Source organism: Macrotis lagotis, chromosome 1 (assembly GCF_037893015.1).
Source record: "Macrotis lagotis isolate mMagLag1 chromosome 1, bilby.v1.9.chrom.fasta, whole genome shotgun sequence".
Classification (NCBI taxonomy): domain Eukaryota; kingdom Metazoa; phylum Chordata; class Mammalia; order Peramelemorphia; family Peramelidae; genus Macrotis; species Macrotis lagotis.
In genome coordinates, this window is record NC_133658.1 from 165231249 (window position 1) to 165303337 (window position 72089).

Below are 72089 nucleotides of genomic sequence, written 5' to 3' on the forward strand. Positions count from 1 at the left end.
AAAATTAGAATTGAGAAAGTGTAAACTAATGACTATGATTCATCAAGAATCAATCAAACAAATTTAAAAAATAAAAAATGGAAGAAAAAGTAAACTACCTAATGGGAAAAACAACTGACAGGAAAAATAGATCTAGGAAAGATAATATCAGTATCATTTTACTACACTAAAAGTCACAATGAAAGGAGGACCTGGACAGCATATTTCAAGCAATTTTCAAGGAAAAATACCCTGAAGTCCTATAACCAGATAGCAAAATAGGAATTGAAAAAATTCAATGATACCAAATTTAAAATCCCAAGGAACATTATAGCCATAGCTATTAGGTGAAGGAAAAATATTACAAGTAGCTAGGAAAAAAAAATTCAGATATTGGGAGAGTCACAATCAAGATAACACAGAATTTGGCTGCTGCAACATAAAAGGATTGGGGACCATGAAATATGTTGTTCCAGAATGCAAATGAGTTAGGACTACAACCAAGAATCACTTAAGCAGCAAAATTAAACATGGAGGAGAAAAATGATCATTTAATGAAATAGAAGAATTTCAAACTTTCATTAAAAGAAGACCAGAACTAAACCAAAAACTTGGCCTTCAATATCAAGACTCAAAAGAAGAATAAACAAAATTTAAAAAAATATATAAGTTCAATAGAACTAAAATGTTTTACATCCCTACATGGGAAGATGATACATGAAATTCTTAAAAACTGCATTACTAATAGTAAAATTAAAGGGAATAATCATTGATAGAGGGCACAGAAATAAGGAGAATTTGAGGGAATTACATTAAAAATGAAGAGATGAGAAAGAGTAGAACAATGGGTACAGAAGGAAGGGAGAGTAGAAAGGAGCAAATTATTCAAATGAAAAAAGTTCAAAAGACCTATTACACTGGAGAGGAAGGTGGGAGAAAAAGTGATGAGCATCATTGGAACCTTACTCTCATTAGTATTGGTTCAATGAGGTAATAATAGGACTTAAAGGAGAAGTGGTGATATTTGTCCTTCATTCTCAAAGAAGACTATGGTCAGGGAAGGTGATGCTGTGACAAGCACATGAATTGGATTTTAGTGAAGGGGTACTATATGAATCAGGACAACTGAAGATGACTCTGGATGCCAGGTAACCAGGGTTAAGTGATTTGCCCAAAGTGACACAACTAATGTTAAGTGTTTGAGGTCAGATTCCAACTTCCATCTTCCTTACTTCAAGGCACTCTATCCATGGTGCCACCCTCTGGGATGGCACTAGGCTAAAACAAAACACTTGTGAGGAGGGAAAGGGTGAAAAGAGAGAAAGACCAAACAAGAGGAAGATTAGGCTAGAGGAAAATACACAGGTAATAATCATAACTGTAAACATGAATGGGATGAACTCTCTTGTAAAATGGAAGTGGACAGCACAATAAATTAAAACCCAGAATCCTGCAATATGTTATTTATAAGAAACACACTTAAAGCAGAGGGACCCATGCAGAGTATAGGTAAAACATTGGAAAAGAATCTATTACACTTTAGCTGAAGTCAAAACAAAACAAAACAAAACAAAATTAAAGGAGTGATAAAAATACTGATCCCAGTCAAAGTAAAAGCAAAATTAGACAAAGGAGATAAGAAAATAAACTACATCTTACTAAAAGGTATTATAGACAATGAAGCAATATCAATACTAAATATATAAATATACACAAATATATATACATATATATATATATATATATATTCACAGATTGGTACAGCATCCAGATTCTTAAAGAAGTTAAATGATACTATAGGAAGACATAGCAAAACTGTGAGACTAGTACTAGTGAGATACCTCAATTATTTCCTCTAAGAACTAAATAAATCCAACCTAAAAGAAGAAAAAAAGCAAAGAATGTATATAGAATATTATAAAACTTAGTTATGACAGACCTTTGAAGAAAACTGAAGGGAACAGAAAAAAATGCCTTTTTCTTAGCAGAATATGGCATTGGTTCAAAAATTAGGGCACTAAAAACCTCATAATAAATGCAAATATAGAAAAATATTAAATGTATTCTTTTTTGGATCATAATACAATAAAATTACAACAAAGGGATCTGGAAAAATACTTCAAAAATTAATTGGAAACTAAATAATCTAATCCTAAAGAATAAGTGGTACAAAGAACAGATCATAGAAAGAATCATTTATTTTATTAAAGAGATGACCACAATGAGACAATTTACTAAAATTTATGGGATGCAGTCAAAGTAGTATGCAGGGAAAATTTTATTTTTCTAAATTCTTACATCAACAGAATGAAAAAAGGGCAAATAAATTAATTGATCATACAACTAAACAAACTTGAAAAAGGACAAATTAAAAATTCTCAATTAAGTAACAAATTTGAAATCTTGAAATATTAAAGGTGAGATTAAAGAAAAAATTATTGAGATAATAAATAAATCTAGGAGCTGGTCTTATTAAAAAACAACAATTAAATAGGTAAACCTATGGTTAATTAGATTTTTAAAAGATGACAATAAATCATGTTTATTAAAATTGAGTAGGGGGGCGGCTAGGTGGCATAGTGGATAAAGCATCGGCCTTGGAGTCAGGAGTACCTGGGTTCAAATCCGGCCTCAGACACTTAATAATTACCTGGCTGTGTGGCCTTGGGCAAGCCACTTAACCCCATTTGCCTTGCAAAAAAACCTAAAAAAAAATTGAGTAGGGAGAAATCACAACCAATGAAGAGGAATTTAAATCAATCATTAGGTAATATTTTTCCAAATTTTTTACCAATAAATCTGACAATCTGAATGAAGTCAATGAATTTTATTGAAAATATCATTACCTAGATTAACAGGTGAAGAAATAGAATGTCTAATTAATAGCACATTAAGGGGAAAAATGAACAAACCATTAATGAACTCCAGAGGGGAAAAAAAATTCCCAGGGCCAGATTGGAACATGAGAAAATTCTACCAACCATTTAAAGGACAATTAATTACAATACCATATCAACTATTTGGACATCTAGGCAAAGAAGGAATCCAACCAAATTCTTTTTATGAGAGAAATTTGGTGCTAATATCTAAATCAGGAAGATCTAAAACAAAATAAAAGAAAATTATAGACCAATTTCCCTAATTAATAGTGATGCAAACATTTTCAAGAAAATAATAGCAAAATGATTGCATTTCTATATCCCAAGGGCTATCCACTATGACCAAGTGAGATTTATACAGGAATACAGGGTTATTTCAATATTAGGGAAACTACCAACATAATTAAATATACCAATAATAAAATCGACAACAATAATATGATTATCTCAATAGATGCTGAATATCTTTATTTTTTGCAAGGCAATGGGGTTAAGTGGCTTTGCCAAGACCACACAGCTAGGTAATTAATTATTAAGTGTCTGAGAAAGGATTTGAATTCAGGTACTCCCGATTCCAAGACCATTGCTCTATCCACTGAGCCACCTAGCTGCCCCTTGTGCTGAATGTCTTTTGACAAAATACAGCATCTATTTCTATTAAAAACACTAAAGACCATATGAATATAGGAAGCATTCCTTAAAATGATAAACTATCTATCTAAAATCACCAGCAAGTATTATCTGTACTGTGGATAAGCTAGAAGCTTTCCTAATAAGTTCATGATTGAAGCAAGACTACCCATTATCATCATCATTATTATTCAACATAGTATAAGAAAGTTAGCTATAGCAATAAGAAAAGAAAAAAAGAAATTGAAGTAATTAATATGGGAAATGAGGAAATAAAACTTACTCTTTGTGGGTGATATGTTATACTTAGCGAACCCTAGAGAATCAACTAAAAATTACTTAAAATTATTAATAATATTAACAAAGTTGCAGGATATAAGAATTAGCAAGAGATATAAAGAGAAACTATATTTAAACTAACTGTGGATAATATGAAGTAATTGGGAGTCTTTATGCCAATACAAACCCAGGACCTATATGAACATGATTACACACTTTTCACACAAATGAAATCAAATCTAAACTACTTGAAAAAATAAAATCACTTGTGGGTAGGCAGAACCAATGTAATAACAGGGACTATTCTGTTTAAGTTAATTTGCTTACTCAGTACCATATCAAATAACCAAAAAACTATTTTGCAGAGTTAGAAAAAATGGTAACAAAATTCATCCAAGGAACAAAAGGTCAATAATATCAATGAAACTAATGAACAAAAACATGGGAAGGTGGTCTAGCTGAAACATATCTAAAACTATATTATAAAGTGGCAGTTATCAAAACTGACAGGTACTAGCTAAGAAATAGAGAAATAGATCTGTGAAATAGATTAGATACAAAAGAAATAGTAGTAAATGACTATCTTCATATTTGATAAACCCAAAGACTCTCATTTCTAGGATAAGAACTCACTATTTAATAAAAACAGCTGAGAAAACTAGAAAACACTAGGATACAAACTAATTATAGGCCAATTTCTCAAACCATAAGCAAATTAGAAGGGCAAGGAATAATATATCTGTTACATCTATGGGAAAGGGAAGAATTCATGACCAAACAAGAGATAGAGAGCATAACAAAATGTAAAATAGATCATTTTGATTTTATTAAATTAAAAAAACTTGTGTACAAAGTCAATGCAACCAAGAATAGAAGCAAAGTAACAAGCCAGGAAACAATCTTGCCAGAAAGTATCTCTGATAAAGGTGCCTTATTTCTCAAATATACAGAGAACTGATATGTTCAATTGATATTTCAACAAATGTATTGAGAATTTATAAATAAAAGTCATTCTCCAAATGATAAATGGTATATGAACAGGCATTTTTCAGATAGAGAAATCAAAGTTATCTATAGGCATATGAAGAAGTGCTCTAAAACACTTTTGATTAGAGAAATGCAAATTAAAAGAACTGAGATATCACTTCACACCTATCTATTCATTAATATGACAAAAAAGAAAATTGATAGATGTGGGAAAGGATGTGGGAAAATTGGGACACTAATGCACTCCTGGCAAAATTGTGTATTGATCCAAGTGTTCTGGAGAACAATTTGGAACTATGCCCAAAGGGCAACCAAACTGTGGATACCCTTTGATCTATCTGATCTCTCATAGAGATCATAACAAAAGGAAAAAGGACCTATATGTGCATCTTTAAAGCTTCTCTTTTCTTGGTGGAAAATACTGTAAATTGAGGGGATGTCCATCAAATGGTAAATGGCTGAACAAGCTGGAGAAAATGAATGCAAGGAATATGACTGTGCAGTAAGAAATGATAAACAGGCAGATTAAAAAAACCTGGAGGGGCGGCTAGGTGGCGTAGTGGATAAAGCACCGGCCTTGGAGTCGGGAGTACCTGGGTTCAAATCCGGTCTCAGACACTTAATAATTACCTAGCTGTGTGGCCTTGGGCAAGCCACTTAACCCCATTTGCCTTGCAAAACCTAAAAAACAAAACAAAACAGCAACAAAAAAAAAACCTGGAAAGACTTATACAAACTGATGAAAAGTGAAATGAGCAGAATTAGGAAAACAATGTTTTAGCAACATTATGTGATGATCAACTATGAATGATTCAGCTCTTCTTGTCAACACAATGGTCTAATAAAAGTACAAAAACCTTAAAAAGGAAAATGCTATCCACATTCAGATAAAGAAGTGATAGATTCAAATGCAGATCAAAGCATCTTTTCTCCAATTATTTTATTTTGACTCATGTTTTTTTTTCCTTTGATATGTTTCTAGTTCCACAACTGAGATTGAGATGGAAATATATTTTACATGATCATATACATATATATATATATATATCAAAATGACTACCATTTTCAGAAGGTGTAAGAGGGAAAGAGGAAGAAAAATGGAATTCAAAAACCTTATAAAATTGTGTTAAAAAAATAAAGGTAAAAAGATGAAAGGGAGAGGGGAGGAAGGAAGGAAGGAAGGAAGGAAGGAAGGAAGGAAGGAAGGAAGGAAGGAAGGAAGGAAGGAAGGAAGAAAGGAAAGAAAGAAAGAAAGAAAGAAAGAAAGAAAGAAAGAAAGAAAGAAAGAAAGAAAGAAAGAAAGGAAGGAAGGAAGGAAGGAAAGGAAGGAAGGAAGGAAGGAAGGAAGGAAGGAAGAAAGAAAGAAAGAAAGAAAGAAAGAAAGAAAGAAAGAAAGAAAGAGAAAAAATGAAGAGAAATTATATTCCAATATCACTGGCTTCCTTCATGCTTTATGCTGACTTTGTGCAGCTCTGCTTCACTCAGAACCAATTCACTCCCAGGTAGAACACTCCCAAGTGATCTTTTCAAGAACCAAGGATGAACAATAGTATTTTACTTGATATTTGTTTACAGCAATGGGATTAAGTGACTTGCCCAAGATCACACAGCTAGGCAATCAATAAGTGTCTGAAGTCGAATTTGAACTCAGGTACTCCTGACTCCAGGGCCAGTGTTCTATCCACTAGCCACCTAGCTACCCCTAAATGGATGTTTTTTATCTTAACTACTGAAGAGGGGAAGCTAGCTGGAGCAGTGGATAGAGCACAGACCCTGGAGTCAGGAAGACCTGAGTTCAAATTTGCCTTCAAAAACTTAATAATTGGCAAGTCACTTAACTCCATTGCCTTGTCAAAAAAAAAAACTACTGAAGTAAAAAATCATAGTGGTGAAACTACATTTAGAAAGTCCAAAATCCACTTGCTTCTAGGAATAAGACCTAAAAGATGAAAAAGGGATAACAGAGTTGCCTCCTAACACTGAAGAAAGAATAAGACTCTCTCAGTCTCTCTCATCTCTGTCTCTCCCTCTCTCCATAGCCTCTTTCTGTTTTTATCTTTCTATCTCTCTGTCTCTGGTTTTCTGTTTTGCTTTGTGTCTGTTTCTTTTTCTGTGTGTGTGTGTGTATGTGTGTGTACACACATGCATCCACATCTCAGTTCTTTTTGTTTCCCTGTCTTTCTCTCTGATTCTGTCCTTGTTTCTGCCTCTGTGACTCTGTGTCTCTTTGTCTCTCTCTCTCTTTGTCTCTCTCTCTCTCTCTCTCTCTCTCTCTCTCTCTCTCTCTCTCTCTCTCTCTCTCTCTCCTCCCCCCACTTTCCTACCAAACTTCCCTTACTCCTGCCCACACTTCCTTTAACATAGGAGTATGAAGTTCCTCTATCCTCTGCCTCAGTCCTGCCTGTGGGATTGGTGCCTTAATTAACACAGCTGGAAGTTGGGCAGGATTTGAAGTGGTCTTATTGAGAATTGAGGACAATGAGGACTGAGATCCAGCTAGGTGGCGCGTAAGCATGACACTGTCCTCAGGGACAATTTACTCCCAACTAGTTGTTAAAAGGAAGCAGGTTTATTTGGGTTTAGGTTTAAGTTAAAAGGGCAGGTGTGGGAGCATGTCCTCTTTCACACACACACACACACACACCCACCACCACCACAACCATTGCATTCCTCTTCACTAATTCAGGACCCAAATAGCCAGAGACAGATGTAAATTGTAGACTTCTTTCTAACTCTTTTCTAACTCTAGGTATCTGTGACAAAGATTGCCACCATTTCTCCTTGTCCTAAGAACCTCCACTGTATTACTACATTTGCAGTTCCAAAAATTCACCCCTTCCTAAAACCAGTTTCAAGGTTACTCTTCTCTGAACCCTTTGCTATTATGTTTTGCTTTTTTGGTTGTTGTTGCTTCTGTTGTAATCTAAATGGATGAAAAATTTAATTCATTCACTATAAACATTCCAGGCAAAAACTCTTCTGCCTATCCTCAAGCACATCATTTGGCACTGAGCACACATAGGTGTCTAAACACACAAATTCAAACACACACCAGAACAGAGGAAACCCCTTCAGAGTTTTTTTTATTTATTTTAAGTCAAACCAATCCCTTGGGAGATACATATAGAATGGATCCAACTATCAACAAATCCCTGCTGCCTAGCTGAAGATACTCAATATACATAGTATTCACAAGGCATTTACTGTCAGGATAGTCTGGAATGATACCTGATTTATTTAGGAGCTTGAATGAGTAATCATCTTGAAGAGCTTCTCATCTTGCAGGAAATTTGTATTTTTCTCTTTGACACATTCCTATACTTGAAATCAAAACACCCTTGGAAATAGGTCTTTGTAATTTCTCAGATCTAGAAATATAGACATGTAGCCAGAGAGAGTAGAGTAAGCATGGATACACAGAACTCACTAATTCCAATGTGTCACCCCTCAAATACCAGTATATAAATCACTTAAACCAAAAAGAATTTACTAAACTCTCACTGTGTATAGGACATTATGCAAGACCCTAGGGAAAAGACACAAATGAAATGTTACATGCTCTCCAGGAGTTTATATGTTTGCTGTGAGGAAAAGGGAAAGGAGTAGGCATTTACATCATACCTACTATGTGCAAATCCTCTGTTAAAAGCTTTAAATTATCCCAGTCTCATAACAATTCTGAAAGGAAATTGGCATTGTTCTCTCCATTTTACAGATAAGGAAGCTGAGGCAAACAGAGGTTATGTGACTAGCCCAGGGTCACACAACTAGTAAGGGTCTGGGGGCCAGATATGAACTGTCTTTCTGTCTCTAGTCCCAGAACTCTAACCACCACACCACCTAACTGCTTAAAAGTATATAATTTTTGCAATATAAATAAATGCACATATATACATATAAGTATTGCATATATTCATGCATATGTGTGCATGTATATATGTGTATATGTACATATATTTCCCATTACAGGAAATATTACTAGTAATATGGTTTCACAAACCTTAAAGTACTATATAAAATAACTTAATATTTTTGTTATTGCATTGTTAAGTATGAAGAAAGGAAGTTCAAAAGGGAAATATTAACAAATAATTGAATGGGGTAGTGATGATGGCTAAAGTCTCACTTAGTAGTTGCCACCTTTAAGAGAAGGTAAGGATTTTAAAATGTTGAGGAGAAGAGAGAATATATCCCAAACCTGTTGGACCAGCTGTTCAAAGCCTAGCTGAGCCTCAGTGGTAACCAATGAAGTATCATCTGTAAAGTAAGAATAAATTTGCACTACCTATCTCACAGGATTGTTATAAGGAATTTTATTTTGAAAGTGCTCTATAAATATGAGCAACTTGGGGTTGGAAGGAAGCTCAAAGTTACCTCATTCCCTGTTGGGCTTCCACATTGGCATCTTAAAAAAAAGAAAGAAAAAAAATCTGCTCTGATTATTTCTTACCATGTAACATTAGAGTAAGAAGATGCAGTGTTTTATTTTACACTTTAGTCCCTGTTTCTCCCCATGATGAAGAAAAGTGTGTCACTCCCCAGGTGCACAGTTTTCTGAATGATCTAGACACATGAGACATGACATAGACTTTCACATTTGATTAGAATATCTGGGTATCTTACTTGAGTTGAAGATCTACTTTTCAATCAGTCTGTTGCTGAAATCAAAATGTTGTTAAAATAATCTACCTCAGATATGCACTTTAAGTTCTTAATTCTTACCTCTATGCAGTTAAAAAAAAAAGAAAAGAAAAACATGAGATGACATATTTTTAGTTGTTTCATTGCTAAAAAAAAATCAAATGAGATTTTATTTGTTATAGAATTGTTTATGGTCCAGTCATTTCAGTTCAACTTCTCATGACCTCATTTGAAGTTTCCTTGGCAAAGATACTGGATTGGCTTGCCATCCTTCTTCAACTCATTTTAACAGATGAAAAAACTGCGGCAAACAGGGTCAAGTGACTTGCCCAGGGTCACACAGGTAATAAGTATCTGGTTTAGTCTTCCTGACTCTAAGACTAATGCTCTCTTTGGCCACATAGATATACAATTTGTGATGAAAGGATTTAATAAGTTCCCACAACAGACAGAATTACTCCTTGAAAATACTTATACCTTGGTGAGATTTTTTCTAAGAATGAGCTCTAGGTGAATGAATTAGTTTGTAACCACAATTGAAATCAAGGGAAGATTTTGATAATTTGTTCAGCCATTTCAGACAAGTTAACATTTTATTATTGCTTCTCTCAAAAACCAGTCAACAATTATTAATTAGGTACCTACTATATTATAAGCATTCTGCTAAGTTCTGGAGATACAAATGACAAACCTCAAAGAGAATACAATTTACTAAGTGCAATTTTTGGTTTTCATCTCTTCTAATTTTTTTTCAATTGTTTACCAGAATTGACTTACCTCCTCAGGTCCAGAATTGTGCCCAAGACTTCATGGAAGGAAGGAATTATATCATAGATATGCCATTAAAATTTGCCCAAAAGTAAATGAACCATGGACTAAGAAATGGAGGAATAATATTATTCCATTGTTGTATGCATAAAGATAGTATTCAAAAAGGAAATTTGCTTTCTTTCTACTCAAAAATCAAACTGCATCCTCTGCTGCTTTAAATGCCCAATTGTTGCAAAATTGAATATTGGAAAATTCGAAGGTCTTTTTCACAAGAATTCAGCAGGTTTTCATTGTCTTCTTTGCCTTAACATCAACTGCAGTATTGACTTAACTATAGAACTGACTCTGATATCAAAAAAGATCACTTTGAAACTTCCAAGAAGGGGGGATCTGACGTCTTTTGGTCATTGATCAATTGAAATGATTTGAACAATGAAGTAATTATATCCTGGAGAAAGTTTCCAGAAGGAACTATCCTCTAAAATGAAGGCTACTCAGTTTCATGTCCAATATAGACATAAAATGAGATATATGTTAAGTGTTTAAAACTTGACAAAATTAAAATTGGAAACTTAAAATGAGCAAAATCATGAACATGGTCAGGACAGTGTTTCCTCTAAGACTAGACATTATAAAACATCATGGAGTTCAGTTAGAATAGGGAAAAGAAAGAAAGGGGAAGGAAGGGAGAGAAAAAAAGAAAGGAAGGAAGAAAAAGGGAGAGACAAGGAGAGGGAGAGAGGAGAGAAAGAAATAGTGAAAATGGAGGAAAGAAAGGAAAGGGCAAAAAGGAAAAGACCGATCAATCCGATTAGTAATTAAGGTTGAGCGTAAATGTTTGTTGCTGATTTCCAGAAAAAAAAATTTTTCCTGGATAGAAAGTCGATGGAGGAAATCATTTAAAGGGCTCCAGACTGAGACTTTCGAGCCAGACTCTGAATAAAACTTCCGAAACCAAAACCAAAACCAAAGAAAAGGGGAGTAGACTATCCCGAAAGAACTGTCGGTTCCAAAAACAGTGTATTTGGGGAAGAAACAGAGTTCAGAACTTTATTTTTTCCCCTCCCTTTCATTCACAAGGGATATTTATTCTTGTGCTGTATTCATTAACCAACAACCTTGTTTTCCTTTAGGAAGAGAGGATACATTTTATTACCTCCCTGCCTACTCCGCTTGCCGGCGGTAACCCTCAGGGCTCCTGGTCCCTGCAGTCCCGGGGGGAGGGGGGGATTGGGTGGGAGTTGGAATTTCCCTGGAGACAAGAGCAGATCGTCTGTCAGGAAGGGTTCTGGTTCTGGCCTGCACATGATTCCAACAGGTTACAAAGAAGCATCAGCAAATAGCGGGTATCTTGAGAGAGTCTACGCAAGAGTTCTGATTATTTGGGGTAAGGAGGAGCCGGTGCCCCGGCACAAACCGAATCAGTTTCCTAATCCAGTCCTCAAACCAGTGACCAGTGGTGAGTAGGGAATCTCTGCGTGCAGGGAGAATTGACGACAGGGGGCGCTAAACCTCTATTTTTAACTGACAAGTCCTTTTTCTCTGGGGCTGCTGAAAGAGATCTGCCCTGGGGATTGAAGAACTGATGGTGTTTGAGCCTTCACTTCTCAGTGTTCTTTCCTAGTTTTCTTCTTCTTTCTCTTTTCTAGCTCATTGTCCATATAAGGTGCAGGGAAGGAGTGAAGGGAAAGGGAAGGCAAAAAGAGTTCCCAAAGGAAGTAACTTGATTTTCATAGTGGTAGACACCATTTGTGAGATCTTTTTTTTAGGCAGATCTTTTTTAGGAGGCAGAAAGAAAAGGGTTTAAATAGTCAGTTTTGGGTAGTTCTGTTTTTCTTTCATAAAAACGAATCTACTGCGATTTATTGGTAAAATATTCAAGTTTCTGAACATAGAAATATAATCTAATGTATTGAGAAACTTTGCCGTTAGAAAGTCCGAAGTTGAAGTCTTGATTCTGATTGGTCCAAACTGCATTAATTTCTCAGGATCCAGAGACAATTTTCTAATTTTAAATTAGAGTGGATTTTGGCAAGAATGCATTTATGGAAGGAGTTTTCTCAGGGACAATTCCCTAAATCAAGAAATTACGGGAAAGGAATATATATGCACACATGGAAATATAAATATATTTATATAAATATACTAATATTATATATATGCAAATATATTGTGTATGTATGTATATGAAGACGCAAATACCTAATAGCTTATTGAAAGCTATGTTTATAACAGGGGCGTGTTTAGCTAGATTTCCATCATAAGTTTTTAAATATTATGAGATCTCGCCGTTCTGAATTCTTAACATAGAATGGCACTCCCTTTCTAAATTCTATGGAGAAGTCCCGTGCTTTAAGAATTATACAAGGTGTTCCAAAAGTGCTAGTGCACTTTGAAGCTCTAGTGGCTTGCAAATGCACTACGACCATTGACATGTCCTGTACAGAGCTTTTAAAGGCACGCCAGAATTCTTCAAGTACATTATTTCATTTTTGCTCCTCCACAATCTAATGAGGTAGTACTATTGTCGCGATTTTGTAGAATAGGAAATCAAGACTCAGAGAAATTCAGTGTTTTCTATTTAGGCTCACCTAGCAAGTGTCAGAGGCGAGGTTTGGACCCGACTCTGCCCTGACTCCATTTCCATCAGTATTTCCAAACAGAGCTCCTGATTTTCCATCTTTTAACCTTCCCTTAATTGTGAATTGTAAGAATGTTGCTATCTGCTCTCTTTCTATTCTCCAGTCACCTACTCTAATGGGTAGCCTAGTGCCATGATAATCACCGGCAGGGCCTCATTTCCCCTCTGGCACTCCCAGGCTCGGGGAAGAATGCCCAGTGCTAGGGCTCCAAGACAGTCGGGTAACCGCACAGCTTCAGAGGGGACCTTGGACTTTTCTGGGGCCAACGGATTGGCCCTCGCCTAGCGGCTCTCCTAGAAATGTGCGCAGATGTTCAAATACACTGGGCAAACTGCATTTGGTTTAAATATTTCCGACTGCAAACTCGTCCTGTCGCAGTGGTGTAGGTCCCAAGTTGACTGGGTCCGTACACTGTAAGCGGGAGAGCGGCTAAGGGCATGTGGGCTGAGCTGACGGGTATTTGCCCTTCTGCTTTCGCTGACCACTTGGCTTAAGGGCTTTTCTCAGAGTGTCGTCCTCTTGTCCATTTTGTTCTCGGTTCATCTATATACAAGGTCTATGTCTCTCAACCCCTCTTTTTTGGCCACCATCTGTCTGCCTCTGCCTCTGTGCAACCTACTGTCTAGTCTATATCTGCCGGTGCTAGCCGCACACTTGTATCAATGAGCTGTCTCCCAGTTCATCTGTCTGCTGGCGTCCGTCTATCTCTTCACCTAATATCTAAAGCGCCTATCACCTATTGATCTCCATTTGTCTTCGACTCTGGCAGGGACTGCAGAAATTGGCCGCGACGACTGTAGGCGGATTTTCAGACCTTGGGCTCTGGGAGGGGTGGATGTGAATGCGGAGGTTTATGAGGAGTTCCCCCCCCCCCCACCTCCCGCGGCTGGACTGTGGTCTGGGCTCCAGAGAATGAGTTTCCGTGGACTGGCTGAACTGGGCTGGTTCCTGCAACTCCAGGGCTGACTGTGATACCTGGTAAACCTAGAGAATAGTACGGAGTGCCAGGGGTCGACTGTTTGAGAGAGCAAAGAAGGCGCGTGTGTGTGTGGGGGGTGTTTTTCTTTCTTTCACTCTCTTTTTTAATCTCTGCTGGTTGGAAGGGAGGAGAGAACACCAGAGGGAAGAACATTCCTATGGCCCCAGTCTAATTCCGTGAGATTTGTTTGCTTATTTATTTATTTCTTCCCCTTGTCGGTTTGTTTTAGTTACGAAACGCTGTGGGTACCTTGGTTGTGCCTGGGTAGTAACCTTGCAACAGGCTTCTCTGAATGTCAGAGACAGTCGATGATTCTAAAGCACTGAGACTTCTGCCTTACCCAGCATCAGACCTTTTCCCCTGGCCTTCGGCAGCCGTCGGGTTCCGAGGCAGAAAATGTTCCCACCATGCACCATAAGTGGCTGCTTGGGGTCTTAATTGTAATAGGGAGGTCCCTCCAAGGAGCAGCAGCAGGAGAGTTAAAGGTGTGTAAACAGTTTTTCTAAATATGACAGGGCTTTGCAAATTTACTCCTTAGTCGGGTTGTTTTGACAGGGAATGATCGCTCAGAGCAAAGAAACCCGGAATAAATAAATCCAGGGTTTATAAGCAGCTTCTGAGAGAAGCCCGGGAGCCAGTCTCTGCGGCTGGCAAACTCAAGCAGTCCGTGCCAAGTAGCCTAAAGAAGCATGACCGTGGGACCGCTGCCCAGGAGCCAGACATCAACTCCCGGGGGCCCTGGCCCCCCCTTTCCTGCTAACTTGCCCCTTTATTCACAGCCAGCCTACAAATGGAGGGGGAGGGGGAAGAAAACGGGCAGTCAAATCTTTCTCCATCTGTCTGTCTGTCTGTCTCTCTCGTTTTCTCTCCCCCCCCCCCCCGCCCCATCCCGTCTCCCTCTCTATTTTCCTTCCCCTTTCCAGCCTCTAATGCAGTGGTGGCTATTGAGGCTGTCCACCTTTTGCGAAGGGGCAGGTGTAGGGCAGGGGGGAAGAAGCTCTCAGCCTCGCGCCTAGGTGTGAGCTGATTATTCAAATAGGCAGTCGGGGACCTGGGGATTGGAGGCCAGCCCCAGCGCGCTGTGCTATATCACCAGGCACTAACGTCACTGCAGCACTCATCCTCCTCTTTCTACACCTCCTCTTAGTCCTCCTCCTCCTCCTGGCTGTCCTCCCCCTCTTCATGTGGAGGGTTTTCCGTCGCCTTAGGGCATCTTTTCACTGCTAGCCACTGCCACCCACCCAGGCGGCAGCAGCAGGAGCAGAGAGAACAGCCGCAGCAGCCTCAATACCTTCAGCAATACACTCTTCCCCCCACCCCATCTTCGCCTTCCCCTCCCCCTCTTCCTCCTCCTCCTCTTCCTCCTCTCCCTCCTCCACCCTCCCTTCTAGCCCACCCCTCCCAACCCCTTCAAACCACCACCTCCGGCAGAGGGAGAAAGGGAGTGAACCAGAGAGAGAGAGAGAGAGAGAGAGAGAGAGAGAGAGAGAGAGAGAGGGAGAGGGAGGGGAGGGTGCCTTGCCTGTTTTTTTTTTAAGGGGTGGGGTGGGGGTGGGGGGGTGATTGCTCGTCGTTTGTTGTGGCTGTTAAATTTTAAACTGCCATGCACTCTGCTTCCAGTATGCTGGGAGCTGTGAAAATGGAAGGGCACGAGCACTCAGACTGGAGCACCTACTATGGAGAACCCGAGGTAAGGACTTGCCTCCTCTCTCACACTCTTTTTCTTTTTTCATTTTTCTTTCTTTCTTTCCTTCCCCCCCTTTTTTTTATGCTTCAGTGGCGTGGTAGTGGTTGCTGGTGGTTGGTGACGGCGGTAGTTTTTCCTCCCTAACTTTGGAGGCTGCCGGCCACCGCCACTACCCCCCACCCTCCAGCACTGTCCCCCCACCCCCAACTTCTCGCTCCAGCCTTTTTTTCCTCCCTCCTTAGGCTAAAATGGGTCTCTTTTTTATACGACACTGTGTTAGCCTTGAGATAATATTAACTTTGTGATCAAATATTGACTTGTGGCGCCTCCAAATCCTCTTCCGTGGCTGAGCCACACTATCCTAACAAAGTTGTGTTTGGCAGAGATCGGTTGGGGAGGGGGTGGGAGGGCGAATAAGGGGAGGGGAGGGGAAGGTGGGTAGTTGGAAGAGAAGAGGACTGAAAGAAGGATAGAAAAAGAAATAAAAGAAAGTTGGAGATTTCTTACTAGAGAAAGAGTTCGCCTTATTCATTGGCAATTTGAATGTTTTCAGGTTTGAATTATCTAGCCTCAGCTCCTGGGAAGGGAGGTGGGAGGGAGGGGAAGACTTCTGACCGCTTCTAAACCAGGTAGCCCCAAGTCAGTGCTTCTGGCCCCAGCGGAGCGGTGTTTTGCAGGCTTCCGTTGCTGGGTGGCGAAATGTGCCTCTCCCCCACCCCCACCCCCGCCCGATTCCACTGGGGAGTCGGGATGCGGTTCAAATATTTGGGGGCGCTTTAAAAGAAGGGGGAAAAATAAAAGATATTTTGAGTGGAGAATAAAGATAATAGTTGGTAAAACTGGGGCGATTAGCCGGATCAACCCGAAGCGTAAAATGCCTCTGGCCATTGCTCCGAGCTCCCATGCCTCCCTCCACACACCGCCTCCGGGCGATCAAGGGAAGCTTTGTAAGCTGAAGTTGTTGGAGAGGCAGGTTGGGAGCCGGCTGCCCTGGATCGTCCCCTAGCAATCTTCCTGAGCCGGAGAGAAGAGGGAAGGGAAAGGAACGAACCAAGGTGGGAAGCTCAACTACGTGGTTGGCACTTAGAGACTGGAGGGGGACCGGGGGCGTCGAGGGTTTTGGGGAGAACATCGCCTGTGTGGTCCATCTCTTTATTAATATTATATCCCCTTTCCCCCCCTCTCTTTTTTCCTTCATTTCTCTTCCCTGTTCCCTTTATCTCCCTCCCTCCCTGCCTTCCCCCCTGGTGTCTCCACAGGGCTACTCCTCGGTGAGCAATATGAATGCGGGCCTGGGCATGAACGGCATGAACACTTACATGAGTATGTCGGCTGCCATGGGCAGCAGCTCGGCCAACATGAGTGCCAGCTCTATGAATATGTCTTCTTACGTGGGAACTGGCATGAGTCCTTCCCTGGCAGGCATGTCCCCAGGGACCGGGGCCATGGCAGGCATGGGGGGCACAACTGCTCCAGGGGTTACGGGTATGGCCCCCCACCTGAGCCCCAGCATGAGCCCACTGGGGGGACAGGCCCCTGGGAGCATGAACAGCCTGGCTCCCTATGCCAATATGAACTCTATGAGTCCCATGTATGGGCAGGCCAGCCTCAACCGATCCAGGGACCCCAAGACTTACCGGCGGAGTTACACACATGCCAAGCCCCCTTATTCCTACATCTCCCTCATCACTATGGCCATTCAGCAGAGCCCCAACAAGATGCTGACACTTAGTGAGATCTACCAGTGGATCATGGACTTGTTCCCCTTCTACCGACAGAACCAGCAGCGCTGGCAGAATTCCATCCGCCACTCTCTCTCCTTCAATGACTGTTTTCTCAAGGTGCCCCGCTCACCAGACAAGCCCGGCAAGGGCTCCTTCTGGACCTTGCACCCAGATTCGGGTAACATGTTTGAGAACGGTTGCTACCTGCGTCGGCAGAAGCGCTTCAAGTGTGAGAAACAGTTGGCAATGAAGGAGGGAGGGGGAGGCCCAGGGGGTGGAGGCAAGAAGCCAGGAGGAGGAAGTGGTGGAGCTGGAGGGCAGCAAGCACCACTAGGGGAGGGCAGTGGAGGTTTGCCCCCCACTAGCAGCTCTGACAGTTCTGCTGGCACGGAGTCCCCTCACTCCAGCGCCTCCCCCTGCCAAGAGCACAAGCGGGGTGGTTTGGGAGAGCTGAAGGGCACCCCAGCAGCCCTGAGTCCTCCTGAGCCTGCCCCATCCCCAGTGCAGCAGGCACACTTGCTGGGTCCACCCCATCACCCAGGCCTGCCCCCTGAGGCACACTTGAAGCCGGAACACCACTACGCCTTTAATCACCCCTTCTCCATTAACAATCTCATGTCATCTGAGCAACAGCATCACCACAGTCATCATCACCATCACCACCACCACAAAATGGACCTTAAGGCCTATGAACAGGTGATGCATTACTCTGGCTACAGCTCCCCCATGCCTGGCAGCCTGGCCATGGGCCCCATTACGAACAAAGGGGGCTTAGAATCCTCACCCCTGACTGGAGATACAACTTACTACCAAGGGGTATATTCTCGGCCCATTATGAACTCTTCCTAAGATATGGGACTGGGGAGTGGGCAAATGGGCAGGAGAACCTCTATCTACAGAGGTGTGAAAAGAAGAGAAGGGATGGCTATGGACTTTTCCCTTTTCTGAGAGGAGGGTGGAGTTGGGGAATCAAGGCCATGTGTTCATATCTACAGAGGACACCAGTTCCTGTCCCCTAGCTTTTGACTCCCTGGCTCTCCATTGGGGTGGGGAGAAAAAGGGAAATGTTTTTAAGGCCTCGTTTTCCACAACTGTTTAGACACCCCCCTCCCCACTTCTCCCAGCATCATTTGAATTTTGATTTTTTGCTGTTGTTGTTGTTGCAGGGAAGTCTTATCTTTTTTTTTCTTTGTGAGAGAGTGATGATAAAAAAAATCTGATTTTGGTGTAAAAACTTGTAGTTTTAACTGAGAACCAAAAGGTTGTGCCTGTTGTTTTGTTTTAAAAAAAATAGAGGGTAAAAAAAGGAAAATAGAAAAATTGAGGGTCTGTTGTTGTAATTGACCCACCCCTCATTCATGTTCCTGGGAGAGTGAAATACAGTACTTGGCTCTGATTAATTTATGGTTTCTGTACGCTTTATTTATGGCTTATAAATGTGTATTCTGGTGGTGAAGAGCCAGATTTTTCATAAATCTCTATTAAAGTGTTATTGCCAGTTTTCCCCATTGAATCTTTCCTTCAGATTTTATTCTCTCTCCCCACCTCACTTCATTAAATAAAATTGAAGATGTTGGCATCCAGAAATAAAGGGTTTTTTTACATATTGGGAAAGAGATGAGAGGCACTTTTTTAAGCCTGTACTCATGGTTTCTATACCAGTGCTCAGGTAGACAACAGTAACCTGGTAGCCAAAAATATTGAGGGCAGAAAAGACAACCACATCTACAGAATATTTGCCAGGAAATTGTCGGTTTGTGTGTGTTTTTAACTGGCCTAAGGCTATTTAAACATGCAGAAGTCACTGAGCACTAAATTGTGTGAATCTTCAAAACATTCTTAGATAGAATGATGTATTTATTTTTCACTCTTGGGACAAAAAAAGAGAAATGCCTGAAAGTTTTAGATCATCTTATTTCCCAGTTCATGCATCACAAAGTTACTGACTTCGAGAACTGGAAGTTTTTAAGGTAGAGTTGGAAAGTGAACTCCCCTACTCTCCCCTCCCCCTCCTGGCCTCGCTATCCAAAGGAGTTCTTTTATTGGGAATGAAGCCAGTCAGATCTACCGAATGTCCACCCAGGTTAAAAAAAAATCCAAGGACCTTTGTAAAACCCTGGCTCTCAGTCTTGCTGGCGCCAAGAGGAAATTTCGGAGCTTTCTCCACACGCATCTCTCCCTCCCTCTTACCCCACCTCCCCAATTCTCAGACTATCACAACCTTGGAAAGGATTGCCTAGCTTGGGAGGGGAGAGGTAACTGATACAAACCATGTTTTGCAATCCCTTAGACAATTAGCTTTGAGAAACCTCGGACTCTGATTAGAGCCGAATTCACTGGAGTTTACCGAATTGATGACTTTTGCTAAAAAAATTTTGAGACACATCTAATAAAAACAACTCTCCATAAGTAGATCGGGTGAGGAAGTTTTTGCCTCTAGATGCAACCTGAAAGATTCAAACAATAAATACTGCAGATTCTGGATTTTACTTCGAATTTATCAGGCGCCCATGAGTGTGTGCAAAGGGGAGGGGGTGGATATGAGGAGAAAGAACAGTAATTGACTGATTCCAATGACCAGAGATTGACTTTTCACTCCTACCCCGGACTGCGTCAGATACCTGGAATGGGCTTCGGAGTCCCCTAAGAGAGTGGAACTGACCAGCAAAGATGAAAGAGGGTGGGAAGATGGTAGGATATTCTGTGTTCCTGGTTCCAGAAGTCCAAATGAATCACAATAAACTAATCCTTACAAATCCGATCTGCTCCCTCTAGACACACTAAGTCCTCCAAAACAAGGATTGCCTATATTCTGAGCTGGAAAATGAGAGAAAAGTATGCCCAGAATTCTTTTAGCTACCACTGGTTCATTTCTGCTATATTTAGGCTAGGGAGGGAAAACTAGTCCTAAAAGGTATGATGGTTCTCTTCCAGGATCCCAATCCCCTTGCTTGTAACTTGCAAGCTGAAATAAAGGTAGGTGTTAAAGTGTTTTTCTACTGACACCCATATAGCAGGGGATACCGGATACCATTCTGCTATTAGCCCAGCACAGGCCACATTTAAAGACTGCTTTTGTCAAATCTCAGAAGCCTGCTCCAGTAATAGACAGGCAGCAAAAAAAAAAAAAAAAAAAAAAAAAAAAAACCCTTGTGTGGGTAATAATCATTACCACATTAGTCTAATGATAAATACAGGGACAGAAACAACATTTGGAGGAGTAAGAGCACTAGATTTGGAGTCAAGAAGAATGAATTCAAATACACTTGTCACTTGCTAGTTGTGTGACCCTGGACATATTTAACTTTGGGGGAACCTTCTTTCATCTGGAATATGGGGGAAGGCTAAAAAAAGCTCTCACTTTCTACTTTATGGTGAGACTCAAATGAACTGACATAAAGCACTATGTGTCCTCGATTAGTAGAATTTGATCCCCGAGTCAGTTTTAATTGGAAAGAAAGACTTAGTAACTTTACTTCCTTAGAAGTAACTTTACTTCCTAATCAAAGGTAGGCCTTGGGTTGCTTTCCGAAAGTCTCTGCATCTCACTTCCTAAACCCAATTAAGTGTACCTCAGCAGCTAAAAGAGAAAGCCCCGACTCTGCACCCAAATCACTTCGTGTTCCCACGCGTTTAAGGGGAGTCCTAGCTTCGCTGTCCCCCAAACCACCTTTAAATCCCTTCTTAAAATGCTACATTGTCCTACCGAACAAGGAAGAAAAAAAAATGTAAAAAAGGAGGCTCTAGCCAGAAATCTGTCCTGTCTCTATATGGCAAGGACACACACGTTGTGAGCCAAAGCATAAAATGTGTTTCATTATCACATAAAAGGCTCCCGTGGCGAAGCAGCAGAGAGGCAGGGAATGGGGCTGATTTGGAAACAATGGGGCCTGAATGCGATGCTCTAACCTGCTCTGTTCCATATCACAGGCCCATTGTTGGCTGGCCGTTTTAAACTACTTAGTGTTCTCCCCTCCACTGATCCCGGCAGATAAGATATAGTTCGACCCTAATACATAAAAAGGATGTCATTGGGGATGGCTGCCATAGAAGCTGAACTCTTTCTGTCCCTGTTGTCTCCTTATTCACAGCCCCCCTCCCCACCTCCCTACACACTCACACACCCACATACCCATCTCCGCTTCGGTCTCTTCTCCTAGCCAGAACCTAATCTAAAAATCTCACAGATTCAGCCTCTTAAGGATAATAATTTCAGCGCCCCTCCCCCCCAAAAAATATACTCCATGTATTGTTTGGGGTTAGGTTTTCCCCCCTTCAAGTGCTTTCTGCCGCAGCCGGTTTAAGCAACCGTGATCTGTGAATAAACAAAGTCAGTAAACAACGAAAAAAAAATCTAGATCCGAATTCCAGGAGGGTAAACTTTGCAGCCACGTCACACGTCAGCAAATTTGCACAGATATTATATTGCCTCCCCCCTTTTTATTTTTTTTCGGAGCCCATTGTACTTAACTGAATTTTATAACGCTGATCGATATCTTGGTAAAATATTCATTTTTAAACTAGCGGGCAGTGAAATCTTTGCTTTGTGTGCTAAAGTCAACAGTCGCACAGTTCGGGCTCCAATAAATGCGGCGATGCTGCGGCTTGGAGCAGTCAGGGCGTCTCCCAACGCAAGACAGTCCTCGCCGGGCCGTGGACTGCAGAGGGCCCCGCACCAGGTAGGGATCTCGCCCACCTGCAGGGCCAGCGGCGAGCTCCGAATGGCCTCGCCCCTCTTTGGAGCCGCGTGGCCCCCCACACCCTCTCCTTTTCCGCCTGAGCGGAGGGCCTTGGTTCTAGGGAGAGTTGAGGGCCTTGAGGAGCTGGGACTGGTGAAGAGGGTGGGTTTAAGGAGCCCACGGCCAAGAAGTTTCTTGAATTTGGGTGAGGAGAGGGGAGGAAAGAGCGCGCGTGATGCAAGGGAGGGGAGGAGGGGAAAGTCCGAATTTCTTGCAAGGAAAAAAAAAGCGGGTGCTTGGGTCCAAGTGCGATGAGAAAATATCTAAAATCTAACAGGACCCGGGAGAGGAAATTATTAGGAGTCGGGAAAGCCAAGAACCGGTCTTTCCACTGATTTGGGGAACCTGCAAAAGGACAAGAAGTCCCCACAAGAACAGGCAGAGGTTGAGGTCCTAGAAAGCCTTCTCAAGAAAGGCAGTGCTTTTAGATTGGGAGGAGCAAAAAAGAAAGGAACTGATTGAGATTCCTAAGTCTGAAAAAGCAAAGCCTCGGCATATTACAGACTAAGCAGGTTACCTCGGGAGAGGTAGGCTTGAATTCAAGGACCAGTTGAGGGGCAAAGGCGCGCCCCATCGTTCTTTCCAAATCGAGGCCACTCCCCCTCCCCTCTGCTCCCCAAACCCAAATCGACTCCGACTTTGTCCGGGGAGTCCTGATCCCAGTCTCGGGAGGGAGAAGTACCCAAAGGGGGGAGGGGGGGAAGGGGAGGCGGTAGTTGGAGGAGGGAGATGTATAGATTGACTGAAACCCAAATTGAGGAGTGTTGGAGTCGAGATTAAATGTGATGCAGTGGAATTGGGAAAATATTAGAAATTGGGAAAACCAAGGACTCACCCCATGCTACCCCTAACTAGCCTTCTTTGGGATAATCACTTCACCTCTCTCTGGGCCTCGGTTTCCTGATCTGGAATATGAACAAGCTAGTTTGGATGATCTTCGTCCTCTGACATTCTAGGGTTGTTGTTTTTTTTCCACCGAGCCAAGTTATCAAGATTTTATGAGATATTGTAGGTTTCATTGCACTCCCACCACTCCCCATTTCTCTCTTCACGCAAATAGGCTCAATGTGGAAACTCCCTTTTCTCCTTACTCCAGGATAGGGAGGGCCTAGGGCTTAAAGTTCGGCCATTTTCTGCAGCCCCCAGGAGGTTTGAGGGCACACAAGTATCTTCCTTTTGTGCATCCTCTTCCAACTAAAATAATATCAAAGATGACTACTTTCCCTCTCCAGTCTTTCTTCCCCCCCCTTCTCATCCACCACACCCAGGAAGAGAAATTTCCTTAATACAGAAGAATTTTGGATCTGAATGGGAGCAGGCATATTTGGGCTACAAATGACATCCACAAATGCACATAGCAGGGGAGATTTTTGTTTGGGGGGTTGGGTTTTTTTTTAACATAGCATTGATAGCGATAAGGAGTGCCTAGGCAGGGTGATACATAGAATCAGCTACTGGGGAGTTCTGACTGGACTTTTTATTGTATTAGATCAAGTAAAAGAATTCTCTCTCATTTGACCTATTATTGGCTCTTCCCCCACCCTATGTCCTTGTCTCAGACCTTACCACCTCCCAGAACCATGGCCCATAGAGTTGGGGATCTTTCGGGTGAGAAATGGGGTTATAGTGTGGGGACACTGACTTTTCCAACTAAACACTGACTTGGAAATAGAATTAGCAATAAGAAAGAGAGGGTCTGCTCCTTATACCCCTGCGAAAGATGATTGATTGTGTGGTTGGCATGGTTGTTGGGTTAGTTTGGGTGCCTTCTTCCAGCGCCTGGAAGTTGGAAAAACTGGCCTTGGAATATTAAATGTATTGCTGGAAGGAAAGTTAGAGGTCATTTTGACCTATTCCCTTCATTTTACACATAAGGAAACTAAAGCTTAGAGAAATTATGTGACTTGCCCAAGGTCACACTGTTAGTAAGTGAGCTAAGATGGAAATCTGACACTTAATGTTCTAACTTGGAAATAGAGCAGTGTTACAGTTCCATCCACGGTAATCCTGTTCCTACACTCCCTTGCAATCTATCTGAGGGTCGGGGTAGATGTACAGTACGAAAAAGTTACAGTCCTATGCTTCTGGGCCCCGGCCAATGGATCCCTTCGTGAGTTCTCAGAAATGGCCTTGAACGAGCCCTGCAGAAGCTAGGGTAGGGGAGAGGCCAGTCTGCGGGCTGCCTGGTGGCAGGCTTGGCCACGCAGATCCCCATCTCTGCTCCATCACAGGTTATATATATATTTCCCGAACAAGATGGAATCTCTGCAGGACACCCAGAAAGGCTAATCGTTTTTAAATAATTAATACCTTTCTATTCCCCTAGTAATGCGGGGCCAGGATTTGTCAATTACTTGTCATTAAATGAGTGTCTATCCTCGTCCTTCCTTTCCAGGCTTTTGATGGGGGATTGGGGTATGAGGGTGGGAGAAACCACCTCCGGCAAGCCCACTCCAAGTCTGAATTCAATGCGGATGGCCTTTTGATACCTAGATTCAGAGTGGCTGGGGGGCGGGGGGGGGGGGCTTAATTCTGTGAGACTTTTGAAAGAAAGCTCCGGGTGTTGCAGAGATGTAATCTACCAAATGACCAATTTAAACTCCTGATCTTTATCATTTAGGTGCTCTTTTAGTTTATAAAGAATGGGAGGCGTGGGGGTGGGATGGGGAGGTGCTTGAAGAAAATGAACCTTTCCTAGTTCACCTTCTCTAGGGACCCAGGAGTTGAAATGATTTCCTTTGTGAACCACCTTCTCCAAAGGCTTCTATCTACGCTTTGGAGATTTTGAAGTCGCCTGGTGGCTGGCCTTGGGGATTGAGGCTGGATGAATGTGAGCCGTGGTCTCTTTTCTAGATTATCTAAAGAGGCAGTATCTTCTCGAGATCTCGGGATGATTGAGATGCTGTGAACTGAAGTTCAAACGTGTGGACCAGGGCTTGCAGGGTCAGTGGGATCAGTGATTAGATTCTTCACTTGGCTAGGGGAAAGAGTATCTCCATGTATATCAGCAACGCTTTCCTCCCACCTCCCTCTCCGGAACAGAAACAAGATTGCAAACCCGCAAGGATTACTCTGGTTTAAAAAAAAAAATTGAGATGAGACAGCCCCGGTGACTTTTGCCAACTCCCTCCTCCCTTCAACAACACACACAAACTTCCCCCCTAAATTCTACCCCTAACTCCATCCGTCTGCCCCCCTGCCCCTGCCCCCCCAAGCCCCCAATGCTTGAATTAGACAGCGAGTTCACAGGCTGCTGGTGCCGCCTCCACAACAGCAGAAGAAAAAGGTTTCAAATGTCACCTCGGAGCCCCACATGCCTTTGGTGTGGGTTGGAGTACATCACCCACGATCGCGTCCCCAACACCATGGCAACCCAGGCCAGCACTGGACTACCAGGTTTTTGTTTGGGGGGTTTTGTTTTTGTTTTTATTTGGTTTTGTTTTCAACTCTGTAAGCTTATTCAATTACATTTCTTGCCAAAACCCTCTTCTTTCCTTCTCAAATTTGCATGATCTAGTAAATAAATCTGGACCTCCCCTATCCTTTCTGCCTCCTTTCTAGAGAAACAATGCCGGATATGTTTAACCCTGTTTGACTGCAGAGCCACCTCCCTCCATGGGTTCGGATAGGGGCTTCAAAACAAGATGATGGTTTGTCCCCCTCCCCTACCACCCACTCAGAATCCTAGCGAGCTGATTTTCTTCTGGGAAAAGAACGAAAAGAATTTTTTTTTTAATTTCAGAGGTGGGAGGAGAAGATAGAAAACAAAAGAAAATAATAAAAAAAAGAGAATTGTCTTTGAAGTAAAAGGAGGATGATAGGAAAAAAGGATATTGTGAACGTCATTGTGAGGATAGACATCTAATCTAAGCTTTTGTGGCAGCCTTAAAAATGTAGGCATCATTGGTTTGGTTTGCTAGAGACCCCTTTGGATCCTATACACTTCAGTGACTGGTAATCTTTGAAAAATGTCTATTTCTGAGAATCCTTAATTAATAACTTACTGTTGTCATTTAGAAAGACAACCAAATAAAATCAACCCCCAAAGAAATAAAATGTGATCGTGTTACCTATGGTGGAGTAGAAAAGGGGTCAGGGGCCCCTATTCTAGCCCTGATTATCACCACCTAGCACTGGACAAAGAGACAAGTCAATGTCTCTCAGGGACTAGGTTTACTCATCTATTAGATAAGGAGATGGGAGTGCTGGTGGACTAAATGATATTTATGTGAACTAAAGCTCCTATCATTTTAAGATGACATCTCATCTCCTGCCATCAGAAGACCTAACCTTACCTCTCCTGCCTTGAACAAAATTGGCATCATCATTATACTCTGTGTTTATCTAGTACTTTGTGTTAAGCAATTGCTCCCCCCCCTTCCCTTCACCATCTTCCTGCCTACTGTTTTATCCTTTCTCCTTTTCTTCCTTAAAACAATCATATGGAGGGAGAGAATGCATGTGTTGATGACCTAGCACACAAATGCACACCAAACACACCCCCCACATACAAAACCAACAACAACTTGGGGAGGGAGGGGAGACTAATTATTACTGCTCCTAACAAGGCCTGGAACACCCAAGTAGATCCGAGCTGTCTCCAGGGAGACTGATGGAGTCCTATTTTACAAGCTGTAATTCTGTCTTAGTCCCTATTGCAAGAATCCAGGCCGTTCACACTCTCCTGATTTAGTCCTCCTCTCCCCCCACCCCATCTCTTTTCACCCTTTCTAATATTCCTAATCCTAAATTTCATTCAGTAAGAGAAGCTGCTACCCAGGAACCAGAAGTTACTTCTAAACACAGGTGGGAAAAAAGAAGGTTTTCGGAGGATTCCCAACTTAATGTCACCTTTTATCTTTTTTCCTTTTGGGAAAATAATAATTAGTCTTTAGATAAGGAATTATTTTGCCAATGCCCTGAAATAATTTATGGATCTGTGACCCTGTTCTTGATTTGACAGTTTCAGGGATGTCTTTGCTTCTTCCATGCTTCCTGGAAAGGTGGTCAGTTTTGTACCACTTGACTTTTCCTTTCTCTTTTTCTCGCTCTGACATTTATTCAGTTTGTACAGCAAATTAAAGAAAAATTTAATACAAAAGAGACAAAATTACTCCTACCACTATACTCATAAAAATCCATAAACAAACAAAATAAAAAAAACCCACCAAACTCAGCTAATCTCTAGAAGTTGAAGACCCTCTGGATTTTGACTCTTTTTCCTCTTTTGGGATATACTGAAGTTAGAAATCTTACCACAAAATGCCAGTGACCAGCTCCTCCTTCCTTTTCAAATCAAGGTAATTCTTGAATCTGATGCTAGGAATGAAATTCTAATTTCCCAGAAGCTTTATAAGTCTTGGAGCACAGGAAGTAATATAGAACAATCTGTAAAAAAAAAAAAATTTATATATATATATATATATATATATATATATATATATATATATATATGGAAAGGGAATTTTTACTTGGTCACTTGATTATAGGAGATATGGATCCTTTTATATTATATCCCTCTCTATACATGAACACACTTTAATTTGTCTACTTTGATATTTCTACTTAGCACCTTTGGGAAGAATACTTAGTAGATGGACGATTTTGCCTCTATACTTTTCCTGCAGGTGTAACTACAGAAATAAGCAAAATGAAGAACTTTTCATGTTAATCCAGAATATTATTGGGATCAGATTTAGTAGATACTTTTTCCCTTTTCATTCATTACATTTTAATTCTGTTCTTTCTTAATATAAAACATCATGTTATTTCATACAAGGTTTAATTTGGTAGAATATTTGGTTTATTTGCAGGAGGGAGAGAAAGAAAGATGAAATATTGATGTTGAAAGCACATGAATTGTGACTATAATTTAGTTCTGATTTCTTCAATATTGGTGAATGTGAATCTACAGAGGTAGGACAGTCAAACATGAATGGAAGCATATTGGGAATTGAAAAAATTTTATTAAATATCAGTGGGGAGGGGCTTAAAGCAAGAAGCAATATGGAAAAACTGCTGTAAAATTTTTATGAGAGGTAGGATGCTAAACCTGAACCAAAAATAATCCATTCCTATTAATTTCACTCTCTAAAACTTCATCTCAGAAAAAAAGGAAAAAGTATTCCAAGAATAACATCTTTTGTTTGATGCACATAGCTAAGCTCCTCCCCAACAATGACAGGCCATACATTTTTATGGACTATCTTTTTCTTTCAAAGGACTAATACTTTATCACCTTTGACATTCACTTGATATTCACACCCCATTCATCTTAGGATAAAGGGATGTTAGAATTGGAAGGGACCTTAGTTGATTTATCTGAAGGAGCTTGGACTAAATCATCTTTAAGTCCCTTCCAGCTCTATGATCCCCAATCTCAAAAAATAATTTGCTTGAGGTCATAGAAGTAATAAATGGGGGAGCTAGTTCTTCCTATTCCAGATATAGAGTACTTTTCACTATAACTTGTCTTTTCTCTCTGTCACCTCCTCATAAGAAAATTGATGATCAAATATTTGGGTTCAGAAATTTATGCCCCCAAGTGAGTTAGATTCCCAGAAAAATGTGAGCTTCCCATTATTTTCAATCCTATCTCTTTCTTCCTTCAGGTTCAGATACAATTCAATTAAGCAAGCTTTTATTGAGCACCTTAGATTTGTTACAAATTGTGCAAGATAGGAGAGATAGAAAGAAAAAAAAAGATGGAAGAATTTCTGCCCTCCAGGAGCTTCCATCCTAGTGATGGATATATAGATTAAGGAGATATATATATAGGATGAGTAACAGTCGGGAAGCCAGGAAAGATTTCTGGTAGGAAGAAACACCTTTGAAGAAAGCTAGCTATGCTATGAGTTGGAGGCGAATACAATGAGCATCCCAGGAATGGGAGACTAACCTATGCAGTAACATGGACTTGGTAGATGCTATGATGGATATAGGAAACTGAGCAATATAGATTTGGTCAGAATGTAGGGAACATGAGGATCAGTACTGTGAGATAAATTTAGAAAAAATAGTTAAATAGTTTGAGGTCAGATTATGAAGGGCTTTAAATAAAAGAGTTTTATTGAATCTAAAAAACAATCACCCCCCCAAAAAGCAAACAAAAAACTTCTTTTCCTCACCTCTGTTTTTCCTCAGTGCCTTACATTTCCATTTTGCTTATCCCATCCAGACTTAGAGAACCAAAGCACCTGGAGCTAGAATTTACTTTAACCCCTTTATCCCACTCCCCTTCCATGAAAAGTAAACTGTAGTCTGTACAAGTAAAATGACTTGCTTCATACTTACACAGCAATAAATAAAAAATATGGAATTGGAAATGGCAACCTTTCCACTATACCTTATTATTTATTTTCATGCAAGTCATGATCTCCTCCAGAAACTGTAATCCTCTGGAGAATTGATTTACTTTTTTTTTAAAAAAGCATCAGCTTCCAAAGGAAGAAAGCCTAATTTCTTCCAACCAAAGGGACTAGATTTGACAAGCTGATTTAAACCTGTACTTTAGCTAGAGAAAGTCAAAAAGCATTGTTGGAGATCTAAAAGGAGACAAGGTGTCTTTTGTAAGGACAAGACAGAATCCCATTCTATGGGATGCAAGACAACATGACTCCTGGATCCTAAGACGACTGAGGTGATGTATTTAGGCTATATTATTTCTCTTCATAGTTGGGTTTTTTTTAATTTCTTCTTAGAATGACCCACTGTTTTGTCTCATGATTGATTAATTTCTGTATTAAGAAAATGATCTTTATTCCTTTGTGAACTTAATCTTATTTCTGGTACTGTCTAGAAAGATGTCCCTGAACTTCAATAGAGCTCTGTCTTTTCTGGGGAGACAGTTGGTGGTATTGGGTGGGGGGGAAAGGAAAATACAAATCCATTTTGATAAAAAATGGCCTGAGAGTGACTTTTGCAACAAAGTGCTGGACCAGGGAAAGATGAAGGGGGAAAGGAGGTGGTCTCCACCTTTCCTTTTAGAGTAGGAGCAATCACATTTTAACTTTATGGGGGTAAGTTATGCATCTACCACATTCTTTTAATTAGTTGGGTGGGAGAGAGGTTCTAGGTCAATCTGTTCCTTACATCTAGTGGAGTTTGCTTTAATAAATGACATGAAAGGATCTTGCCTCTGAACTCCTCCTGACCTGCACCTGAAGGACCAGACAAACCAAAGTCATACCTTTTGCTAGAGTAGCTGGAATGTAATCTCTGGTTAACCAGTGCCCCCTCCCCTTTGTTTATCGTGAAGTATATACTTCAGGATATTATGCCTTTCTAACAATATCCATTTACATATTTGTCTGTAAATGCATCTCTGTGTATGAATGTATCTATATCTATATGTGTGTATGTACATATGTATATACTTAGATAGATAGATAGAAATTATAGACAGTAACATCTAGGTATAAAACAACAGATAGGCTAAGAAAATGGCCAGCAGTAATACTGGGATACTGAGAATAACAGTACAAAGCAACATATCAATGTAGCATCTTGAAGATTTTAATCCCCATAATGATGAATTAAGGACAAGGTGAGGGGTCCCATTTAAGCATTTTATCTCAGCTGGATATCCTCAGGAACAGGTTATTCTCAGGGCATTATTTATTTTTCTTTTTCTTCCCCCCTTAAGGAAAATAATTCTCCAGTTGCCATTATTAATATTTCTATCATCATTAATAATATCAAATATAGGAATTACTTTATTACTTCTTACAGTTCCACTATTTCCCTCAAGACATGTCTATTTCAGGGATCAAGTTCTTATAGCAAAGCTTTGGATGGTATCTTTTTACATTGATTGGGGAACCAAAATTTTTTAGCTTGACTTAGTCATTGATAATTTGATGAAGCTTTAGAAATACCATGGGGGGGGGGTGAGAATTGTCCGGTATATCTGTAATTCTCTTTGTGTTTTCTTTTAAATGGGAGTTTATGTAAGTACTGTCCGGGAAATAATTTCTTCCATGCCCAGCTTTAATGAACATCCCACTCTGTCTGGCTGTATGGTTCAATCTCCCTCTATTTCTTTTATTTCCTTAGATATATATACAGGGAAAAGGCAATTAAGTCTCCCTCCAACAGCTCCAGTACAAGGCACTTCCCTATCTTCTCTAAGCATCAAGCCATTTGGAGGAGTTTATCTCAGGTGCCTAACCTGCAGTTATCAGAATGCCAGACTAATTTAGGGAGCTCAGCTCTGTAACCCAAGGCGATCCCTTCATTGATTGTTTAAAGTGCTGTTTAGATTCTGCCCTTCCTTGGTAAACAACTAAAAGTAACTGCCCTTATTTGTGGTCCCTTGCACACTTCCCCTATTAAGTCATTCTCTCTCTCTCTCTCTCTCTCTCTCTCTCTCTCTCTCTCTCTCTCTCTCTCTCTCTCCTCCCTCCCTCTCTCTCCCTCTCTCCTTTCTTCCCTTTTCCTCCTCTACCCTCCCCCATCCCAACTTTTATAGTCTTAAGAGAAACTGAGATGTCTCTATGTCTCCCAAAATTAGACTGCAGTTTTACTCAGAAATTTGGACACAGTTTGGACCAGTAAATGAACACTTTACAGTCAAGTTCCCACTCCCTCTAACTATCTGGCTGGAAGGTGCTACCTTCTCTCAATCTACTATTTTTTTTTTCTTAGAGAGATTGCCATAACAATCATTATTACAAAGATCTCTCCTAGAAAAGGGTTCATTTTTCCTCTATGATTTTTTTACAGTTCCAATGTATTATTATAGAGGGACTAATACATGTTTAACCAATTATACATAGACATGGAACATTCTGCTTTTTTCCTCTCCTTTTTCAATCTACCTTTTTTCTTTTCCCCTTCTCTATCATCCCAGCCCCTAATCTAAGCACAGGTGCTTTCAAAGTGATGACCCCAAATAGAAACAGTACATGTTTAGAATTTTGTTCTACATTTTCCCCCTATTCGAAAATAAAAGTAGTCTTATTTTTAAGCCAGAGTTAATAGAGAGAGGGGACTCAATCTAAACCGATTAAGAGGGAAAAAAATTAAATTAACAAATCAAAATGAATCCAATAGATTTAGAATATTCCAGATATACTAAGGGGTATATTAAAATGAGATGTTGAAACATTTTTCTTTTATCGAAGTTTGTAACATCTCACTAAAGATTATTTTACATTAACGCACATCTGTATATTCAAATTTCACCAAATGCATAATATATGCATAATGTGTACATGTATGGCCTACAGATATTTTAGTTTATTAATTGTTCTTTATGCAAAACAAAATGTGAAAACATGGATAACCTGTCTTTTATGCAAAAAAGTATTTTAAAAATCTAATAATTGGTTATGCTAACTAAAAAATCGAGAATATGAATCCCTAATATTTGATACTTAACAAATATATGCAGTAGCTGGTTTTAAATGGTAGGCAAAGAACGAATAGATTTTACAGAGTGGCAATGTTACCATTTTTAAAAATCACTTTAAGCTCTTTTTTTCTTTTAGCATCATTTCACATAACATTTCTTTATTATTTTACACTAGAATTCCATTAATTAAAATATTTTTAAACATCATTTCAAATTTAAAATTAATTCCTTATTATCTTTGTCACTTCCCCCTCCATCTTCCCAAGCTAATTCCAGGAGCCTTATTTTCCAATTTGATGTCAGGTGTCACTCTTGAAAGTAAGATAACACATCAAAATCAAATGAGTTAAATCTCTGTAGTACTTAAGACTCCAAGGGACCAAAGTGGTTGAAAGTTTTTCTTCATTACGCTACATAATCTTCCCTTTGGGAAAAATAGGAAAGAGAAGATTTGGGAACCTACAGGCTAAAAAGAATTTATTACATCTTAAGGAAATGTAGGAGGTAAAATTCAATTTTATGATATAATGTACCCTCCCCGGAACATCAGTTCCCAAACAATCCATAACAAACTTACCTCTCATTTCCCATTCTTTTTCTAATATTTTTTGCAAAGGTGCAAAAATCTCATTTTTGGAACATACATTTATCTAGAGATTTGGTGAGGTTCAGTTATTCCTAAAAACAAAGTAAAGATTCCACTTTATATGAGAGATACTGAAAAAACTGTAACAAACTAATGAAGTCAGAACTATCACATTTGAGCTGTTGATTACATACGGATTATTATCAACTTGTTAGCATTTATTTTCATCATTCTCGTTATTGCTCTTGTTGCTTCAAATACCAAAATGAATGTAAAACAACCTAAAAGCTACACAAATCTCCATTGTTATTATCGTGCTTTCACAGAATCGATGGCATACGAATTCTTCATGTCCTACGAAAAATTGTGGAGGGAGGGAGAGACAGAAAGGGAAGGGATACAGATTGAAAGTGCCAATTAAAGTTTTTCCCGACTTTGGATTATTTCTCGACATTTCTTAATTTTTGCTGTTTTTTATTTCTAGTCATGAAATTACTTTGAGAATCTCTCTCAGGGGAAAGAGAAGTTCTTCAATGTCATTTGTATTGTTTTAAAGTTACCAATTTGAGGAGGAAAATGTTTCCGGGTTCTTGCACGTTCTACACGATTTGCTGTTGTCGGCATTCATTTTTCCTTCTGCCCATGCCCACAACTGGATTAATATAGTTTTTTTTAAAGATTAAAATCTCATTGTCTAGTATTGGGTATCGAGCAGGGTCGCTTGATGCCATTTTCGAGGAGGGTGGGGAAAGTTGGCGGTCGGTTGGATATACTAAGCTCTCAAGGCTTCAGCTGACACTAAGACCCGTGTGTGTTCCTTGTTCCTTAAACTCAAATCTCCCGTGCTCGAGCTCGGGTTCGGGTTCATACTCACATTCACGGTAATTCGATGGTAGCATGGTGGTGGAGTTGAGGTGTGTGTCTGTGGAGGGGTAGGGACAGAGAAGTCTGGTGAAGAGAGAAAACGACCTTAACGGTATTTACATGTGTATTCAGCCATGAAATTGAATGTTACCAAAGTTGAAAAAAAATCAAATTAAAACTGGTAAATTGTCTTTTGATTTGTAGTAGCGTTGGGTCCACAAGTGTTCGCTTAGAACTGGATTTTTTTAATTAAAAAAAAAATCCAAGAGTGGGGAGTATTGTGTAGATGCAAAGAATAGAATTCGTTCTTTAATTCCAGATTAAAACGTTTTGAGACCTTTCTTCCGCAATTCTCAAGACCAGATGAAGCTCGAGGGAGTCATCTCTTTTTATGCATCTCCCCCTTAATTCACCCACATCAAGTGACCCTTGAAAACCCCTCAGGTTTTTGCGCCCTAGTGTTTTTCCGGACGGCGTGGGCTATGATTAGATCTATGACTAGATCTTTTTTTCTCCTCCGACCCCTTAGAGTCCTTATCCTTATCCACTTATCCTAGGGAAAGGTACGGACAAAAAGTGCAGCTTGGTCGGTTGGCAGCTGGGAATCTGAGTCGCCCAGAACCCTAGCCCGGCGCCTGGCTCTCCAAAGCCCATTCCTGTTTGGAACCTAGGGAGAGAGCAGTCCCAGACTGTGATTGTTCTTTCACGCAGCCTGCCAAACTCCGGAGCGCTTTAGTTCTCTGGGTGCAACAGCTTGGGGGGGGGGGGGGGGGGAGCACGGTTTGGTTACACCGGCCTTTCAAACCTGTCTTTTCTTCAAATCTTCCCCTCTCTTCCTTAGTCCTAAACTCCCAGTGTGAGTTTGTGCTCAAGATACAAAAATATATGTCAGGTGATTCAGAGATCTGCAAAGAAGTGAGTCAAATATGGTACTTCACCACTAACATTCTGTTTCCCTAAGCTTCTATAATGCAGGAAGTGTTAGCTGATGGGATGGAAGATGGTGTAGAGAAAGCTTAGTATGATTTATACTTGTGGTTGGGGAAGTCGGATTATCAAACCCACCACTAAGGTGTCCCTCTTGATGACATAATGCCTCAAGTTTTCATTTTGAAGAACCCGCATACATTCTCTCTTTTCCTCTACCTTACTCCAGTCCACTGCACTTCCACCTAATCCAAATACAACAAAACAATCTGTTTTCTCCCATATCCGTATTTGTTTCTACTGGAATGAACAAGTTTAATCATTCTACCCTTAGGTCCAGCAGAATGGGGCGGAGGAAGAGGGGAGAAACCAGCCAATAGAACAACAAAAAGAAAAACAAAACAACTCTAGTCCCTAGGAGGGAAAGCATTTGGTCAAGGGTAGAATTGGGTAGAGCTCCCAGGTTAAAGTAAGCACCTTAAATTTCCTTTATTTGGGGATGATTTTTTGCAACTGCAATATCTTTCAGATTGCCTTGCACATAGTAGGCACTTAATAATAGACATCAGTTGAATGGATTCTAATTGAAGTGATGGGTATCTGCCTTAAGGGGGCAATGAAACTCATTCCAGATATGTCAGTGGCCCTATGACTCAAGTTTCCTCAGAATATAGAAGGTAACATGCCTATCCCTGGCAGAGGAGCTACTGTGAAATAAATGCATCCTTGGCTTAAGCTGCTAGGGAGAATTTGTCTGGCCTGCCTAAACTTAAGGTTTATTTATTTATTTATTTACTTTCATTTATTTATTTGTTTGTTTGTTTGTTTAGGAACAGGTCTGCTATTAAATTCTTCTTATAACCATTCCTCTTCAATTCCCCCTGCCCCCACACACAATCTCTTCCCCTGTCCCAATCTGTGGAAATAGAGAGAAGGGGCTGAGGGTAAATTCCCTCTACATTATTCAACGTTCCTGCCCCGTTATTTTTGTCAAGAAAGTCAATTCAACCACCCTAGCCTAGTTTCTTGCTTCAATTGAAATCCAGTAGAAAGAAAATTGCTTTTTGACTCTCCATTTCCCATTTTTCTTTTCCAGGGATTCATTGATCAGGAGCAACCAATTTACAGGTCGGAGATCTGGGACAGCAAAACAAGGTTTCCTGTGATTTTCATATTCCACCTTGGGCAAGACGGGGTATAAGTTTTTATTTCAGGACAAGGTTATGTGTAATGAGAGAAAAGATTAGGGCATTGGGGGAAGGGGGGGTGTGGGGGCATGACCATGAGTGTTTTTGCTGCTGTTTTAGTTGTTTAAACTATTGACTCAAATTCAAAGAAAGACAGAAGCAAATTAAAATGAAATATAAAATATACTTCTTCACTTACCATGTTGTCTGTGATTTCTTGAACAGGCTCCCTGGGGACCCACAATTTTCCCAAGCCTGTTAACGGGTGACAATGAATGAGTGCCTGGTTTAATTTAATTTTCCTGTCAGACTAAATAGAGCTACTTTGTAAACCTTAGATCTACTACTGCAGATAGGATCTCCTTGTTTTGCCATTTGCACCATAAAGACCCCCCAAAAGGGACACTGTATTGTGACCTCTGGTCTTGCATAATTCAAGAACTTAATGACATTTTCCATTTAAAAAAGGGAACTAATTGCTACTGATGCATACATAGCTTGTGACCTTATTCCAATCCAGTATGAGAATGTAACCATCTGCAAGGGAATAAAGGCTTCAGGGAAAAGTAGGTAAAAATAGCCTAGTGGAAAGGAAATGGGAGATACCACTGTGAACATTGCACCATACATCTGGTATTCAAATAGAGCAAACATTATGAAAGGTTTCTTGGGGTTTCTCTTTCCCCCATACTACATTGTATAATACAAAAAGCTATCCCCTCCTTTTAAGAAAGTAGACTTCACTTTGTAACCAAGAAACTATGAAATTATGGCACCTGATACCTCTTTCTTTCCATAAGTATGAAAAAATTAGCAATGACATGACAAATAAAATAATTTATGAGGAGTTTCCATTTTTCCCATTCTTTTGTAAAATTGATCACTTTTTTTCTGAGGTGGGGCCAGGAAATCACATAGTAGAGAAACACTAGTTCAGTATTTGCTTATTTACATCAGTCCAATTTTCCAGAAAACTGATGTTGACATTTGTCCTCTGCCAGTGTTCTCACTCTTCAAATTAGTTGAAAATTGGAACTTATCAGGTATTGTTTTAAGTAAAATTGGTCAGCTGCAAAGACACTGTCTCTCCATCACTCAGAGTTCATCAGAACCTGAGAAGAAACAGAGAAAAGGAGAATAAAAATAACACCACTTTTCATGATAGACACAAAGATTGAATTGCTCCATGTTCTCATCATATTTCCTAAACTTTCTGAATGAATACACAACCAATTTGCACCCTTTAAAGAGCATGAATGAAGTTAGGAAGTTAGAGAATACAACAATTTCCTGTGCTGTAGGCTCAACATATTTCCTCTGCATCTCCTAAATGATAGCTAATGGCAGGGAGCCTCATCTCAGCAGAGAATTTGTACATTTAAATGACATCCATAACAGACATACTTATGCTTAATGTATTCACTAAACATCTCTGTGTATTAGCTTGGTAAACCACAGTCAGTTTTGTATTGGGAAATGTCTAGAAAACAAAGCACATTTTTTTGGAACACAAATTATTCCTAAAGATTTTCTCATTTTATGGACAACTGAGAAAATTATTTTTAAAAATATATTTCTGCATTATTGAATACTATGCAAGAGAAAATAGAGATCCTATTTTATGTAATTTGATCATATTTGGGAATTTTTTTAAAAAAATCATGAAACATCACAGGTAATAAAAGAGTTACCTTTATTAGATTCAAATTTCTGGAAAACAATCTTCTCTACCCTTCCTTTAACTTTACTTGTGAAGAAGAAATAGAGTAATGAAACACCATGCTTCTTCTTAACATATGTGTACAACACAATACAGGATTGAAATGGTATATTCTGACTGAGAAATAATTTTTAGGTCAAGGGAAAAAACACAACGCTAATTCATATATGTGTGCAGTTATATGTGTATATATTTACATATATATAAATGAAATCAATCCTAATAAAGATTTTTATACATCTTCTAAATAGTAATATGTAGTTTTGTCCCTACTCATATTTACATGTGAAATAGTTTTGATGGAAAGCGAAAGGAAACTAAAAAAAAAAATTAATGACAGTTCTGCCATTGAATGCTTCCTATATTTAGCTATTTTTTTCAGTGTTAATTGGACATTTCCTGCTGTTTTCCTCAGTGTTTTTTGTCAATTAATTTGGTCTTCTTTTGGCAGATTAACAAATCTAGTTCAATAAATAAGACTATAATCGAGTTTGCTCCAAAATGTTGGGCTTTTTCCCTCACATTTCTGATTGAAAAATAAACATGAGCTGCTTGGTAGTGGTGACTTGGAGGATAGAAAGAGTTATAGTTTCAACGTTGCTGTCTAATTATTAAGCTAAACCCGCTACCATGGACAGGACTCTGCTTTCATCTCTCTCTCTCTCTCTCTCTCTCTCTCTCTCTCTCTCTCTCTCTCTCTCTCTCTCTCTTTGTGTGTGTGTGTGTGTGTGTTTGTGTCTGTCTCTCTATCTCTCTGTCTCTGTCTCTCTTCTCTCCCCTGCTTCTCTGTCTCTCCTCTCCTATCTTGAATCCCATGGAAAAATGTTTATTCTAATTCATGTGGGAATATTTAAGGTTATTTGATGTAAAGGCCTCATGCTTTCCTTTCGATGATGCTGCAGCCAAGGTATCTGAATAAATTTCCATTGCAACTTTTGAGATATGGGGGAAACATGGAAGAAGGTGGAATAAATCTTGTTCTGAATTTTTCTTTCATATTCAGATTGCATAAATAAAACATCTCATTTAGTTTAATTTTCTGTATGTATTTAAATACAAAATATTTTGAGGGAACAAAAAATGTATAAGCTCTAGTCACTCACTGAATGATAAGAGTATTGACTAATACTTTCATAACTCATGAGACACTGGTTCCAGAAATGTGAGATAAGTTTCAATTTAGAAAGCCACTGGTTCACTTTTTAATGGATTTATGATCTCAAGTTGTTCTGACAATGAAATAACTCTAAAATCAGAGAAAATTGTGATAGTAACTAGAGATTATGTCTATACTCCCAAAAGAAACTAGATAATTAGGACAATTTAAAAGAACAAAGAAAATATCATTTCTTCCCCCCCCCAAAAAAAAATCCAAATAAATGAAGCAAGCACCTAGTTATACTTCTCTAATTATCTAGGTAAATGAATCAATTTTCTACTTTTTACATGTGTACATAACCTGTGAATCATGGAACAGGGGAAATGATAAATGCTTTACTTTTTGAACATTTCTTGGGGGCTATTTGAAGAAAATTTGCTCCAAATGGGACCTCAAAATAACTATAGGACTTGCAAAAATGTAACTGGAAAGGGTTTATTTTCATTTGGGATTCATATGAGTCCAAAGGCAATATCCTCCAAGCCTCAATGTGGATACAGATCTGCTTATGTATGTTATTCCCAGAAATGATTGTCTGTTTGTGTGTGTGTGTGTGTGTGTGTGTGTGTGTGTGTGTGTGTGTGTGTGATTTCCTCCTTTTCTTTCTGTCCTTTAAAAAATCCTTTCTTTTCCTCCCTTAAAAGTTTTAGCTCAAGGACTACACTTCAGATGCCAGAACTAATGAAAGTCTCAACACATTTCTGCCTCATTAGCTTCCCTGCACAGTTAGGGGTTTGTTTTCTGAACTTCCATTGTCTCCCATGGAAGTTGCAATAAAAGATGTTCACATTGGACCCCCCAAAAAAAAGTTCGTTAGGGGTTAAGTGTGGAAAACTAATTCTGTTTTTAGTTCAGATTTGTGTCACTTTTGATAGTAGAATGTTTCAGTGTGAAAATCTCATACCAAATCACCTGGCTTAGAGTTGCAGGTTTTAGGAAAAAGAACAGGAAAGGGGCGGGGTAGGAGGGAAGGAAGGAGGGAGATACCAATAGAAAGAGACAGAGAAAAGAGAGAAAGAAACAGGAGAGAGGGAGAGAGAGAGAGAGAGAGAGAGAGAGAGAGAGAGAGAGAGAGAGAGACAGAGAGACAGAGAGACAGAGAGACAGAGAGACCCTTGCAGATATTCTGGCATAAATATTAACTTCATTACCTGTTCCATAGCCTCCTACATAAAACTGGCACATAAATATTTTTCAAGATCTACTTAATATCATCACTTAATATAATTGGATGAAATCCATATATCCCCCTGGGTACTACCCTAATTCTACTTCTTGTCTCCTTCCTGATGAATTTTAGTTTTATTCAAGAAGCATTTTGGTTTTCCAGGTTCTGTAACTGCCAACAATGCAATGAGGACATTTGATTTAAAATTTTGGATAGGTAATGGAGTATATTTGCTTTGTCTTTAGAGAATCTACAAATAGATATCTGAACCGTTCTTACCAAGCACTGTTGAAAAGAAGGATGATATCCTCTTTAATCTTGACCTAAATATCTGAAGGATACACTGGTATTAAGCTAAGGCCTATGTTTGGTTATTCATATCTTTAACAAGGTAGAAATTATGAAAAATAAGAAAATTGTTTTCTCCCAGAGCTTTGGATACCTATTTAAAACTCAGAGGTTTGCCTAGTAATATATCTAATTGGAATGGTCCTCAAAGATCAATGAATACAGATCATACTTGACTAAAACTTTCCTTTCCAAGTGGTCTTTCCTATACTGAACTTTGACCACAAAAAGTTTGCTTTCTCAGGAATGAGCTCCACAGGAGAAGATTGCTCTTGGAAATTCTCTGTGTTGAAATGAGGAGTGCTACCTGAACAATAACTGCAAGATGGTGAGAGACAAAGCTAGCTGGGGTAAGAGATAGGAGATATGTTTGAATGGGCATTGTGTTTGAAATTGTGACATTCATGATAAGATAAAAGATCTATCTGATAATCTATCATTTAGAAATTCTGATTTGGAGGAGAACTGTCAAAATCAATTATGGCTCATCATCAATAGAATATATTATTTCATTTATCCTGTCATCTGTTTACCAAATTAGATAAACGATTAACTTCCCTACAAAGTTATAAAATTATATTGATAAACAACCAATACCTAACCCCAGATAACAGACTCAGCAAGTTTTATAACTAACTAGTAAATAGAACTTTCAAAGGACCTGAAAAGTCAGTGGACCTAGAGAATTAGAATAGAGGAGCTCTCAGAAGTCAAAGAATACACTTATCAATGTAAGAAAAGATCCAGAAACATGGGGGATGGGGGGGTTCTATTTCCCAAGTCTGTACATTTTTTCTTTTGCTGTTTACCTATCATAATCTCTTACTTTGTAGGTCTCATTTTTCTCGTTCTAAATGTGGAAATCTATCAGCTTTCTGCCCAGACCTATGGAGAATGACAAATCTAATAAATCATAGTGTTATATCCATGTATCTAGAGCAGATTTTGATGGAAGGAGCTATTCATTCAGATCTAGGGTGTGAAATGCCAATGGACAGATATAAAGTAGGCGGAACATACCCAGCTGGGGCAGGGCAATGCTGGGGAGTACCTTTAATGATTACAATATTCGTTTGTAAATGGAAGAATAGCTTTAACTAAAGTAAACACCAATTTTGTAGAAATTTCAACATTTAATTTTTTTAAATTACAAATAAATTTATGGAAAGGAATGCAACCTAGAGTGTCTTAAACAAACCATTAAGTATTCCCAGTCTATCATATTTTTCCTCTAAATTGCTCCAGATTGTGGGAAGGGGGAAGTGAATAACATTCATAAACTTTGAATTTCCTGGTTGACTTTTTGCTGTTTCTTTTCAGTCATGTCTGATTCTTTATGATGCCATTTGGGGTTTTCCTGGCAAAGATACCGGCTGTATCTGAGCTATAATGTGCTTTTACAGGCTGCTTTGTATCTGTGAATATAATTTCAGGAGACACTTGAGCAGCTTTGCCTTTCATTCAATGTTAATAGGGGAAGTTCTATAGGAAGAGAAGGGGGGGGGGAGACAGACATTGACCCAGACTGCAGGATGAAAAACTAGGGCAAAAGAGCTGATATCTCTTTCTAGTTACTTATTAACCGGTGTTCATTTGAGGGATCAATATTTCCAGCAAAGGAATAAACATTTAGGATACAGAGCTACCTCCCTCTTTCCTTTACAAAATGATTGATTTTATAAATGCATCTGCCTGAGAAGAATAGAGAAAATGAAGCATAGTGTCTTTTATCTTGGGGATATGCAAAGCACATCTATTTTCAGCTTTTATCTCTTCAATTGTATGTTGATCCCATACATATAGATTGATTTTGTTCAGGTAGATAATGAAAAGTCAAGTGGAAAATTTACACAATGGCACTCACGATCCCAGCCTTATAGCGGTATATAAATTGGTTTATTATTTCATTCTATTAAGAAGGCTCTTTTGCACTAGAGAAAACGTCAAATACAGAATGTTCAAAACCCAATGTACCTTGACTGCATTTTCTTGGGGGAGGAGTAGGGAAGAGAAAAACAGTACAGGAAAGGTAATGGGGTGGTGTTTGCTAATTGTATCAAATAAATTAATTTTCAAATTGGTTGTTATGTTACCTTTTGTTTCCCCAGTCCTGCTTTTTGGAGGCTTACCTCATGGGCTATATGACCCAAGAGCCTCTTCTGCACCAGAATGATGTATTTCTCTCTCATATAACATGGGGAGTTATTATTTTACCATAAGCAGTCATTATTTTGCTGTTGTGACCCAGAGGGGCATATTGCTTAATCAGCAAACTGAGGGCACAGGGGCATGTGGGTAGCAGGAAAAGCAAGTACTATCAGTAGGGGAGTAGTAAAGGAACAGCTTGGAACCAAACTATCAGAGGCAACATTATTAATAAACATCTTCTGGACATTTGGTGGCACATCGAGCCTGCTACGGCTTAAAGCAATTAATTCAGGGTACTGACATAAACTCTCCAGTTCTTTGACAGCTTGGGGCTGAAATAAAAATGCTAGTTCTCCAGGGAAAAGAAGAGGATAGTTGGCTCTTTTCTGGACTGTTTGCTTATAGGCCCAGAGAGCAATCTTCCTTGCAGAATGAAATGCAAGGACACAAACAATGTACCAGGGAGAGAATAGAAGATGGGAATGAACAGTTTGAACTATTTGCTCAGCAGAAGGGCAGCCACAATGGTCGGCCAATGGCTTTCCCATGCATCAACTGGGGCTTCTTAGGCCCTTTTGTTGTTCATCTTCTTCCTCTGGACAGATAAGAGCACAGCTGCAGCAGGGCAGCTAAGTAAGGTCTTCTACTTATTCCCCTAAATCTTGGGCCACATTTACCGTAAGATTTTTTAAAGTTGTATTGGGTTTTTAACTGGGAAAAAAAAAAGGCAGGGAGGAGGGATTCTTAAAAACTCATTTATTTGAAGCAGGATTTTTCTTAAATCAAAACTGTGTTCAGATACAGTCGTTATAGGGCAATTACCCTGAAGGGGTTTACAGGATTTGTATTGGTTGTCAGGTCAAAATGCTAGCCCCCCTTTTTTGGGGGTTCACTTTGATCTGAAAAAGCAGACCAAGCTGAAAGAGGGTGGGGTAGGGAAGTTCCCAGCAGGCTGCTTCGTTTTTAATGTGCGCTCAGATGCATATTTTCACTTTTGCATACTACCTCACTAACATATCTGCCTTCTATTCACAGGACTCAGAAATGAATAGCATAAGATAATCAAGGTAAAGACTAAGATTATGTTTGAAGCAAAATCTAACATCCCTTGTATAACTAATAAATATAAAAAGTATACTTTTAAATGTCAACCCTATGTATTTTCAAATATCTTACTTGAGTAAGATTGACTTAAAATTTTGCAAAAGAAAGAAGATATGCTAAGGGCAAAATTTTATAGAATGTAAATCAGATTAAACTGTTAACAAGAAGTTGGTTCTAAAGTCATAATCTCCCTTAAACAAATGGAATGTTCAGTATCTATTTTGACACTGCATGTTATGCCCCATGTAGTTTTTGGGAGCCAAGACACCATGCTTAATTCCATTGTAATAAGGTTTATTTAGCCTGAACGGTTTTATGAGGTGAAAAGGCAGAAAGTTTAACACTGAAGAAAATTAATGGTTTACTAAGATTACATTAAACATTCACAGACAGGAAGCACACCTGCGGTAAATACAAAGTTTAAACACTCCTTTGCTCTCAGACAAAAATCTCAGCAACCTTAGTATGTTTTTCCTACTGGGTGGTCAGAAGGAAAATCTCAAAAGCAAAAGGACTCCCATTGTGTCTATGCTGTCTTAAGAACTGACCTCACGTGTCTCTATAGAACACAAACACCTGTTTATCTCTAGTGAGCTCCTACATGAGTGTGTGTGTGTGTGTGTGCGTGTGCACATACGCGCGTGTGCATATACCAATATGCTATCCCCACACACAGTCTTCTACCATTACACAGAAAGGATGAATCTTGTAGCTGGAAAGAAAGTGTTCTACATTCCCAAAATTCACTTTTAAAAAAAGCAGTACACATTTTCTATAGTTTTTTCCTACTCTATCCATCCATGGTTTCTTCTAGGATATGTATGTAACTTGAATACTCCTTTATTCTAATTTGGGAAAATTGTTCACCAGCCCACTCTGACCATGTAACATACATATCCAGATAGTTAAAGATACCATTAGAAAGAAGAAAAAGAAACAATAATTACTCGATGACATTATGCCTTGTCTTATTGTGGTGTGTGTTTTGGTTTATAAATGTACTAACTGATTAGATAACTCCTAAATGAATAGAAATTTCTCAAAGATACCATGGATTTTTTTTTAAATCACAAGCATCGTGTTTCTTAAGATAACTTTTTCACTATAAAGAAACCCAATCTTGATCAAGTCAGATTGCTGTATCTTTAAAAGGACTAGGTTCTCTATTTAAAGGCTCCATAAGTTGCTTGGTGTTAGATGGATTTGTTACTTTTTAACTTTACCTACTGGGTTATAGAAATACTCACCCATAAGACATTTTTTATGCTGACAAAGTTGTCTTGAATCAATGAAGCGATCTCAGAATTAGATGAAGGTCCGATTTTATTACATATTTAAAATTGTTTTTTCACTTTTAAAATCTGAGTTACCTGCAGGAAGAGATACACACCAAATTGTTTGTGTTTTTTATGAACCAAACACGTTCAGCTGGTGAATGGTAAGAAATATCTCCTTATGTTCCAGATTTTCTGGCTTGAAAGGAAACAAAGGTGACTTTCTGCAAAACAATGAACCCAAATTTAAAAGTGGGCTGGAGAAACACCAGGAGCAAGGGATCCTGAACTTCCTTGTAACTGAGCTCTGGACATCACACCAGCTGCCAAGACAGGTTAATTAATGAGACATTAAAGAGACTGAATGACACTTAGAACTAGTTACTTATGGTGCTAATTTCAAAACACTTTGCAATAGACAAAGAGACTCGACTGTTAATGCAAAGTAATTTGGGATGTGTTCTTGCTGAATACATTTAGGGAAGCAAATATAGTTATGCAGAATTTAAATTAAGGTTGACACTAATGTAAACATTGCAATGCAGCCGCATGGCCAAGAAATATGATGAGGATATGGGTTTTAATCAGGCCTCTTCCACAAAAATAGCATTTTAAATCCCCACCGTTTAAACTGGATAAAACACTTAAGCTATGAATGGTCGAAAATGAATTTACTAGGGGAAAAAAAGAAACACAAACATTTTATTTTATCTAAAGATCTCTGGGGACATTGTAACATTGTTATGAATCAGGAAAGGGGAAGACAAATGTCCTTAAATATTAGTTTTATTTATTTATTTATTTTTACTTTTAGATGCCAAGGACATAATGATGATAGATTTTGAGCTAGAAGGGATCTTAGAGATGATTAAACCAGGAATTTTTTTTTAAAACCTGGAATTCATGAATTGAAAAAAAATGAGAACTTTAGTTTATTGTAACTGATTACCTTTGTAATACATTGTAATTTTTATGTAAGTGAAAAAAATGTAGTTTTGAAAAGAGGTAAATTATTCAAAAAGGCTAACGTGTTTTAAACCACCTCCTTCATCTCATAGATTGAAAAGAAAATAGAGCTAAGAAAGGTCACATGCTTTGCCCAAGGTCAATAGGTAGTGGTAAAGTCGGGATTTGAACAAGTCCCTCTTACTATAAAAGTCACTAGTCATCTTATTTGATCTAACCTGATTTATTATGCTTTAAGACCATGTTCTAAGAGCAGAGCTGTCCAAAATGCCACGCAGCAGGATTTTATGCAATCCCCTGGGGTTTACTAAATGCTTTAGTAAATGAATGGCAAATCAAAATATATTGTCTATTGTTTTGATAACAAAACTTTAAAAGTAAGGTCTGAAAGCCCTGTTCTAGAGGGTCATAATCATTTTTACCAGTAATACCTCATAGTCTTGCTGGGCACTTAACTGTTATCACTGAACCCATTTGGCAGAATAAAAAATAAAGGTAAGGAGAGATGAGCTCACTTTGGCAAAAATCACTGCAGGTTGGAATCTATGTATGACTTCTTTGTGTTGTCTTATCTGTATTAGTAGATAAATGACAAAATTATTCTTTTTTTGATTGGGGCTTTTTATTTATTGTCTCCTCAGAATTTAATATATGGCACATTATAGGCATTTAATAATAATAATACTTTAAAAAAGTAGTTAACAGTTAAAAAAACAAAAAAAGTTCACCGATAAAAAATCCCAAAGTGATTCTTGCATAATTAGACTCCAGGGGTTTAGTCTTTATATAGGATATACATGTGCATGTGTGTGGAAAATTGTAGCATTATTGAGGAAGAATTATTCCCAAGTGTTTCTCCAGAGGAACAAGTTTTTCATTTTATAAATATTTTAAAGTTTCATGTACTCTGAAAGTCTCTATCATTTAGATCTTGGGGCTCACTAAAAATCAACAAGGGGGGTGTCTGGCTATTAATATTCATTGAAATGCTTGAAATTTGGGCTGAAGTGACTGGAGAGTCATTGTAAAAGGAACAATTATTGGTTCTGTGTAAAAAAAGAAATCTAAGGTGATATAGGCTGAATTTACTGCTGTCATTCCATCTCCTGTACCTGAACTGAACTTCCTTATTTCCTCTAACTCTTTGGATTTCTATCTTCAAAGCTCTGTTTAACTCCAGTTACCTTGTATTTTATGTCTCTATCTGTACAGGTGTGTGTGTGTGTGTGTGTGTGTGTGTGTGTGTGTGTGTGTGTGTAAGTGTGTGTGTGTGTGTGTGTGTGTGTGTGTGTGTGTGTGTGTGTGTGTGTTTGCTGGAACTCATGTTCCTTGAGGGTTGTATAGGGACTGGCATTCAATTCAAGATTTGTTGACTGACTGTGGAAAGGGTCCAGCTCCTTGCAGCAGAGATTCGCATTCTGTTATATGTGCTACTGAGGATTCTGAGGCAATGAACAGGAACCTCCAAGATGTGGATAGAGGGTGGAGGATGGAAGATGGAGGATGGAAGAAGCATATTGTTCACTGGCTATAGTATACAAATTCTTTCCTAGGAAAAATGTTAATACAAAAATAATGAACTGTGAAGGTGAAGATAGTGTTTGTGTGTGTGTGTGTGTGTGTGTGTGTGTGTGTGTGTGTGTGTGTGTATCTAAAATTTCTTGTTACTTTGTCGGTGACATACAAAGTTAAAAAATGAACTAAGGGCTTCATGAAGTCACTTTCCCAGCACAAAATGCCTCTGATTTCCTTATTTCAGTTAAGTCTTTAATGTATGTGGTTTTAAGTGTAAACATTAGAAGCCACTTTTCGGGATTTCAGGCATACTTCCTAGTAAAGAAATGAAATCTCTAATTTCTCTCTTTGGCATTGTAGAGAGAATGCCAGTGTCTGAGTAAAGAGAAACTTGTGTTTCACTCCTATGTCTGAAATTTACTAGCTATATAACCATAGGAATGTAAACCATAAATATATTAACTTCTCTTATTCTCAGCTTCTCATTTGAAAATGATAATCAGAATATTTATAATATCTACCACATAGAGTTATAAAGATCAAATGAGATAAACTATGCTTTGTAAACCTTAAAAGGTTATATAAAATGTTAATATTTCACATCATTCATTCATTGGAAAAATGGAGAAGGGAAACAAAATGCATGTACAGACTGTATAAACATATACATATTTACATTTTTTGTTTAGTTGTTTTCAGTCATGTCCAATTCTTTGTGACCCCTTTTGTGATTTCCATAACAAAGACATTGGAGTGGTTTACCATTTACCAGTTCCTTCTTCATCACATTTTACAGATGAGGAGCTGAGGCAAACCGGCTTAAATGACTTACCCACACACAGTAAGTGTCTGAGACCAGAGTTGGACTCAGGAAGATGAGTCTTCCTGACTCCAGGTCCAGGATTTGTGTGTCTCTGTGTATGTCTATCTATCTATCTATCTATCTATCTATCTATCTATCTATCTATCTATCTATCTATCTAATTGATCCTATTCCTAAATTATATCCTCAAAGATAAAGGAGAATATTCAGAAATAAAGTTCCATGACTAAGCCTATGACTGATAGGTCGCTTCCCTATGTTGGGTGCTCAGGTTTAAGTGTATTTGATGGTAAGATGCCTCAGGGACCCACTTTCATAATAACAAATAACAATTAGATTTGTATTCCTTTCAATGAAGCATAACTTATAGTGATAGTGTTAAGAGAGGCAGCTTAATGGGGTGGGTAGGTACCTAGGTATAGAATAATGAAGCCAAAGGAATGGAATAAGGAGGATCAAGTGGCTTGGCAGATACTATTGTGAAAGAACATAGTCTCTGATGACCCTGTAGGGAACATTTTGTCTACTGTTCTCTTTCTAGGGTCTTCTCCCTGATCTCTATGCTAATCAACTTGATTGGAGAATGCTGTTATAAACTCATTCCCAATTCCTGCTTAGACAATGAATTGTAACTAGGCTATGAGCATTACCTTGACATCAACCAGCCAACTATTTCCCTTTCCAGATTACAACATGAACCCCATCTTCTTGGCCCAAGTGGCTTTTCATTTGTTTGTTTTCCCCTTAAAGTCTTGGTACAAAAAAACATGAACCTATCATACTGGGAAGAACAGATTCAGTAATCATGATGAATGTTTGATGTTGTAGAATCAGATTTGTGGAGAAAGAAAGATATGACTCAAAGGTGGGTTATCATTGTTATCTTCCAAGATCATTATGATAAATCAAGAATCATTTATTAAACATTTACCTAAACATTTATTAAACATGAAACATGTACCAGGCATGTACTCTACTTTAAAAAGGAAAAACATGGCTCTTTCCCCAAAAAGAGTTCATTATAAAGATGGCTTTAGCTTTCATTCAGATACTCTTTAGAAAGCTAGTATTTTCTTGATTTCTATTACAATGGTTCATATTGGGTCATTAATGAGAGCTATTTCCTTAATTGGGGTATTTTTGTTTTGTTTTACTGACAAATTCAATAAGTAATTTTTAATTTTGATGGAGTTGAAATAATATCTCGAAGCATAAGAAATTTTGTGTGCAAAGTATTTCTGTCATAGGTGCTAGATCAGAGAAAAAATATATCTTGGATTTGCCCTATGGAAAGGCAATATTTTTGATAATGGAATCATAGAGGTCAGTGGGAGGGGTGGCTCTGGTGTTGTTTGGTCTTATCAATTCTGCCTGACTCTAAATGACTTTCCTTGGGGTTTTCTTTTCTTTTTTTTTCTTTCTTTTTTTTTTTTTAGGTTTTGCAAGACAATGGGGTTAAGTGGCTTGCCCAAGGCCACACAGCTAGGTAATTATTAAGTGTCTGAGGCCTGTTTTCTTGACAAAGATACTGGAGTGTTTTTCTTTTTCCTACTCCAGTTCATTTTGCATAAAAGAAAAGTGAGGCAAACAGGATTTAGTGACTTGCCCAGGGTCACATATCTGAGGCCTGATCTCAACACAGAAAGATGAGTCTTCCTAACCCCAGGTGTCATACTTTATCTACTGTACCCCCTAGTTAGGGAAATAAGACAGAGTATGAGAAAACAGTGTTCCCTCCACCATGGGACAAACAGTCACTATCAATACATTTACAAGAAATTAAAGGGAAAAGCAAAGCAAAATGAACAACCACCAAAAAAAAAACCCCAATAAAAATTAATTCATATCCTAATGACCCCTAACTTGTTGAATGTCTTTGGGTCAAGCTATCTTATGTACCTATGCCTCAGTTTCCTCTTCTGAGAAAAAAAGTATAAATATTACTTCAAATGACCATTGCAAAACAAAATATATACTTTACAATGTGTCATAGAAATGAATGATGACAGTGATGACAAGGATATGTTTGGGGCTCGTTATTTCTTGCCGTAGTAACATAACCAAACATGTGATTTGAACAAATCAAAGGAACAGTCTTGAGTTGGCTCTTGTGATCAACTGAAACCCTCACATTCTTTTGCTTGCTCTTTGAATGACATTCAAACCTGTTTCTCCTGCCCCACCTCTTAATCCTGAATTTCATTTTGAATCCCAACATAAACAATGTTGCTATGGCTTTTTATGATTATCTTAAGAATTCCTCTCAAGTGAGACTCAAGGACCTTCTCAAGAAGGTACTGTGATCTTGATTTCTTTCCCTGTAGCTTGGCTTAGCTCATATAACATACCTTCATTCTTGCCTCTCTGAATCTACAGCTCTTCATTCTTTCAGCAACAACAGTAATAGCAGCAGCAGCAACACCAACAGCTTGGTCAAAACATAGCATGTAGTTTACAAGAATTCAGAGATTTGATCATACTACTCTGGTCCTTGGAGACCTTCACTCATTCCCTATTAAGCAGAGAAGCGATTACAAAGTTCTTCTTATCACCTATAAAGCTTTCTTTGTTTACAGGAATTATTGACCCCTTAAACAACAGAACTCACTTTGCTATCTGGAGGGAATTTCTGGCCTCCAACAGGGTAGAGGAGGCAATGCCATTGGTCGAAGGTTTTTTCCTTTGGTTCTACTCATTGATTAACTGTGAAGGAAGAAGGACCATTGTCAGGTGCTTGAGATTCTGTTTAATATACTTATTTAGGGCTTCACAGACAGAACACAGCTATCAATATTTGGTGAAGTATTGATTTAAGGTTATAAATAGTTTAAGCAGTAGTAGTGAAGAAGCGGTGGTTGTTGGGGACAACTTTTGATTTGAGCTGGTCCATAAGCTTGGTGATTGCAGATGGGGGAAGGGAGAAGACTCCTTATCTCAAACTCATTTCCTAGAAGCAGGTTCCTACATGCCAACAAGAGACATCAGCTCTTAATGTATACCACTATAATGACATGCCCAATTCCATTTTCAGGTGATTCCTCAAGAGTACCCCACATTTCTGCTCTCCATCTACCCTCTTGGATTCGGCTTTCATCATGCCATACCTGGGAGATAAAAGAAGAAAGATGCTTTTCCATTCTCTATTTGCTTTTCTAATTATCAATTTTCAGCTATTTTTCAGGCATGTCTGACTCTTCTTGACGCCATTGGGGGTTTTATTGGTAGATACTGAAGGAATGTCCAGCTCATTTTAAAGATGAGGAAACTGAAACAAAAACAAACAAACTGAATTAAGTAACTTGTCTGGGGCCACACAGTAAATAAATGTGTGAGACCAGATTTGAACTCAGGAAAATGAGTCTTCCTGACTCCTGGACTGGCACTCTTTTCTTCTACCTGCCCCAGATTCAACAATAATAACATAGAATCATAGATACCTAGAGAAGGGAACTTAGAAATTTCAGTCTTTTTAAATCTAATTTTGATGCACTCTAATCAGTAAAAACTGTTTACACATGTACCTCCAATATGTTTATGCTTACTTATAATATATACATGTGTGCATATAACATGTTTGTACTATCATTCCAATTCTTAAATTTCTGTTTATGTATATGTTTTAAACACACAAAATAGAAATCTTTAAAAAATGACAAAAGTATGAAATAAGATTTGTTCCTACTATAGTTTACTGAGTAACTACTATAGTTTACTGAGTAGGAAAGTAGGAGGGTCAGGCATACTCTAGCAAATCACTTTGGCAATTGTATGGAAGATGAATTAGAGAGAAGAGAATCAATTTAGTGGTGGCTGTGAATAGAAAGAAGAGAAGCAATAAGAGAGATTTGGTAGTAGAAACAAGATTTTCCGAACATTGGATATGTATTGTGAGGTATAGTGAAATGAATGATACATACTCTTGTAAACTTGGCTGACTGGAAGGACAGTGTTACTCTAGACAGTAGGAAAGTTTAGAAGATAGGTGGTTTGGGAATAAATGAGACCTGTAAACTGTTAAAATACACCCTCCCCTCTTTATTTTATCTCACCCCAAGCAAATGAAGGTGGGCTCTTACCAATCTACTCAGATTGCAATACAATGAATCCTCTGAAAGGTGTTTACTCCAGCCTTGAATTGCTCTTGAGGAGAGGGCTACCCATGCTGGGGACAGGAGGGCATGCAGCTACTACTGTAAGTATCTAGGTCTACAACTACCTCAGAAAAGGGTGGGATTGTGGTGTGTTCGGGAGTTTGCAAATGGGGTAAGGGGATGTGGGGGAGATAAAGATGGATTAGTTGTTCTGGAGATGGGTCTCATAATTGACTCTCATAGGAAAGTGGGATATGAGCAATTTTCCCACTCTTTTGATCAGTTGATGACATAAGATTCTGAGGATCAGGCCCCATCCAATGTGGTTCTGCCCCTTCCCTTGGCGAACCACTGATACCCATTCGATTCATTTCATTTAACAGATGAAAAAATTGAAAATAGAAGTGTATGCCAATGGTCACCAAGGGCAGAGCTAATCCTGGAACTCAGGTCCTCAGACTCTCAGACTATTGTCCTTTCAACAGTTCCATTACATATCATCAATATCAGTGTTTGACCTTGCTTGTAGCTTTATTCTCTAGCATTTTTTCTTCATTCCAAGTTGTTATTTAGGCAAGTTGAGAGCCAAGAACTGGTTATTCAATCTGTCTGTTTTCCAGACAGGTCTATTATCCTTGTTCTATCTGCCAATCCCTGTTTGGGGGCCAATTTTTCAGTTTGTTAGTACAAGTGCAAAGGTGAAGAAAGAGTGGATGAAAAGTAACTGTCTTCTTTGTACTTAATAATAACTGACATTTATTTAGCACTTTATATGCTTATCTTATTTTAGCCTCACAACAATCTTGTGAGGCTCAGAAACTGTAAGTATTATTACTCTCATTTTTAAAAGATAAGGATAGTCAGGTTCAGAGAATGAGTATTAAAAAAGGAATTAACCCAAAGTCTTCCTGACTTTATCTGGAAAGATCCATTGGTGAAGATTTAAAAAAAGCTTATGTTGTTTTATGGTTATTAATAGCTAACATTTATATAATACTCATGTGCCAGACACTGTCCTTTCCCATTATTTTTTCATTTGATTCAATAATTCTGTAAGGTAGGTGCTATTATTCTTATTCCCATTTTACAAATGAGGAAACTAAGGCAAACAAAGGTTAGAAGATTTACCTGGGTCACATAACTAGTAAGTGCCTTAATTGGACTTTAATGCTAATTCCAGGGACAGAGACTGAATCAAATAGCTCACTAATCAAACCAAAAGTATATTCTTTCAATTTCCCATTATTTCATTGTGAGGTAGCTTTATATTTTTAACTACATATACTTATTTTGAGTTGAATCAAGGCAGGGACTTAAAAGTGGAAACATTTTAAAAACATAAAGCTTGACAATTATGCATTGCCATTTTTCTGTTCTGCTCCCTAGAATTACTGAAGAAACATATAGAATTCTGGGAAATGTGTAAATTTCAACTGTCTTGGCCCAAATGCTATTTAATTTTAAATGGGCCCTTACTGGGCCAAAGTCATTCTTTATTCATCCCTTGTTGATTCCCTATCTCACCCTCCACAAAGCATTCTCAACCACATCCACTTTTTTCAAGCACCAATTCCCACTCCTTTCTCCTTCTCTCTCAGCTGATAGTCTTGATTCCCACTGGGCTGAGAATATTAAGGCTGTCAGGTGTGAGCTCCCCCATTTCCTCCCTTTACATCTCAAAATCTTCCTCTCTACATGCTCTCTTGAATCAGAGAAAAAAGGAATCCTTTTTTGTAAAACTTGGTTTTTATAGTTGGTTCCCAAGATATTTCATATTTCTTCCCTTCAAACACTCTACATTCCAACTAATGGTCTACCAACTAAACTACTCCCTGAACTCTAAATTCTGTTTCCTGTCTCTTTTCCTTCTCAAAGGATATCTCTCAAAGGCACCCTCTCTTCACCTTTACCTCTTGAAATTCTCAGCTTTTTACAAGACAGAGTTCAGCTTTCATCCTAAGAGAATCTTTTCCTATTTACACTTCTCTTAGTAATCTCTGACTTCTCAGATTACATTGCCTTTGCGTTGTATCCCCCAGTAGAATGTAAACTTATTGATGGCAGTTACCACTGAATATTTGTATCCCCAAGGTTATCATCATGACTGATGTCATCATTGTCATCATCATCATCATCATTATTATCATTTTCTTCCTTAAGAAACTTCAGTGTTTTGATATTGTTTCTAGGAAAAAAATACAAACTCCTCTATTTAGTATTTTGTCTTTTAAAATCTGACTTCAATCTATGTTTATAGATTGATTCATATCTCCTTTCTTTCCACCCCACAAAATATATATTTTTCATTGTGTCCTAACAGGCCTTTTTTGTCATTCATTGACTGATCCCTTTGCTTCTGATATGTTCTACCTCTTAATTTAATTCTACTGGAATCCTTAGCTCCCTTAGAGATTCAGTTCTAATGTTACCTGCCAAATAGGATCTTTATCTATTTTTTGCTATCCCATCCCAAACCCCCAAATTATTTGATATATATATATATATATATATATATATATATATATGTATGTATGTATATTTACACATTTGTTTTTGTTTCTCACCACCTAGTAAAAGGCAAAACCTGTTTCATTTTGAGATTTTTTTCTCCAACTCACAGTAGGTATTTTATGCATAGTAGGACTTTTTAAATACATGTTGTTCATATATTAGAATGAATACACAAGATAGCATTTAATCAGGCTTTAACTATATAGCTTTAAAAATTATTCTTAACGACAGTTGAACCTAGTTCACAAAATTTGTTACTGTGTGTATTTTAGTGTACCCATAGTAACCATAAATACTTGAGATACCCTAAAGGTCTTATCACTTCACCAGTTTTCTTTTTTTTTGGAAGGGACCATTTTTGACCTCTTTGCCTCATCTATCTCTTACCTAACCTTAGTTACTCAATGGGCTTTGCCTGAGTCAAAATGAGACCTGGGAAAGACTTTAACTTAAAAAAGGCCAAGGCCTCTCACTGAATCTGGGATCACCTCCAGTTGTCCTGATCCATATCTGGCCACTGGACACAGATGACCCCAGAGGAGAAAATGAGACTTGTGACTTTGTACAGAACCCCTCACTTAAATTCAATTCACTTGCATTCAATGCCATCACCTTCCTGATATCTGATCTTTTTCCAGAATGAAGGATAAACAAAAATAACACATACATATAATGTTATTGAATCAACATGATATAATGAAAAGAATATTGGATTGAGTATCAAAAGATTTGGGTTCTAACCCTAAGTCTTCCATGAACTTGCTGGGTAACCTTTGGTATAACTCTAATCTTTATGCTTATTCATTTTGTTCTTTTTTTTATTTGCTTTGATGAAAAATAATGTCCTTGAATTACTAAGAATTTACTAAATGTTGTCTTTGTTAAGTAACCTGCTTGAGGTCACAAAGCTAGATAGGTATTATATATCTGAGGCTGGATTTGAACTCAGGTCCTCCTGATTATAGGGCTGCTGCTCTATCCATTGCACCATCTAACTGCCCCAAAATGTTGTTTTTAAAGTTAAAATTAAACTCCCTGAGTGACCTATCTAGTTACCAGTGTCATAGCTCCAGAAGAAAGAAAGAAAGAAAGAAAGGAAGAAAGGAAGAAAGGAAGAAAGGAAGAAAGGAAGAAAGGAAGAAAGGAAGAAAGAAAGAAAGAACAAAGAATAGAAAGAAAGAAAGGAAGAAAGGAAGAAAGGAAGAAAGGAAGAAAGGAAGAAAGGAAGAAAGGAAGAAAGGAAGAAAGGAAGAAAGGAAGAAAGGAAGAAAGGAAGAAAGGAAGAAAGGAAGAAAGGAAGAAAGGAAGAAAGGAAGAAAGGAAGAAAGGAAGAAAGGAAGAAAGAAAGAAAGAAAGAAAGAAAGAAAGAAAGAAAGAAAGAAAGAAAGAAAGAAAGAAAGAGTAAAGACAATTGTGCTTGATAGTTACATCACTGGGGTAGAATTTCCATAGGATGGGGAGTGGGACAGAAGAAAGGTAGGTAAGAAAGTGGGTAGTAAGGTAATAGAGACAATAGGTGTAGTCTACTGATTTGAGAAGACTGACAGGAAAGCAAAGGATATAAAAAGGCAGGAGTCAGAAGTCCATCAGCACAATGAATGTTTTGTAGAAATATAAAGATCATTAAGGATTCCAAAATAATTTACAAATATCTCATTTTGGGGCGGCTAGGTGGTGCAGTGGATAAAGCACCGGCCCTGGAGTCAGGAGTACCTGGGTTCAAATCTGGTCTCAGACACTTAATAATTACCTAGCTGTGTGGCCTTGGGCAAGCCACTTAACCCCATTTGCCTTGCAAAAATGTAAAAAAAAAAGAAAACCAAATATCTCATTTTAAGGACAGCTAATTATATAGTGAATAGAGAACTGGACTTGGAATCAGGAAGATTAATCTTTCTGTGTTCAAATAAGACTCCTGTGACCATAAGATAAGTTACCTGCTTGCCTTAGTTCCTCATCTGTAAAATTGATCTGAAGAAGGAAATGGCAAACCACTCTAGTTTCTTTGCCAAGAAAATCTCTAAAATGGGGTTATGAAGATTTGGAAATGACTGAATATCTCATTTTATACTTTTGCAACAACCCTGGGTAGGTAATATTTTTCCCATTTTATAGATGAGGAAATTGAGTCAAACAGAGGTTAAGTGACTTGTCTAGGGTTCACTCAGCTATTAAATATCTGAGATCAGGTCTTCCCAACTCCAGGTTCACTGTGTCTCATTGTTTGATTTTTTTATCTATCATTAATGAATATCAATTTGATATCTAAGCAAAGAATGGATTTAAAAAGAGGAGAGGTTAGTTTTTGGAGACAAATTAGGAGTCCACTGCAATAGTGTAGTTGAAAGATGATGAGGTTTGTACTAGAGAGGTGACTGTGAGAAACGAGAAGGGAATGGATGTGAGCCACAAGTATATATAGAATTTCATTCAATAATTAACTTTTTTTGTTGTTTTTTTGTAAAGCAATGGGGTTAAGTGACTCACCTAAGGTCACACAGCTAGGTAATTAGAAAGTGTCTGAGGCCAGGCCGGTACAATAGTTCACTTTTATATGGCGTATTCATATAAACAAAAGCAAGGGCAAATAAATAATGCAGTAGATAACTTGACCTCTAATCAAGAAGACTCATCTTCATGAAATCAGATCTGGCTTTAGACACTTACTATCTGAGTGACCCTGAGTATGTCACTTAACCCTGTTTGCTTCAATTTCCTCATCTGCTAAATATGTTGGAGAAGGAAATGAAAAACTATTAACTCTGCCAAAAAAAAAAAAAGCCCAAATGGGATCTTGAAGAGTGGGACTTGACTGAAACAACTCAACAGCAACATATTTGCAGTAGGTATTACAAGTATTATTATACACATTTTACAAATGAGGAAAGAGGTTCTAAAAAGTCAAAGAACAATGTAAGTTTGTTTGCTTGTTTTTTACTGATAGTACCATATAGTGAAAAATCTGTCTGAGGCAGAATTTGAACTTAGATTTATTTAGTGCTAAATTAAAGACTCTACCTACTATGCTGTCTTGTCACTTTTTATTTTGAGGTAGCAAAATGTTATCACAAAAATCATTGATTATGTCTGGGTTGCTCTGTCACTTCTTTGGTGACTTTGGCCAAGGAATAATTTCTCTTTGCCTCAGTTTTTTTTTTTTATGCAACCAGTATGAGGAGTATTTAGAATAATGCTATTCATGCAATGCGTTTCAAGTTGGATTTCCAGTGTGTACTCTTTATTCAGAGACCATGCAAAAGCGACAAGCAAAATAGCAAAGTCATAATGATTAAAATACTTTAGTGACTTTATATCTCTAGTACGGTCAGATGCAAAGTCGTTTTGTTTGGCATTTAAAGAACTTCTCAATGTTCCTTTACCCTATTTTTTTATAATTATAATACATTATTTCCTTTACTGAACTCTGCACTCCAGCCAAACCAATCACACACTGTCCTTCAAACACAATATTTCATTTTTGTCTTTGAGATTCAACATAGGGCCAAATGCACCCTGCCCTTTCATCTCAGCACCATAGAATATCAAGCTTCCTTCAAAGACCTTTCCTTTCAGAATTCAGAGACCACATCATAAATGAGGCCTTTGCTAATGGCCTTAGCTGCTAATGTAATCCCATTAGAAATGACCATTTTGTATATAATTGTATTTATTTGTCTGTGCAATGTTTTCTTCAGATTAAATTTAAACTCTGTAAGGGAAGATTGTTTCATTTTTTTTGTCTATGTATCCTTGGAGTCTAGCACAGTAACTGAAAAACAGCAGATGTTTAATAAATGCTTTTTAAATAATCAGTTGCACAAGGTAGCTCACTTAAAAATGGACAACAAAGTAATCACAACATCCTGCCCTTAGCATCCAAGACCTACACAAACACACTCACACACACATTGGGTACAATCTCTTACAAGTTTTCATGCTATAGGGTTCAACTCCCAGGAAAGTATATATGGTGAATATTAAAATTTTAGGATTTTATGCCATTTATGTATCATGGGTACATGAATTCTCCCTGGTTCCAGGACTAGGCTGTCATCTCCCTCCATTTATAGCCATTCTCCTAGCTTTTTCCTGTTCAATAAAGCATCCCGCCCATCACCTTGCATTTTTCCTTCTGAACTCTTCTTCAACTATGTCTACCCTTCTGAGTCCAGGTTTCCTAAAGCAAACTATAACCAGAATAATTCTTATGTCTAGGAGAAACAATGTCTTGCAATTCTTGCTTTATAGCCAAGTGATGTAGTTTTTCTTTAAAAATTGACACACTTGGGGTGGCTAAGTGGCATAGTGGATAGAGAACCAGCCCTGGAGTCAGGAGTACCTGAGTTCAAATCCAGACTCCGACAATAATTACCTAGCTGTGTGGCCTTGGGCAAGCCACTTAACCCCATTGCCTAGCAAAAACCTAAAAAAAAACACTGAAGCACTTTTGTTAAATACTGAGAAGATGAACCTGAGACTTTAGTGATACAGGAGACTAGGGTTTAGAGGGTGACTCTGTTTCCCAGCTGTCTAGAGTATAAAACACCCAGTCTACGAGGACTGGGGCAAGAGGAATATTGTCAATGCCCACCCTGCCCCTCTTCACTACTCCTGTACTCATATAGTAGTTAAGCTGATTTTTGCTTAAAAGGTATTGAAACCATCCTTGAGATCTGATGGTCTCAAGGGGCAAATTATAGTTCAAGTAATTAACATCAGTTTTTGGTTGCCTAAGTAAAAAAATAGCTATGAGGAGTAACAGGCATCCCTGATGTTTGCCTGGCAGAATGTGACAGGTAACTCAGAGACAGGGGAGTTTTACTCTTGTGAATCAGTTTGAAATGTCCTTAAAAGCTTATCCTTATTAAATGGCCTTCTTTTGTTTTGATTGGGTAAATTTCTTTTTTTTTTGTTAAGTTTTCAGTGACTTACAATAGCCTCATTTCATTCCAATATCAAACATAAACAATCAAGGGAATGGCATGAATCAAATCCAGACCAGAAAAAGGACTTGGTGTCACTCGTATTTAATGGATGTCCCACTGTCCTGTGAATTAACATATTCTTATGACTAAACGTGTTTTCAAGTAGAGATGGGAAGGGAGTGGGGGAATCAGTTCAATATCATTACTCCTATTGAATAAACTTCCTTTTTGTTAAATGTTGGATGATCTATGAATGTCTTATTGCATTCTGATCCTGAGCCGAAACATTAAACCAGGCCTGAATTGGACCAGACCCAGTAAATCTGAGATTCTGACATACTGACTTCAGGCTGAAGGTAGTTCCCTTGTCATGACTTTTATAGGCAATAAGGTCATATTACAATCAGTCAAAATAGTCATTGAGACCTAATGGTATATGTAGTTCAAAGTCTTCCTTTACATATTAAAATGGAGGGGAGTTGAGCTAAATGTTCTATGAACTCCCTTCAAGTTCTAAATTCATATGGTAGCTGATGTTCTATAATCTTACCAAATGCTTGAAATATTCACCCAGAGGTGTTTTCATATTGAGTTCAACTAGTTTTTTTTTCTTTCCTTAGTATTTATCTAGTGTTTGAAAAGAATAGAATTTTTGGTAGCTCTGTAACTTGCCTTTATCAATTGAGGATTTAACTATACCTCTACAGCAAAGAACTCTTCCATGTCTTAGGAATTATACATCCCATTGCTTCCCAAAAGCTGTTAGTTGAGTCCTTCAGCATGAAGTCATGATTTTAATTTTTAAAATACTAAGTTTAAGATATAAACATATAATATCTCCCACATCTTCATCTGGTGATTATTTTTATTAGATTGTAGAAAACTATTCAATTATACAGAAATATTTTGGAAAAGACCTCTGAGGTTCAAGGGTCATTCTTTCATCATGGCTGATGACATCTTTCTTTTATTTCTTTATTTTTGCAAGGTAAATGAGGTTAAGTGATTTGCCCAAGGTCACACAGCTAGGTATTTATTAAGTGTCTAAGGCTAGATTTGAACTCGATCTTCCTGAATCTGGGGTCAGTGCTCTATCCACTAGGCTACCTGGCCACCCTGATGACACCTTTATATATATACATATATATATATATATATATATATATATGTATATATATATATGTACACATATATATATATTTCTGTTCTATTATCTAATCTTGTGAAGTTGTTTGTTGTTGTTGTTTTGTTTTGTTTTTTTTTAGTTTTTGCTAGGCAATGGGGTTAAGTGGCTTGCCCAAGGCCACACAGCTAGGCAATTATTAAGTGTCTGAGGCTGGATTTGAATTCAGGTAGTACTGACTCCAGGGCTGGTGCTGTATCTACTGTGCCACCTAGCTGCCCCCTTCCTGTGAAGTTTTTACTTCATTTCTCCCACATATTACAGAAAAGGACATGGAGAGAAAGGATTAAGGTGATTTATTCAAGATTATATAGGAAATAGTAGAGCTGAGATTTGGATACAAATTTGGACACAGGTTCCTTTACTCCTTATTTACAACTTTTCTCACTAAACTACATTGTATTTTCATTTGTTTAAATCATGACTCCAAGGTCTATTTTCACAGCTATAAAATGGTGGAGGCAGCTATATTATTACTTTTTATATAAAGTTCCTTCTAATTTGGAAAACAAACATCTGCTCCTTGAATTCTCATCTATAGCTAGCAATGTTTCTCCAGTTCTAAGGATTTTTTCCCTTAACAATGCAGTCTTTCAGGTCATCTAAACATCTTGTATAGTTAAAAAAAATAAACCATCTGACAAATATCTTTTCTCTGTTCCAAGTTATATCAATTCCTTTCACCATGGACATAGGAATGTGAGACATCCTTGTGTGAAAGTTTTTTCTACCAAGTGAGATTGCAACCCATCTATGACTTAGTAAATAAATCTATTACCTAACTAGTTGATATTGGTGGAATGTTTGAACAGAACATCTAAACAGAACACTCTAAACCTAGCATTCTGAATTAATGACTATACCATTATGTGTTTCTAGAAATAATACTTTCAAACCCTAATATAATGGTAGAAGATGTATGAAGCAAGAATATAAACTAAGATGCAAGTAGAGAATTTTGGAGACAACATGATGGTGTAGCTCTCATACTGGGTTTAAATTCATTAATTAGAATCTTGGGCTTTAAATGTCAAATTGGGGATGTTGTAAATGGTCCTAGAGATAAGAGGGAGTCACTGGTCCTCACTGAGCTGGGGAATGGTCAGATCTACTCTGTAGAAATATCACCTTAGCAGCTGGGTGAAGGATAGATTGGAGTAGTGAAAGACTTTGGTTCTCAGAGAGATCAGCAAGTCTAGGTAATAGTCTAGGTAAGAGATAAGAAGGATTTGAACTAGGGTTGTGGTTGTGTGACTGGAAGGGAGACATACAGAAAAGATGTTGAGAAGGTAGGAAAGTCGAGATTTGACAATGGATAAAGGAACAATTGGACGTGCTGTGTGTAGGAGAGCCAAGGGTTAAAGATGATGCTGGGGGCGGCTAGGTGCCCTAGTGGATAAAGCACCAACCTTGGAGTCAGTAGTACCTGGGTTCAAATCCGGTCTCAGACACTTAATAATTACCTAGCTGTGTGGCCGTAGGCAAGCCACTTAACTCCATTTGCCTTGCAAAAATCTAAAAAAAAAAGATGATGCTGGGTTTGAAAATCTGAACACCTAGGACATTTGTGATAGCCTCAATAGGAATAGGGTAGTTCAGAAGATGAAGAGATATAAAACATAATGAGCTTAGTTTTAGGTAAGTTAAGTTTGAGATGTCTATCTATAATCATCAGTTTGGAAAGTCCAGCAGGTGATAGATACTTGCATTTCTGGTAATCATTTACATAGAGATAGTTGAACCTATGAAAAGTGATGAGGTCACCAAGTGAAATATTATAGAGTGAAAAGAGAAGAGGGCAAAGGATAGAACCTTGAAGAATAGCCTCGTTTAGGGGGTATGAGTCAAGAATAAGTAATGGAGAAAAAGAACATTTGATTGGAAAGGAAGAAGGGAACTAGGATGAAACAATATTATACAAACCAAGAGAGCAAAGAGAAATCAGGAGGAGAATGTGATCAATAGTGTCAAAGGCAACAAAGAGGTAAAGTATACCAGAGATTTGGCCAATACAAATACATTATTAACTTTGGAGAGGACTATGTGCTTTGGCTTTTGTCTTTTTTTTTTTTATTTAACAAACCAGGAAAATAAAGTTTAGACAGACTAAATGACTTACTCCTTCATAAGTCAGCATCAAAGATGACAGCTGAACCCAAGATTTGCTGATTGCAAGTCTACCACACTAGCCAGTGAGAAAGGCTTCCTCCTTTGTGAAGGTGTCCCAAATTATTCCAATCCATAGAGTTGCCTCCCTTCTAAAGATTCATCCAATATTAATTTCTAGAAGCTTAAAATCTCTCAGTTGATTCTGTATTTTTTAAATGATTCTTTAATTATTCAGTATGGTAGTTTGTCTCCTCCAGCATATATCAATTTCTTAAGAACTGTCTGAATCTACTTTTGTGTCCTCATAACTTAGCACAGAGTTGTGTACCTGTAGTTATTTAATAAAATCTTGCTCATTTTAAGGAAACCATTACTCAGAATACCTAGAAATCATGCTATTATTCTAGATAGTGTGGAAGTGAGGTGCAATATCCAAACTCATACCCCACAACTCCCCATATTCACATATAAAAATAACTCACTTGGAATTGTAATAATATATAGCAATTTGGCCAATTATGTGAGTAATCAAAAATTGTGATTGGGTTTTTTTTAGGTTATTTTTTTTAGATTTTTCAAGGCAATGGAGTTAAGTGGCTTGCCCAAGGCCACACGGCTAGGTAATTATTAAGTATCTGAGGCTGGATTTGAACTCAGGTACTCCTGACTCCAAGGTCGGTGCTCTATCCACTGCGCCACCTAGCCACCCCTGTGATTGGTTTTCAAATATATTTAGGCTTCCTAATAATGTTTATTTGACAGGATATGTCCCTAGATTATACTCTCTATGTCATCTAATTAAGGAGACAAAAATGAGGGGAAAATATGTAATTTATAGCCATTTGACACAAAACAAAATCCCTAGAATTCAATGATAAATTTTCAGAAAGAAGCTGATAGAATTAGCACTATCTTGGACTGGTTTTGGGAGGAAATATAAATTAGAAAGGAGAATTGAAGGAGATCAAATAAGATGAATTCACTTTAATTCATCTTTGCACCCAATGACCACCATTGTCTGAAGCCTGCTCAACATAAAAGAGGTCCTTCCTCTACAGCTCATATAATTTTATGGCTACCAATGGAGCACAATCTTATTGCATGCCCAGATCATCTCCTTTTTCTGTCCTGCATCTAACTGATGATATCCTTTGTGTGCTTTGTTTTCTCCCCTAACTTCTTTAATTAGATAAGCATCCAGAAGTGGAAAAGTCTAAGTACACCTGCTTATTCTCACTGCCTGACATCAGAGACATTCCACAGGCTCTCAGGTTTTGGGCCACCTATTGATAATGCACCCAGGTGTTTTCCCCTTCCCTTCCCCTTTACAGTGCACTTTCAGCTTTCCCTGGTTAAAAATTGCTATATAAGGTTAAGGGAAAGGCTATCCTACTGAGTACCAATTAACACCTCAGTTGGAGACCCTTTGAACTTCCAGTAACAATCTTCATCTCCTTCCCTCCTATATTACATTACTTCCAGTCTTGTGTAAATGTCTGAGTATTCACTAAATAATTAAAATGGGTTTTATATATGTACATGCATATGAATATATAAACCCATTTTCATCATATGTGTACACATGAACAAATAAACCCATTCTCATCATATAAACATTATATATTATCATTATATGTTTTTAAAATATCTATTATGTGCCAAACACTCCTCTGCTAAACTCTGGGGAGACAAAAGGTGGCAAAATACAGTCCTTGCCATTGAGGAATTCATAATCTATTGGGTATCCAGAAAAAAATACCAACTATATATAATATATATTATACATATATATATATAATATATATATATATGATAAATAGGAAATAAATAACAGAAGACTCATGCTTTAAATAGCAATCACTTTCAGGACTCATAAGAGAAATCAATTTTAATGATAGTCATTCAGAAAATAAGAAGATAATTCATGCATTTAAAAGAGTTAAATTAAAACAAAAAAAATCACTTATGTTGCACCTATTCCCACTATAAGTGTATTCCTAGCTAGTATTCTTAAACTATTTCTTACCTATACTCTTCTAATATAATCCAACCTGCTTTTTGTTCATAGAGGTTCTAGAGGTAAAGGAAATCTGTAAAAGTCATCTAGTTCCACCTCTTCATTTTTCAGACAAGAAAACTGATGTCTAGGAAAATTCAGAGTCTTGTCCAAGGTCATATACTGAGTAAGCAGCACAGGTGAGATTTAAAGTTCTGTATTTCAGCCACGATAGCTACCTCTATGGAAGACAGATCACCCAGATTCCATATCCCTTCTCCAATAAAGCCTGATGTTCACACAAGACTATTTAATGAAGAAGAAATACAAAGAGAAATTATGATAAATTACTTTACCCACTCTATAATGGCACAAGAGATTTAAAAGTCCACAGGCATCAACAAAGGATAATGCCAGAGCAGAGCAATCTCTTAGCATAACCAGAGATGCTAAGGCCATCTCTGGCCTGCAAGAGTGTGTCCAGAGACAGAAAGAGGAGGTTACCTCATGAAAGTTCCCAGTTCAGTGTGGGAACCTTGGAAATAATGAGGAGTGGTAGAATATAATATACAGAAGTATATTCCATTGCACAGATTGGGACTTCCCAATCCCAGGAACTATGACCAAATATAGTGTTTTGAGTTTCTTACTCCCTCCTCAGAAAAAAGGACCTGACAGTTCAGTGCTCTAAACACTAAAGATTTAGAGGTTTCTATACCTGGAAAGATAGACATCATTGAGAGCACCCAGGGGATTCAAGCTGGGACCAAGTAGAGTCAACTACATTACCCCAAAACACAAGGGTTAGAGTATGAGCCTGATCTATACCCCAATTCTACAATGGAGAGATGAGATAATAAACAAAAAACAGTGAGTTATATCAATAATTGTTGCTAAATGAAGATTCCTCCAAAAGAAATAAAAAGATTATCTCTGTAACAATGGCAGAGACAGTTAATTGGAGAATGAGTAGATTAAAAGGGAATGTGGCAAACCTAATACAAGAAATGAACTCACTAAAAACTACAATGGACCAAACAAAAATCAGTAGTTCCATAAGAGAGAAATATAAGAACAAAATTAAAGGATTAAAAAATAGATGGAAAATGTAAGATATCCAGCGTAAAGACTTATATGGAAAATAGATTAAGGAGAGGGAATTTAAGAATTACTAAACTCAGTGAAAAATCATGATTAAAAATAAAACAAACTTGGATATTATATTTAAAGAAACCATAAATAAAAATAGAAACATCTTTTAAAACAAAACAAAAAAGGTGAATCCATCACTTCCTAAAAGAACACCATTCTCCCCAAAAAGTGCTTGGAATATCAGTCAAATTCTAGAGATCCTACACAAAGAAATATCGGTACTGAATGAGTACTGAAAGAAGCAGTCAAGTATCAGATGACCACAGTTCAGAATCATATAAAACCTGGCAAGAAGAGTTCTTGAAATAGAATATTTTATTTTATTTTTTAGTTTTTTTTGCAAGGCAAACGGGGTTAAGTGGCTTGCCCAAGGCCACACAGCTAGGTAATCATTAAGTGTCTGAGACCGGATTTGAACCCAGGTACTCCTGACTCCAGGGCCGGTGCTTTATCCATTACTCCACCTTGCCACCCCGAAATAGAATATTTTAAATGAAAAGTATAAAGGCTTACAACTATGAAGAAATTATTTTACAAAGTTAAGTATAATTCTATGATGTTTGTCCTTCATTTTCCAAAAAGACACTAGGGAGGTGATGCTGTGGCAAACTCACAAATTAGATTTGATTGAGGGAGTACTATGCTAAGTCACCAATCTCACTTTCTCCTCCAGAGTCATCAGGGTCCTGTGGCCAGATATAGATCAGGATCACTGAAGATGGTACTGGATGTGAGGCAATCACACTTAAGTGACTTGCCCAAGGTCACACAGCTAATGCATATAAAGTGTCTGAAATCAAATTTGAACTCAGGTCCTTCTGATTCCATGGCTGGTGCTCTACCCACTGTGGCATCTAGGTGTTAAAATCCTAGAGAAAAAATGAATCGTTAATAGAGGATTTTTCAAACGGTTGAAAAGTCCAAAGTTGAATAGAACTTTGAAATCCAAACACAAGATTCCCCCAAACCCTAGAAAAATCTGTGATTACATCATCTTGGGTGTTATTGGAAAAAGGAATTTCATTCTATCAATAAAGATCAGTATTTTTTCTGGATTTAGAACCTTAGAGTCACCTAGAAACACCCTGAGACTTGCCTAGAGTCACAGAGGAAAGTGTGTGGAAGGCAGAACTTAAGTTTAGCTCTCTCTTGAGTCCTTGGCATATTTCCTGTCACACAATACTGATTGAATAAAAGAAAGAAAAGGAGAAAAGAAATGGAAGGACAAAAAAGATAGAAGAAAAGATAAATGCTGATGACAAATATTTTCTACCAGTTACACTACTCTGAAAAATGACACTGAATGGAATGGACTCTTTACAAAGGCCAAAGTATACAGAACTTGCAACAAAAATGTGACTTAAGAGTTATGTGCAAAACAACTTTGGAAATATACATATATGGGAGAAAAAATGTTGACAAGAAAAGTCATAGCAAATGGAGAGTGGGATAAAACAAATTTTAATAAAAGCAATTTAAAAACACTCCTCAAATTACAAAGAATTCATTTGCTTTTTTTGGCAAAGCATATTAATTTAACTGAAGAACAGTCAAACAAATTTTGATATTTGAGTATAATGAAACATTACTGCACTATCAGGAGGGATGACTATGATGGCTACATAAAAGCATGAAAGACAGGATAGAGTAAATAAAACAAGGAAAAAACATGTACAGTGACCTCAATATACACAGTGAAAACGGAAAGAACAAGGGCGGCTAGGTGGCGTAGTGGATAAAGCACCGGCCCTGAAGTCAGGAATACCTGGGTTCAAATCCGGTCTCAGACATTTAATGATTACCTAGCTGTGTGGCCTTGGGCAAGCCACTTAACCCCATTTGCCTTGCAGAAAACCTTTGAAAAGAAAGAACAATAAAGCAATCAAAATTGAATACTGCAAACATTTATCAAATTTAGAATCAAAGGAAAAAATATATAATACCACAAACACATATAAACATAGATACATATAATACACATCTATACGCACACATATGTATCTATACATATATCTCTATATAGATACATATATACACACACATATAAGCAATTATTAAGTGTCTGAGGCTGCATTTAAACTCAGGTCCTGATATCAGGACCAGTGCTCTTTCCACTGTATCACCTAACTGTCCCAAGTTTGCTTAACTTTTTTTTTTTTTAGGTTTTCTGCAAGGCAAATGGGGTTAAGTGGCTTGCCCAAGGCCACACAGCTAGGTAATCATTAAGTGTCTGAGATCGGATTTGAACTCAGGTACTCCTGACTCCAGGGCTGTTGCTCTATCCACTGCACCACCTAGCTACTCCCTTTGCTTAACATTTTAAATCAGTTTTTTGCTATCTTTAAAAAATCTTTATTATAAATGAAGAACTTTTATTGAAGAAAGGGAAGGGATAGATTAGAAAAACATAGGTGATAATGATGACAAACAATATTAACTATTTTTTTTAAAATAATGAAAACCAGATCTTCCAACACAGAGCTAATACTTTAAAACAACACTACTTTGCCTTCTGACTAACCCATTCAATTAGTTCTTTAACTCATTTCCAGGGGAATCTTCCCAATATTCTGATAATGTCATCCTTCTTTTTTGAAAACTACAACTATTCTTCACTGCCTAAAAAATAAAGTACAGTCTTTTTTTGTTGTTTTTTTTTGTTTTTTTTGTTTAGATTTTTGCAAGGCAATGGGGTTAAGTGTCTTGCCCAAGGCCACACAGCTAGGTAATCATTAAGTGTCTGAGATCGGATTTGAACTCAGGTACTCCTGACTCCAGGGCCAGTGCTCTGTCCGCTGCGCCACCAAGCCACCCCTAAAGTACAGTCTTTATCCTCACATTTGAAAACCCCTTTCTCTGGTTCCAACCCAATTCTGGATTTGATTTCATAACCTCTATGTCCCTTCTTGTGAACAATGATCCAATCAAACGGAGCTACTTAATCACTGAGTCATGTTTTGCTCACCTTCTGGTCTCCCTGGCTTTCTTTACATTTCATGTTTCTTAGGCCTAAGTGGGATTCTCCATTCCCCTTTACATAAAGTTTGTCTGTTGAAATTCATTTCATCAAGGAACAACTTAGTCATTAATTCTTTTCTTTTTTCTTTTTTTTTAGGTTTTTTTTTTTTGCAAGGCAAACAGGGTTAAGTGGCTTGCCCAAGGCCACACAGCTAGGTAATCATTAAGTGTCTGAGACGGAATTTGAACCCACGTACTCCTGACTCCAAGGCCGGTACTTTATCCACTACACCACCTAGCCGCCCCTTAGTCATTAATTCTTACAAAAATACTTCTTTGATTATCTTTGGTGGAAAAATGTTTCTTTTCCTCCTTCCTCTTTTTAATAGCACCTGTTCTAAATCCTTTCTTTGCAATTACATTCTTGCTTCATATTCTTATATATTAGTCTTAGCCTTCTTCTACTGTAAACTTCTTGAGAATAAGAGACTGTATCTTAGATCATAATGACAACTCCAATGTATAGGAGTGCCTTGTAATTGCTTGTACCACTGAATTAAATTGTGGGTCATTTTTTCCAAATTTAACAGTTACCAAATTCACTCATTAAATCCCATATAAGACTCAGGGAGACATATGTCAGTTGGTGCTATAAGGATGATAGTAATGTCTTCATGGACTCTGACTCATGAACATATGGTGCCCTAAGCATCATGTTTATTTACTGTACCTTGATAGATTGCTCAACCCCAGTTGTAGAATAAGCCTGTATACCACCTGGCCCTTTACTACCTAGAGTTGGGATTTAAGGTCAGCTGAGAATACCGTGATAGCAAGGGGAGGAGTGTGATTATTGATAGAGGATATTTCAAGTTGAAAGCAAATTGTCTAGAGACCATAGGCATGAATTTCTCCCCCTCCTTCTTCCCCATATGATTAGATGAGGACCTCTTGTTTTTCAGCAGAGCCAGCATCACAGATTTGAACCTAATATTCATACTTTTTTTTTAGGTTTTTGCAAGGCAAATGGGGTTAAGTGGCTTGCCCAAGGCCACACAGCTAGGTAATTAAGTGTCTGAGACTGGATTTGAACCCAGGTACTCCTGACGCCAGGGCCTGTGCTTTATCCACTGTGCCACCTAGCCACCCCAATATTCATACTTGCTAATACAGGATAAGGTATGAAAAATGTTTTAGCCCTCATATTCTCTAAGTTAACATTCTTTAATATCCAAGATCACTAGATAAAGGTAAATATATTTTAATCATCCTCTGTGCCAAGAAGTCTTACCTTAAGAAGTATAGATATGTGAAGTATTCTAGATTTATGCAAATAAGAGATCAACAGTCATTTATTAAGCATTTATTATGTACTAGGGACTGTTCTAAGAAACAAATTTTTTTTTAAAAAGTCTAGGATTTTCCATTATAAGGGGAGAAAGAATACATGTGTTACTGTTCAGTTGTTTTTTCAGTTGAGTTTGACTCTTTTTGATCCCATTTTAAGGTACTGTTTGTTGTTTTGGGGTTTTTTTGGCAAAGAGATTGGAATGGTTTGCCATTTCCTTCTTCAGCTCATTTTACATATAGGAAAACTGAAGTAAACAGAGTTAAGTGATTTGCCCATGGTCTCACCCATAATAAGTATCTGAGTCCGGTTTTGAACTCATGAAGAGGAGCCTTCTTGATTCCAACCCCAGTGCTCTGTCAGTACATATATTCAAGTCAGATATACCTACAGTAGAATTAGATGATTTACCTACTCTTTTCTCCACTAAAGGGTCTCTCTTCTCTTGATCTACCCATATAACCTTTTTTTTTTAAGGTTTTTGCAAGGCAAATGGAGTTAAGTAGCTTGCCCAAGGCCACACAGCTAGGTAATTATTAAGAGGCTGAGGCCACATTTGAACTAAGATATTCCTGACTCCAGGGCAGGTTCTCTATCCACTGTGCCACCAGCCACCCCTACCCCTATAGTCTTAGTCAAAGCCAAAATGACATCATTAGGTTAGAGAGAATTAAAATATGTTCAACTGTACTGATTAGACCCATGCAAGTTCAGAAGTTCTACCACAGATTGGGCACAAATAGTCCATGAGAATACCTGGGGTGGTTAATCTAAATTTATATTTCTCACATTTCATTTGAGCTGGTTCAATCCTACTTTGCTTGAAGAGCATAGCACCCTCTCATGAGGGCATGCCATGCTCGGTGGTCTTGTGCCAGTGTCTCCCATGCTGAACAATCGATTTTACAAGAGAACTTCAAGGTGTCCCTGTATTGCTTTTTCTGACCTCCGTGAACTCTTGCCCCATAAAATAGTCTTTTGTGGCAAGCTTATGTTTGGCATTCAAACAATGTGATTATACCAGTATAAATTGCCCATCAGAATCTTGGTCTCAGTAGTGATGTTTGAATGCTTGATTATACTAGTAGTGTCAAATGCAAATAGAAAAGTAGTATATAAGAATCCTGTGGATATATGGTGACTTAGAAAATCACATTTTCACATTATCTATAATCTATGTCTATTTTTATTTATTTTTGTTTACTATTTCTCAATTACATTTTAATCTGGTTCTGGCCTAACTCAGGACTATTGTAGGTTGCAATGATTAAAATCTAATTGAGAAATAATTAACAAAATGAAGAAAAATAGACATAAATCACAGGTAATGTCTGTATTTCAGGTCTCAACTCTCACTTTTTGACACTCTTCACTAGTTGTAACTAGATATTTGTCTTCTCATGACCTCTGCTTCTGATTTTGACCTGATCACTGTGGTCTTATTATTATAGTCAAACAAGGTCTCCTAGTCACTTTAGTAGGAAAGCAGGTTGGGGTAAAAGCATGGTGTAACAGATGACAGTGCTGTACATCAAGATAGAAAGAGCAAGGTTTGAATCCTGCCTCTGACAATTAACAGCTGTGAGAGCACAAGCAAATTCTTTAAGGTCTTCAAGTCTCACTTTTCTCATCTGTAAAATGGAAATAGTAATAGCCACCTCATAGGGTAAAGCTCTTTGCAAACTCCAGAGTAAAACCTTGTATAAGCTCTGTCTTCCTTTTGTATAAGAATGTGT

At 38.2% G+C, this 72089-nt stretch overlaps 1 protein-coding gene and 1 long non-coding RNA gene across 8 annotated transcripts; both read left to right on the forward strand.

Moving 5' to 3' along the window:
* Positions 1-11396: 11396 nt before the first annotated feature.
* FOXA2 (forkhead box A2) lies at positions 11397-19727 on the forward strand. 4 transcript variants are annotated; one of them, XM_074209333.1, is made up of 4 exons: positions 11397-11625; positions 13578-14272; positions 15408-15477; positions 16734-19727. In XM_074209333.1, exons 3-4 carry the CDS (start codon positions 15409-15411, stop codon positions 18045-18047), a joined length of 1383 nt encoding a protein of 460 aa, XP_074065434.1. In that variant the 5' UTR covers positions 11397-11625; positions 13578-14272; position 15408; the 3' UTR covers positions 18048-19727. The 4 variants fall into 4 exon arrangements, with proteins under 4 accessions (XP_074065434.1, XP_074065432.1, XP_074065433.1 ...); XM_074209331.1 differs by having other exon boundaries at positions 11397-14272; XM_074209332.1 differs by having other exon boundaries at positions 11397-13786.
* A 1967-nt stretch (positions 19728-21694) lies between these two features.
* On the forward strand, positions 21695-55796 carry LOC141504377 (uncharacterized). 4 transcript variants are annotated; one of them, XR_012473338.1, is made up of 5 exons: positions 21695-21877; positions 35765-35823; positions 40495-40600; positions 43434-43465; positions 44967-55796. It is a non-coding gene; the product is annotated as an uncharacterized LOC141504377 (long non-coding RNA). The 4 variants fall into 4 exon arrangements; XR_012473336.1 differs by having other exon boundaries at positions 35765-40600; XR_012473337.1 differs by lacking the exon at positions 21695-21877 and having other exon boundaries at positions 34523-40600; positions 44967-45111; positions 51112-55796.
* Positions 55797-72089: the final 16293 nt, after the last annotated feature.

Bases quoted from the DNA above. Each gene is read 5' to 3' on its own strand.
- FOXA2 (XM_074209330.1), top strand. From the start codon at position 15,391: ATGCACTCTGCTTCCAGTATGCTGGGAGCTGTGAAAATGGAAGGGCAC. The intron at 15,478-16,733 runs GTAAGGACTTGC...GTGTCTCCACAG, and splicing joins CCTACTATGGAGAACCCGAG to GGCTACTCCTCGGTGAGCAA.